This window comes from Chenopodium quinoa, unplaced genomic scaffold, assembly GCF_001683475.1.
Source record: "Chenopodium quinoa cultivar QQ74 unplaced genomic scaffold, ASM168347v1, whole genome shotgun sequence".
In the NCBI taxonomy this organism is placed as follows: domain Eukaryota; kingdom Viridiplantae; phylum Streptophyta; class Magnoliopsida; order Caryophyllales; family Amaranthaceae; genus Chenopodium; species Chenopodium quinoa.
The window spans coordinates 527,211-591,477 of record NW_018743397.1 but is presented as its reverse complement, the minus strand read 5'-3'; the positions used below and the strand labels follow the sequence as shown (position 1 = coordinate 591,477).

General features: G+C 35.9%; 6 protein-coding genes and 1 non-coding gene across 14 annotated transcripts; 3 read left to right on the top strand and 4 right to left on the bottom strand.

Moving 5' to 3' along the window:
• Positions 1–14,617: 14,617 nt before the first annotated feature.
• TRNAV-AAC lies at positions 14,618–14,691 on the top strand. Its single transcript has one exon. It is a non-coding gene; the product is annotated as a tRNA-Val (tRNA).
• An 87-nt stretch (positions 14,692–14,778) lies between these two features.
• LOC110738888 lies at positions 14,779–18,284 on the bottom strand. The gene is made up of 2 exons (XM_021919342.1): positions 18,023–18,284; positions 14,779–15,160 (listed from the first exon to the last, which is right to left on the bottom strand). Exons 1-2 carry the CDS (start codon positions 18,143–18,145, stop codon positions 15,053–15,055), a joined length of 231 nt encoding a protein of 76 aa, XP_021775034.1. The 5' UTR covers positions 18,146–18,284; the 3' UTR covers positions 14,779–15,052.
• Positions 18,285–18,658: 374 nt separating this feature from the next.
• Positions 18,659–23,071, bottom strand: LOC110738887 (GRF1-interacting factor 2-like). The gene is made up of 4 exons (XM_021919340.1): positions 22,646–23,071; positions 22,359–22,435; positions 19,488–19,578; positions 18,659–19,415 (listed from the first exon to the last, which is right to left on the bottom strand). Exons 1-4 carry the CDS (start codon positions 22,817–22,819, stop codon positions 19,122–19,124), a joined length of 636 nt encoding a protein of 211 aa, XP_021775032.1. The 5' UTR covers positions 22,820–23,071; the 3' UTR covers positions 18,659–19,121.
• Positions 23,072–27,134: 4,063 nt separating this feature from the next.
• On the bottom strand, positions 27,135–34,171 carry LOC110738885. 5 transcript variants are annotated; one of them, XR_002514673.1, is made up of 17 exons: positions 33,703–34,170; positions 33,507–33,557; positions 33,163–33,408; positions 32,977–33,075; positions 32,810–32,865; positions 32,361–32,472; positions 31,948–32,118; positions 31,354–31,608; positions 29,764–29,973; positions 29,478–29,678; positions 29,261–29,386; positions 28,828–29,136; positions 28,624–28,722; positions 28,076–28,543; positions 27,959–27,985; positions 27,846–27,879; positions 27,135–27,391 (listed from the first exon to the last, which is right to left on the bottom strand). XR_002514673.1 is itself a non-coding variant. In XM_021919337.1 (16 exons), the coding sequence occupies exons 1-14, from the start codon at positions 33,820–33,822 to the stop codon at positions 28,088–28,090; spliced, it is 2,505 nt and encodes an 834-aa protein (XP_021775029.1). In that variant the 5' UTR covers positions 33,823–34,171; the 3' UTR covers positions 27,135–27,391; positions 27,959–27,985; positions 28,076–28,087. The 5 variants fall into 5 exon arrangements, 4 of the variants coding, with proteins under 4 accessions (XP_021775029.1, XP_021775030.1, XP_021775028.1 ...); XM_021919337.1 differs by lacking the exon at positions 27,846–27,879 and having other exon boundaries at positions 33,163–33,402; positions 33,703–34,171; XM_021919338.1 differs by lacking the exon at positions 27,846–27,879 and having other exon boundaries at positions 33,163–33,399; positions 33,703–34,171.
• Positions 34,172–38,163: 3,992 nt separating this feature from the next.
• Positions 38,164–44,526, top strand: LOC110738884 (CDPK-related kinase 4-like). Of its 2 annotated transcripts, none has more exons than XM_021919334.1 (11): positions 38,164–39,168; positions 40,243–40,373; positions 40,725–40,766; positions 40,912–41,020; positions 41,098–41,176; positions 42,434–42,730; positions 42,837–42,946; positions 43,353–43,457; positions 43,576–43,638; positions 43,809–43,976; positions 44,055–44,526. In XM_021919334.1, the coding sequence occupies exons 1-11, from the start codon at positions 38,686–38,688 to the stop codon at positions 44,190–44,192; spliced, it is 1,725 nt and encodes a 574-aa protein (XP_021775026.1). In that variant the 5' UTR covers positions 38,164–38,685; the 3' UTR covers positions 44,193–44,526. The 2 variants fall into 2 exon arrangements, with proteins under 2 accessions (XP_021775026.1, XP_021775027.1); XM_021919335.1 differs by having other exon boundaries at positions 39,091–39,176.
• A 1,128-nt stretch (positions 44,527–45,654) lies between these two features.
• Positions 45,655–51,740, top strand: LOC110738883 (CDPK-related kinase 6-like). Of its 3 annotated transcripts, none has more exons than XM_021919331.1 (11): positions 45,655–47,311; positions 48,191–48,321; positions 48,690–48,731; positions 48,853–48,961; positions 49,058–49,136; positions 49,455–49,751; positions 49,853–49,965; positions 50,358–50,462; positions 50,612–50,674; positions 50,869–51,015; positions 51,102–51,740. In XM_021919331.1, exons 1-11 carry the CDS (start codon positions 46,877–46,879, stop codon positions 51,237–51,239), a joined length of 1,659 nt encoding a protein of 552 aa, XP_021775023.1. In that variant the 5' UTR covers positions 45,655–46,876; the 3' UTR covers positions 51,240–51,740. The 3 variants fall into 3 exon arrangements, with proteins under 3 accessions (XP_021775023.1, XP_021775025.1, XP_021775024.1); XM_021919333.1 differs by having other exon boundaries at positions 50,612–50,682; positions 50,835–51,015; XM_021919332.1 differs by having other exon boundaries at positions 46,877–47,311; positions 50,872–51,015.
• A 5,345-nt stretch (positions 51,741–57,085) lies between these two features.
• On the bottom strand, positions 57,086–57,926 carry LOC110738882 (auxin-responsive protein SAUR32-like). The gene has a single exon (XM_021919330.1). The coding sequence runs from the start codon at positions 57,666–57,668 to the stop codon at positions 57,255–57,257; it is 414 nt and encodes a 137-aa protein (XP_021775022.1). The 5' UTR covers positions 57,669–57,926; the 3' UTR covers positions 57,086–57,254.
• Between the last annotated feature and the right edge of the window lie 6,341 nt (positions 57,927–64,267).

Genomic DNA, 64,267 nt, shown 5'->3' with positions numbered 1-64,267 from the left:
ACTCCGAAAAACCCTCCGAAATTGCTACCTAGAGCACATTCTGGACACTCAAATCCCGAGTTTCTACTCAAAGGGGATTATGAGTGATGAGGCACATGAGGTATGGAGTGTGGATTGTAAAAGAGTTTCCAGACTCATGGCAAACTCCATCCCGGTACAATGGAAGGGGAAGTTCTCCAACTATTTTCCGGACATGATGCTCAAAGCTCTAGAAGATGTAGTCAATTTGAAAGTCACCAAAAGTACCAGAGGCAACTATGATGGACTTGTGGAAGATGTGACTAGGTCACTCTCGAACATGAGGATCAAGCCACCGCAAGATGGGTGTCTCACGAAAGAGAGACAAGAAGTATGGGCTAAGGTCTATAATGCAAGACTTAGACCCGGGATGCCACTTCAAGCTCATGTGCTCAACATGACAAGGCTATTCACCCATCTGGAGCTAATTGGCAAACCATTGGACGATGAGCAAGCGTCTCTCATGCTACTAAGCTCACTCCATTCGGGGTATGTTGCATTAAAGATGCGACTTACGGCCAAGCGGAACAAACTGTCCTTGATGGAATTTGTTCAAGAGCTCCAGAAAACCTATTCTTGCAAGAAGGCAAGGTTGCTCTGAGACCAAAGAAGAAGGAGTTCAAGAACAAAGCTAAGATGCGCTGCTTCTATTGTAGTAGACCCGGACACTACAAAAGAGAATGTAGCATGTATCTAGAAGATGAGGCGAAAAGAAAAGTAACCTTAATCTCAGGTATCATCTTTACACTTGAACATAAGCCATTTATAAGGTATTAGATACCGGAAAATTGGCTCACTATATGCTTCTGTTTCAGGAACAAAGTGAGTGGTGCTTTTCAAGTGGATATGAGTACACAAGTGGAAGAAGAAGATAATCTTTCAAAGAAAGCTTGTAATCTCATATTTTGTCTAGATTTAAAACTAGTTTAGTTTTATCTACCATATTTTGATCTTGTGGCGTTGGACGTCATTTTGAACTTGATCACAAGACATATCATCTTGTTATATTTATGGAATGACACGTTTGTGTTTTTGGACAAATTGTTTATAATGATACCAAAAGAGCTAAGACCATAGAGTCAAATCAGACTTACTTGTGGCATTGTCGTCTTGGCCACATCAACATCAAACGCATCAAGAAACTTCTACAAGAAGGTGTTCTTGACTCTTTCGATTTAGAATCGTTTGAGAATTGCGAGGGATGTCTATTAGGCAAGATGATTAAACAGCCATTCTCCAAGTTGGGAGAAAGGGCAAGTGACTTATTGGGTCTTATACATACCGATGTATGTGGACCAATGAGCTCAACCACAAGAAATGGACATCGATATTTCATCAATTTCACAGACGACTATAGTAGATATGGCTATGTCTACCTCATGTCGCATAAATCTGAATCATTTGAAAAGTTCAAAGAATTTCAGAGTGAAGTTGAAAATCAGCTTGGCAAGAAATTCAAAGCCCTTCGATCGGATCGAGGTGGTGAATACCTGAGCCAAGAATTCGATGACCATCTGAAAGAAAAGGGTATACTTTCAGAATTGACACCTCCAGGAACTCCACAATGGAATGGAGTATCCGAAAGGAGAAATCGAACCTTGTTAGACATGGTACGATCAACAATGGGTCTTAGTGATCTTCCTATCTCTTTCTGGGGACACGCACTTCTAACTGCGACACTAACACTGAACCGTGCTCCATCAAAAGCTGTAGAAAAGACTCCATATGAATTATGGACGAAGAAACCTCCTAGGTTATCTTTTCTAAAGATATGGGGATGCGAAGCATATGTCAAGAAATTGATTTTTGACAAACTTCATCCCAAATCTGACAAGGTTTACTTTGTGGGCTACCCAAAAGAAACCAAAGGGTATTACTTCTACAACAAATCGGAGAACAAAGTGTTTGTTGCTCGCGATGGTGTCTTTTTGGAGAAGGAGCACCTTTCCAAAATGACAAGTGGGAGGAAAATCGAACTCGACGAAGTTCGTGAGAATGAGCAACAAAATCATAATGACAGTCAAAGTGCTCAAACAACATCTGTTGACGCAGGTCAAAATGATCAAAATGTGCAAAGTCGAACCGACAATGCAAATGCTCAATCCATTACCCTACGTAGGTCTCAGAGGCCGAGATCTCAACCTGATAGATATCTTGGTTTAGTATTAACCGAGAATCAGGACATCCTGATTATGGATGGAGATGAACCGGCAACCTACAAGCAAGCGATGGCAAGCACCGACTCTGATAAATGGCAAGAGGCCATGAGATCTGAAATGGATTCCATGTTTGAAAATCAAGTTTGGGACTTGGTTGACTTACCCGAAGGTTATACACCTATCGGATGTAAGTGGATTTTCAAGTTGAAAACCGACAAAGATGGAAATGTATTCATTTACAAAGCTAGATTGGTGGCAAAAGGTTACAGACAAGCTCATGGTATTGATTACGATGAAACCTTTTCACCAGTCGCAATGCTTAAATCCGTTCGGATCCTCCTAGCAATTGCTGCATATTACAATTATGAAATATGGCAGATGGACGTCAAAACCGCCTTCCTTAATGGTTATTTGGAAGAAACTGTGTATATGACACAGCCTGAAGGTTTTTTCGACCAAAACAATTCTAGGAAAGTTTGTAAGCTTAAGAAGTCCATTTATGGATTAAAGCAAGCAAGCAGAAGTTGAAATCTGCGATTCGATGAAGCCATTAGTAAGTTTAGTTTTATCAAGAATCCAGATGAATCTTGTGTTTACAAGAAGGTCAGTGGGAGTGACATCGCCTTCCTAGTCTTATATGTCGATGACATATTGCTCATTGGAAACAGCATTCCGTTGTTAGTCTGTAAAGGCCTGGCTTGGAAAGTGCTTCTCAATGAAAGACTTGGGAGAGGCTCAGTACATACTAGGCATCAAGATCTATAGGGATAGATCGAAAAGGATGATTGGATTGAGTCAGAGTACTAATATTGATAAGGTACTTGCTCGATTTGGCATGGAGGAGGCCAAGAGAGGTCACCTGCCAATGTCACATGGCATAACCCTAAGCAAGAAGCAGTGTCCACAGACACTTGATGAGCGGGTAAGAATGAATCAGATTCCATATGCGTCGCTTATTGAATCGCTCATGTATGCCATGATATGTACTAGGCCAGATGTATCGTATGCCTTGAGTGCTACGAGCCGTTACCAATCAGACCTAGGAGAAGCGCATTGGATTGAGGCCAAAAATATGCTAAAGTACCTGAAAAGGAACAAGGATAAATTCCTGGTGTATGGTGGTGCAGAGGATTTAGTTGTGGAAGGTTATACCGACGCAAGCTTCCAGACAGACAGAGACGATTTCAAATCGCAATCTGGATATGTGTTCTGTCTAAATGGAGGGGCGTTTAGTTGGAAGAGCGCAAAGCAGAGTACAACTGCAGATTCTACAACTGAAGCCGAATACTTAGCAGCTGCTGAAGCAGCTAAGGAGGCTGTTTGGATTCGTAAGTTCGTTGGTGAACTTGATGTTGTACCCTCTATAAAGAGTCCAATAGCCCTCTATTGTGACAACAATGGATCTATTGCTCAGGCCAGAGAGCCTAGGGAACATCAGAAGGTCAAACATGTCAAGCGGCGATTTCACATGATTCGAGAATGGAAATCAGAGGGTGAAATCAGAATTTGCAAAGTTGGAACGGATGACAATGTAGCCGATCCACTTACTAAACCTTCTCCTCAAGTGAAGCACAACAAGCACGTTGAGGCAATGGGAATCAAGCATGTAGGAGACTGGATTTGATTTCCTTGTTTAGTGTTTTAGTTAATTTTGAGAAAAATTAATGTAAGACGCTAAGGAAAACCATTCAAGTTTTGGAGTAATATAAAATTTCATGCAATATTTTATTACTCCGTATGCTATTTATTGTGGTTTACGATTAAATAATGAGTCCATTCGATTCTGAGAATATTCAAAATAGGGTGTCAAGACCAGTCTTGGTAAGGAAACACCTATTAAGTGAACATTGAATATTATAATCGAAAATTATCCCTAATCAAGGTCATTTAAACGATGGATGATTAATGACCGATTGAGATTAGTGTGTAGTTTGATTTATAGCACCGTTTCATGTGCTACAAGGACATGATTGTCATAAATCATTTGCATAGGTATTGGTTTAGAACCATACTGGATCGACCTATGAGAATACTTTAAGAAATTAAAAAAAAAATTGTCATAAGTATACTTCTCATTATGGCTATCGGAACCTATTTCCTCGACCATGAGTATTGTGAGTTCTCTTGTTTGAGTACTAGTTCACTTTGATGTTGTCAAAAGTCTGCCGTAATAGGGGATTATAACGGCAACACTCGAGCGACTAGGTCCTCTCAGTAAGAGGAGCTACATTACAAGACTGGGAATTTCCCCCTACTAAAATAGGGAAGATATCTTTGTTGTATAAAAGGCCTCTCGTAGAGTGAGACTGTAAAATGCATGGTCGTGCTCGGATGGATTTTGGAAATCATCTGTTTATTGACAGTCGGACTCGGAATTGGGAATCACTTCTGGACGTAATAAGGATGACAAAATAAATCTTACCTTATAGTTCATGAAGAGACATTAAGCGACATAGGAAAAAGGTTGTACACAAAATGCGCACTTGTCCAGAAGGACAAGTGGGAGATTGAAAGGAATGGTGTCCTTCGAACAAGTGTACTATTCCTTTAGTGGGTTCAGAATTATTAAAAAAAGCTAATATATTCAGTGAGGTCAAGTGATCGGAATGCCTGGGTGGAGGCCGTTTCCGATCAGTAATATTAATGAATAATTAATATTACAGCTTAATCTTGACTGAACCCTTCGGGTCACACCCAAGCATTCAACAAACCGAACCGACGAATTAATTCGGAAGGAATTAATGAGTCGACCGAGTAATATTTATTTAGACGTCAGAAATTCGAGCTTAGAGCGTCGAAACCGAGTGTCGGAAGTCGAGTCGAAAAATAGTGAAAGACGAGACGAGAAATAGTAATAAATCACCAAAAGACCAAAATACCCCTAGCATCGGAATGCCCAAGCAAACCGAGTGCTAAGGGCGAATGACCTAGCATGGTGGCTAGCATGCGCACCAAGCCAAGCCTAGGCTGGCTGGTGCGTGCTAGCGCACCCATGCTAGCATCGCAAGGCTAGGCGCTGCCTAGTGCGTGCTAGCATTCTAGGCACAACCTTGTGCGCGCAATGGCTAGCAAGCCATGCCGCAACATGGCTAGGCCATTGCTTGCTGCCTAGCGGCGCTGGCCAAGGCACAAGGCTAGCAGCAGCCCGCACAAGCATGCTGGGCTTGCTGGCCAGCAGCGCCTGGCAGCCCGCATGCGAGTGCTGGGTCTGCTGGGCTTGCTGGGCGTGGCTGCCACGGACAGCAGCACATGGCAGCCCACCTTGGCTGCCTTGGTGCCCAAGGGTGGGTGCCATGTGGCTTGTGGTCCTTGAGTGTGTGTGGAGTGAGGTGGCCGGTTATGGGAGAGGGAGTGGGGAGCAAGTTTGGTCCCCCCCTTCTCCAAGTGGTCCTCACCTAACCACTCATATGAGCTTGCCACTTGTTGATTTATTACTAGCTTGATTATTAATTTTATTTTAGCTTTAAAATAAAATGGAAAAATCATACTATCCCACATTGATGGGAGAGTAAATGATACTCCCATCATTTCTTATAAATACCCAACTATGGGCATTGGGAATGTTGCTTGAGTAAGAGTTGAAAAAGGCATCACAATTAGTGAAAACCTTTGAACTCAATATAATTACTCGGGTTTTATTGGTCGGGTCTTGCTAACCCCAAGACATTGGACCTAGTCGGTTTTGTTGGTGCGGGTGGACTTCGTTGAAGGTCTCCGCGTGAGCGGGACTTGAAGCTTTCAAGTAAGAGCTCATTTTGGAGCGAAGCACGCGTCAAAGGTAATTAACTTGTCTTAATCTTGTGATTAATTTAATAATGTTTATGGTTTTATTTATTGCGAGTGTGGTCTTGTTTTTGGGTTTGTTTCCGCGGTGAGTCGGACTCACCAAACCCCAACAATAAATGTTCATGGTAGGCTAGAGTTGATGAAATCGGTGCAAGTTGAAAACCGGTAAATTGGTCGTTTAAATGCAAATTGGATGCAATGGTTCCACCCACCCAATGGGACTCCCGGACGGTATTAGGGACCATGGTACATATAGGCAATTTTTATTTCCGGGCAAAAAAAAGTCAAAAGTTTCAAAATTGAAGGCTAATATACACGTTTTTTGAGAAATTTTGGAGGATTCGGGGCCCGGTGTCGAAAATTCTTGAAATTCTAGGGGATGCATCTAGGGGTCATTTAATGCCGTTTGGAACCATATATGTGATAATTATTTGTTGTCATAAATGTTCGTGGTAGGCTTGAGTTAATGAATCAGTTCAAGTTATAAACCGAAAAATAGGCCGTTTAAAGGCAAATTGGATGGTCCCACCCACCCAATTGGACAACCAGAGGGTATTAGGGAGAAGTAGGGACCATGGTAAACGTTTTGACAATTTTTATTTTCTGTTGAAAAAAAGTCAAATATTTCCTAAATTGAAGGCTAATGTCCACGCTTGTTGAGAAATTTTGGAGGTTTCGGGGGCCGATGTCGCAAAGTCTTGAGAATTTAGGGAATATATCGCGGGGTCATATAATGTCGTTTGGAACCATATATGATCATTATATGTTTTCATAAATGTTCATGGTGAGTTTAAGTAAATGAAATTAGTGCAAGTTGTAAACCGGTAAAATGGTTGTTTAAAGGCAAATTGGATAGTTCCAACCACCCAATTGGACGCCCGGAGGGTATAAGGGACCATAAAAACATTTCAGAAATTTTTTATTTCCAGGCGAAAAAAAGTCAAAAAAATTCTAAAATTAAAGGCTAATATGATAATATCCACGGTTTTTAAGTAATTTCGGGGGTTTCGGAGCCCGGTGTCGAAAAGCTCTAAGAATTAGGGAATACATCTCAGCGTCTTATAATGCCATTTGGAACCATATATGATCATTATATGTTGTCATAAATGTTCGTGGTAGTCTTGAGTTAATGAATTGAAATCGGTACAAGTTGTAAACCGGTAAATTTGTTGTTTAAAGGCAAATTACATGGTTCCACCTATCCAATTGGACACCCGGAGGGTAAATGGGACCATGGTAAACATTTTGGCAATTTTTATTTCTGAACAAAAAACGTTAAAAAAAATTCCAAAATTGAAGACTAATATCCACGCATTTTGCGAAATTTTGAAGGTTTCGGGACTCGGTGTCGAAAAGTCTTGAAATTCCAGGGAATGCATCTTGGTGTCATATAATGCTGTTTGGAACCGTATATGATTATTATATGTTTTCATAAATGTTCGTGGTAGGCTTGAGTTAATGAAATTGGTGCAAGTTGTACGTAAATCAGTAATTTGTCGTTTAAAGGCAAAAACGTTAAAAAAAATTCCAAAATTGAAGACTTCGGGTACCCGAATTTTCGGAACGGTTATCGGGTACCCTATAAAGTATCCAATAGTGATAATTAAACTTAAAAAATTAGTTATTATGATATTTTTTAACACTAATTAACAACAATACCACATGTTCTTGACCAAATTATTAATAACATTACTAATTATTGATATTTATAATGATTATGAAGTAATGTAAGGGTTTAAATATTGAAAAGATAGATTTAAGTAGGAAAAAAAACAAAATAATTGCTTATCGGAACGGAACAGGTACCCATTAATTTTAAAATGATACCCAAAAACCATACCCGATAACAAATTATCGGAACGGGTACCCGAACCGTTATGGTTGTCGGATCGGGTACCGTAATTTTCGGAATGGTAACGGAACGGATTTTCGGGTTTTTGGTTTTTCGGGTAGTTTTGCTCAGCCCTAGTATTAGCGACTATGGCAAAAATTTCGTCAATTTTTATTTTCGGACGAAAAAAAGTAAAAAATTTCCAAAATTGAAGGCTAATATCCACGTTTTTTGAGAAATTTTGGAAGTTTCGGGGCCCGTTCTTGAAAAGCTTTAAGATTTTAGGGGATACATCTCGGGGTCAAATAATGCCGTTTGGAACCATATATGATCATTATATGTTATCATAAATGTTCGTGGTAGGCTTGAATTAATGAAATCGGTGCAAGTTGTAAATCGGTAAATTGGATGGTTTAAAGGCAAATTGGATGGTTCCACCTACCCAATTGGACTCCGGAAGTGCATTATGGACCATGGTAAATATTTCGGAAAATTTTATTTCGGGGCGATAAAAAGTCAAAAAATTCAAAAATTAAAGACTAATATCCACGCTTTTTGAGAAATTTTGGAGGTTTCGGGGCCTGATGTCGAAAAGTCTTGAAATTTTAGGGGATACATATCGGGGTCATATAATGATGTTTGGAACCATATATGATCATTATTCGTTGCCATAAATGTTCGTGGTAGGCTTTAGTTAATGAAATCGGAGCAAGTTGTAAAACGGTAAATTGGTCGTTTAAAGGAAAATTGGATGGTTCAACCCACTCAATTGGATTCCCAGGGGGTATTAGGGACCATGGTAAATAATTGGGCAATTTTTATTTCCTTGCGAAATAAGTCAAAAAATTACAAAATTTAAGGCTAATATCCGTACTTTTTAAAGAAATTTCGAATGTTTTAGGGCCCGGTGTTGGAAAGAAATTAGACTTTAGAGTATACATCTCGAGGTCTTATAATGTCGTTTGGAACCATAAATGTTCATTATATGTTGTCTTAAATGTTCGTGGTAGGCTTGAGTTAATAAAATCCGTGCAAGATGTAAACAGGTAATTAAATTGGCCGTTTAAAGGCAAATTTGATTGTTCCCTCAACCCAATTGGACTCCCGGAGGGTATTAGGAACCATGGTAAACATTTCGGCACTTTTTATTTCCGGGCGAAAAAAAGTCAAAAAATTCCAAAATAAAAGACTAATATCCACGCTTTTAGAGAAATTTTGGAGGTTTTGAGGCCCGGTGTCGAAAAGTCTTCAAATTTTAGGGGATACATCTCGGGGTCATATAATGATGTTTAGAACCATACATGATCATTATTTGTTGTCATAAATGTTCGTGGTAGGCTAGAGTTAATGAAATCGGTACAAGTTTTAAACTGGTAAATAGGTCGTTTAAATGCGAATTGGATGGTTCCACCCACCCAATGAGACTCCCAGACGGTATTAGGGACCATGGTACATTTCGGAAATTTTTATTTTCGGGGGAAAAAAGTCAAAAAATTTAAAATTGAAGGTTAATATACACGATTTTTGAGAAATTATGGAGGATCGATTCGGGGCCAGGTGTCGAAAATTGTTGAAATTCTAGGGGATACATCTAGGGGTCCTTTAATGCCGTTTGGAACCATATGTGATCATTATTTGTTGTCATAAATGTTTGTAACAGACTTGAGTTAATGAAATCAGTTCAAGTTGTAATCCGGTAAATAGGTTGTTTAAAGGCAAATTGGATGGTTCCACCCACCCAATTGGACTACTAGAGGGTATTAGGGACCATGGTAAACATTGACAATTTTTATTTTCTGTTGTAAAAAAGTCAAATATTTCTTAAATTGAAGTCAATGTCCACGCTTTTTGAGAAATTTTGGAGGTTTCGGGGACCGATGTCGCAAAGTCTTGAGAATTTAGAGAATATATCGCGGGGTCATATAATGACGTTTGTAACTATATATGATCATTATATGTTGTCATAAATGTTTGTGGTAAGCTTGAGTTAATGAAATCAGTGCAAGTTGTAAACCGGTAAAATGATCGTTTAAAGGCAAATTACATGGTTCCACCCACCGAATTGGCTTCTCGGAGGGTATTAGGGACCATGGTAAACATTTCGGCAATTTTTATTTCCGGGTAGAAAAAAGTGAAAAAATTCCAAAATTGAAGGCTAATATCCACAGTTTTTGAGAAATTTTGGAGGTTTCGGGCCAGGTGTCGAAATGGCTTGAGATTTTAGGAGATACATCTCGGGGTCATATAATGCCGTTTGGAACCATATTTGATCATTATATGTTTTCATAAATGTTTGTGGTAGGCTTGAATTAATGAAAACGGTGCAAGATGTAAATCGGTAAATTGGCCGTTTAAAGCAAATTGGATGGTTGCACCCACCCAGTTGGACTCCCAGAGGGTATTAGGCACCATAATAAAAATTTTGGCAATTTTATTTACGGGCAAAAAAAAGTTAAAAAAGTTCCAAAATTAAAGGCTAATATCCATGCATTTTGAGAAATTTTGGAGATTTCTTGACTTGGTGTCGAAAACTTTTAGATTTTAGAGGATACATCTCGGTGTCATATAATGCTGTTTGTAATCATTTATGATCATTATATGTTGTCATATATGTTTGTGGTAGGATTGAGTTAATAAAATCGGCGCAAGTTGTAAACCGGTAAAATGACCGTTTAAAGGGAAATTGGATGGTTTCACCCACCCAATTGGACTCCCGGAGGGTATTAGAGACCATGGTAAACATTTCGGTAATTTTTATTTATGGGCAAAAAAAAAGTCAAAAAATTCAAAAATTGAAGGCTATATTCACGCTTTTTGAGAATTTTTTGGAGTCTTCGGGGCCCGGTGTCGAAAAGTTTTAAAATTCTAAGGAATACATCTTGGGGTCATATAATGTCGTTTGGAACCATATATGATCATCATTTGTTGTCATAAATGTTCGTGGTATGCTTGAATTAATGAAATCGGTTTAGTTGTAAACCGTTAAATTGGTTGTTTAAAGGCTAATTGGATGGTTCCACCTTCCCAATTGGATTTCCGGAGGGTATTTGGGACCATGGTAAACCTTTCAGCAATTTTAATATCCGGGCAAAAACAAGTCAAAAAATTCAAAAATTAAAGGCTAATTGTTATGATATAGATGTATAAGTGGATGACTATTATCCATGTGTTATCTAGAATACTCTAGAGACGGGTATTTGATCTTATCCGATGAATCCTTAGATAATCTACATGTATGTGTGTATATATATATATATATATATATATATATATATATATATATATATATATATCCCGTAACAGATGGAAAGTATACACACTGAATAATAGTCTCTCATATATTTCTCTATATTTAACACGTTATCAGCACCATAGCCATATAAAAAATAAAAAAAAAAAAAAAAAAAAAAAAAAGTACGAAGCAGAATAGACGTGATACAAAGGGAGTAGACGTACGAAGTAAATAGCAACCTTACGATTTTCTGCTGGAAAAGGTACGTTTGTACTCTATTCTATACACAATTAATCAATTATTAATTAATTTTCTGCTGAAAAAAAGGGTACGTATATATGTAATTGCAATAATGCGGTATGAATGTTTTTGATGCAATATGTTATAATCTTCCTAACTTGTATTGATTATTTATGAGTGAATATATTGATACAGTTTGCCTAACTTCGTATGAATATTTAGGTGATTTGTTTAATCCATGTCAATTATTCTCTCTAATCTTCTACTTGTATAGTACTTGATCGTCACAATTTGACTTGGTGATACAATTAAAGAGGGTAATAGTGCAACACCTCAAGATAAAGCTAAGGCTATTAAATTACTTCGTCATCACCTCCACGAAGTACTTAAAAATGAATATTTGACGGTTAAAGACCCACAAGTCCTTTGGAGTAATCTAAAGGAGAGGTATGACCACCAGAAAACTGTGATATTACCAAAAGCTCGTTATGTTTGACTACATTTAAGATTACAAGACTTTAAGTCTGTGAGTGAATATAACTCAACAATGTTTGTGAAATTATGTGGGGAGAAAGTCACGAATGCAGAAATGTTGGAGAAAACATACTCTACTTTTCATGCAAACAATGTTGTCCTGCAGACACAATACCGTGAAAACGTTTTCAAGAAATATTCTAAATTGATATCTTGTCTCCTCGTGGCTGAGCAAAATAATGAGCTATTAATGAAAAATCATGAATCACGTCCTACTGACTCTACTCCATTCTCTGAAGCGAATGCGACATCCCATAATGGGAAAGAGTCTTAAAAACAAACACCATTCTAGCAGTAATGGTCGAGGTCGAGGTCGAGGTCGCAGTCGTAGTCAATTGTGTGGCCGAGGTCGTGGACGTGGATCTGGTGGATATGGTAGAGGTCGTGGAGGTAATTCAAATTGCCACCAGAAGTGGAAACGTAAAGATATCTCTATTTTTGAGAAATTTTGAATGTTTCGGGGCGTGGTGTTGAAAAGCATTGAGATTTTAGGAGATACATCTCGGAGTCATATAATGTCGTTTGGATTCATATATGATTACTATATGTTGTCATAAATGTTCAAGGTAAGCTTGAGTTAATGAAATCGGTGCAAGTTGTAAATCGGTAAATTGACGATTTAAAGGTAAATTGGATGGTTCCACCCAGCCAATTGGACTACCGGAGGGTATTAGGGACCATGGTTAAAATTTCGGCAATTTTTATTTACGGGTGAAAAAAAGTCAAAAATTTCCAAAATTGAAGGCTAATATCCACACTTTTTAAGAAATTTTGTAGGTTTCGAATAGAGCTATTAATTCGGATAAACGGTTCGGGTTTGGGTCGGTAACAGTGGGTCGGGTCAACTCGGGTCGGGTTAATTCGGATTAATTCCATAACCTATGTCGGTCGGGTTGGGGTTGAGTCATGCTTGAGTCGGGTCACGTCGGGTCATACTTCTTATCGGGTTTGGGTTGGTTTAGGTCGGGTTAATAACAGGTCGGGTTACATTCGGGTCGGGGGATCAATAGGTCGGGTTTAATTCGGGTTTTCAAGGGTTAAAACGGGTTAGGGTAATTCTCAGGTTTGGGCCGGGTTCGATTCAAGTCAATAATTTGCGGGTTAGAATCAGATCAGGTCATTCTCGGGTTTGAGTCGGGTTAGGTTCAAGTCAATAATTTGCGGATTATAATCAGGTCGGGTCATTTTCAAGTAGGGTCATTCTCGGGTTGAAGTCGGGTTCGGTTCAAGTCAATAATTTGCGGGTTATAATCAGGTTGGGTCATTTCCAAGTTGGGTCATTCTCGGAGTCAAGTCGGGTTATGTTTAAGTCAATAATTTGTTGGTTACAATCAGGTCGGGTCATTTCCAAGTGAGGTCATATTCGGGTTCAACTAATTATAAATAGATAATTCTCATTTTTATCAAGCTAATTATTTCCTTTGACTATAATATATATGGCAATATACTAGTAAACTATAGTCTATAATTTTGAAAGATAATTATCTCCTTTGACCATACAACTATATACTATATTTAACTCTAAAATTTGAGGATGATGCTTCTTTCTTTTGTTGGTGTGGACCGACTTGGTCTCTCTTAGACAAAATGTTGTGATCAACAATAATAAGGTGGTCTAAATTGCATTTAAAGTGATTTGAAATCGTGTCAGAAACAATTTGGGTTGAATTTAGGTCGGGTCAATAACAAGTCATGTTGATTTTGAGTTGGGTTTTGAATTTTTTGGTCGGGTTAGTAATAGGTCTGGTAAAATTCGGGTCGGGTCAATAACAAGTTGGGTTGAATTTGGGTCAGGTCAATAACAAGTCGGATTGATTTCGGGTGGGGGTTTTAACAGGTTGGGTTAAATTCAGGTCGGGTTAGGAAGGGGTTGGGTTGAATTAAGGTCATACTATTAACAAGTCGGGTTAAATTCGGTTTTGACGGGTTAAAACGGGTTTGTGCCAATTTCAGTTTAAGTCGAGTTCGGTTCTAGTCAATAATTTACGGGTTACATTCGGGTCGGGTCATCTCCAAGTCAGTTCATGTTCGGGTTCGAGTCTCACATACTCGGGTCAACTCGGGTCTAGGGTTGGTTTCAGGTCGGGTCAGGTCGGGTTTGGGTCACCATTTTTTCGGGTTCAAATGGGTCGATTAATAATCGGGTTTGAGTCGGTATTTCGGATCAGGTCAACTTTTGACACCTCTACTCTGTACTTCCTCCGTTTCTTTTTAGTTAACACATTTTTTTAGTCACGTTTGTCCATGCACAAATTCAATCGTTAATATTTTTAATTAACGTTAAGTAAAAATTATAAAAAGTTGATATTTGAAAATATATATTGTGATGAATCTAACAAGATCTCACTTGACTATATTTTCTTCACATAAAAGTCACAAAGTATTCAAAACGTGTCTACTAATAAAAAACGGAGATTCATGATTCATCTTGAAATGTTTTTTCATGCTATCTATGTTTCAAGTTACCTTATGTATCATAAAAATTGAGGATCAGAGGGGCGGTTTTTCCCTCCCTCTCCTCAGGAGTGACCTAAAAAAAAACACATAATCTTGGCTCATAATCTTTATACAAAGCAATCCCACCTTCTCTTCTGTCCATTTTCCACACAAATCATGCCCGCATCAGCATCCAGCATAACTAGGCTCGAACCATGTACACCACGCCTTACCATGAAATGCGTCCAATGCCTTCTTTAAGTTGGCCTGAATTCAGGCACGTCCATGTTTAATGGCTTACACCTTGCTATCTTGGTAAGAATGGCATGCATAAGCCAAAGCTTAGAAAGAGTTTATGTGGAGTTTTTTTTACTGCCTAACGGTGTCGTGGTGTAGTTGGTTATCACGTCAGTCTAACACACTGAAGGCCTCTGGTTCGAGTTCGGGCGATGCCATCCACCAATTATGAGTCTTGAAGTTGCATATACAATAGAGTACATCCGCAACTCTCCAGCATAGACTGTAGTTTTGTTAGCACATTATAATGGTAAATTGGACAAGATGCTTTCATTAAAAAAAACCTACTGTCAATGACAGCCTCCGACAGTTGATACATAAGTGTAAAAATAGAGCACAACCAACTCCTTGACAATAAACACAACTGCCTGATTAACAATTAACAAAGAGAAAAAAGGTCATGATTATTATTTATACTTCAGGGGAAAAACAACCCTTCTATAAACCTCGTTTTGACATGGTATTCAAGAAAAATTGCTGCATCTGACAGTGTACAACATCAGAATCAGTCAAAAACCTCTATGACAACTCTTCTGTTGCTTCCACTTCTTGTCGAGGAGTTTCAGGTTGTTTTAACTTCTCCAGAGCAGAGACACGCGTATCCAGAGAATCGTGAAGACGTTTCATCTAAAGAAGCAACAAAAAAAAAAAAAAAACATAGTAAGAGTACGAACTTGCATTTAAATAAACTACGGAGTAGCTTTTTCACAAAATTACAGCTGCGAAGTAATCAAAGGCTTTGGCTAAAAGAGAATGTCCATAACGTCCCTCTTCTGAAGAATTGCTCTAGAAGTCATCCATAATATCAGCTTGACTCCATTATACATGTACTAACTACTAAGCATCTTCTTTCAACATAAGAGATCAAAGTAGGTCAGGTAACATTGGCTGTCCATATCTGGCTGTTACAGCCTTGCAGAGCAGAGAGAGAGGCGAACAAGCAAAGAAAAGGGAGAGGACGGAGTCTCCCTGTGCTTATAAATTATTCATAGAGGCCATCTCACAGGCTTTGATATTAGTTAAAAGCTTTTTTGAAAAACCAATATAGTAGTGGAGTTTACATAGCCATCAACACTAAATGGGTATCTGTGACCAAGATTTCTCAATCAAAAGCCAATTTCAGAATCATTGAAGTTCAGGGAAGCTTCAGAGAAACAAATTTAGCGGGTCCTGTGAAATACATAACCCTTCTTGTTCTCGTAATACTTCTCAAAAGTGATTCTAGACAACAAATAAAGCAAAGTAATATTCTTTTTTTTTTCCTTTTTTTTTTTTTTGGTGACAGGAGTGCTAGAAGGAAGAAAGAGTAAAGATGCCCTTATAGTCTTCATTCACCTAAGGGAGTGCACATACATGTAACACAATATCAGGGAATGTCATCTATTTTCCTATCAATAATAATAATTCATGATATCTACCTGAAATTAGACCAGATTTAAATATTATAGAGAATTATAGCATTTATTTCATACATTTATAAATAAAAGTATCATTGCTCTATTAAAAGTAGCCAAGCAGACTCAAAAAATTTCTCTGTGGCAGCAGATAAACTACTAAGTGACTCAGATCAAGAAGGTTTAACATGCACAAGCATCAAGTTGAAATTGCACATCAAGGCATCAATAACATTACAGCAAGTATACACTTGAAGCACAAAACATGTAAAAAATTATAAAATCATAAATCTATCTCAGGATTATGCCAATTGATCACTTAAAAGGACAAAGCGTACAAAATCAGGAAAATAAAGGTTGCCAATAAGTAAAAAGCTACAAATGATACAATACAAAAATCAAAACTGAGATCCACAAGCAGTCGAAACCTAGAAGAATCTTATCAAACGTTATAATTAATCATCTTCTAGTAACAAGTGCAAATAGTCACAACTAATTACAGCAACAATATCACGACTCACAAATATAGTAAACTAGATACTTAGTACTATTTCTATAAAACAAACTTAATAAAGCAATCATCTGATCAGAAATCAAAAAAATCCAGCAACTAATAAAGCACATGTTCTCTCAAGTGATACGCAAGGTAAGAAGGCATTAAAGTCCCCCCAAAAAAAGTATAGCAAGGAAGAAAGAGCCTGACAATTTCAAATTTGGCTGATGATGTGAAGGTATACATGGATAATAATTTATTCTGTTTGAATCTAGATAGCTTTAAAAGTCAAAGGAGATAGAGAAACATAAAGCAGTCATCCATGATAAGTCAATAAAAGAATGTGCTTGGCAATATTTGATAGCCTTGACAAGTGAGAATGTGAGATATATACTTGCCAAATGATAAACTAAATAATGATTATTATATTTTTAAATGGGGGGATGATAAAACTTCAAATGAGTCTGATGGTAGACAGGTAGAGAAATTTAGCAATCTACTTAGAACCATGATATGTTCCGAGGAATTGAAGCCATTGAGCTTAAAATCAGCCCAGAACAGAGCTTGGACAAGACAGTACAAGGAGCATAAAAAGGATTTTGACTGCACCTTCCACTTTCCTTCATTAATCAATTGACTGCACCCTCCATGTTTCCATCAGCGATGAAATCTAAGGTGCCATTTAAGTGAGCTCCTTGTTCCATGTTCACATAGTCTAGGCTAAATAAGACCTAAGATGGGACTGCAAGTGTTACCTTCTTATTCTTCCTAAACAGCTGCCAGAAGAACCTACCTACTCAGGGTCCTAGGCAATATGATCAAATACTGCAAGAACCTCCCCTTTTCCTCCTTATGAAATAGAGGTCACAATCACCCCAAAAGATTGAAGACCGCAATGTCCACAAGTCAAAAAGATCCTCCCTCGTCCATTTTTGGGCTAGAGCTAAATAAGCCCTATTGATGGCACAACAAGACCATAAGCCCTTAAATACTAAAAATGCCTATACTAAAAGGATTAGTTTTCAACCTTAGCAATTATTTACTACTCTAATTCATAAAATACTCAAAAGAACAACCTATCAGACAATCAACATGCTTTCGAGAGTCAAAATGTATGTCTTCTTAACCCTAAGCAGTCCAAAATCTAATAATGAGATGGTTTCTGAAAATATAAACCCCCTTAACCTACTGGTCCTACACCATTTCTATAAATCAACTAACCAGCTTCGGAAATAAGCATACGAACAACAAGTTCCATTTTTCCTCATCTTTTGAACAATGTCTGTATAGTACAACAACAATAGTTCCACCAAATCATATATCCATTTCAATTAAATAAAAAACCCATCAAAAACCATTAATGAAACAAATTCTCCGAAATAAGCAAATTATTAGCAAAAATCTTACAATTTCAACTTCAAATACAAAATGGGCAATTCCCATTTGCCAATTTAGGGCAATTAATTCATAGATTAAACATAAATTGGACATTTATTCCATAACCACAATCAAAACCCATAAAAAAAGTACATTAATCTCAAAATTATAAAGGGTATGTAAAAATTCAATCAATTATTAAAATTGATGAAAGAAAAGAAAAACCTGGTCAGAGATGGAATGATGGGCAAGCTTGTAATCTTTGTAAAGGATGTAAAGACCAGCAGATGAAGCTACAGCTGCGCCTGCAAAGAATGAAGCCAACCTTACTCTAAGAACGTACCCCATGATTTTCTCTCTCCTCTTTACTTTCTCTCTCTACTGGTTTTTGATTTCTGGGTTTTTTCAGCTTTGGAAATTCGACCCTAATCAAATGTTTTATGAGGCGTTTTTGAGTTCCGCCATTCTTCGATTTAATTTCGATTTCTCCTATTTTCCTTATTAGAGAGAGACGTCTTCTAACGCCGTCGTTTTCACCCTTGTATTTTTTATATTATTTTTTTAATTTCTGTTTTTAGTTAGTTTTCGATTTTTTCCTTAGGGCTGTTTTAATTAATTCTAGTCTAGTATTTCATTCCTCAATTAGGTTCACGGAATGCTAGTATAAGGTACTCGATAATTTTTTTATGCTTTATTGATTATATAACACTTCGTAGATTACAAGTTTGCTAGTCAAAAATCAAGATCGGAACCTACTTTGAAACGATGAGGAGATAGGACCAGAATGCATTTGTTCTCCTTTTTTATCTCCTCGAGATTAAGTGGATTAACCAAGATGTCCAAGACTTACTACGTATTAGATTTTAGTGTAACTAGGAAATAACTCATGGTTGATGCTCTCAATTTCTCAGCAACAACCAACAAGATAATTAGTAGTTAGCTACAACATTCAACTGAGCAAGCGAGTCTATGAACAATATCGTTATGCATACATGATATTTTTGTTCATGCTGTAACATACAAAAGGACAGCCATAAATCGTCTTAGATTTATGTATATATATCTATTAGTTGAAGCGTCGACATACATCCAACCCATCTCATTTAATGCAGGCATAACCACCTGCAATCAGCTGATGTACAAGGCAAACCCTTCTATGCAAAATTATTGAACTTGGCAAAGCAAACCAAATTCTTCTGTTTGAAATCAGTGAAACCTGCTGGGTCGAAAACTAGTGTGAAGTATTTCTTATCTTCGGGTAGCAAATTTTTCACCTTAATCACCCAAGCAGATCCATGATTCTCTCAGTGAGCACCTTGCTACATCACTTCCCATGATCATCACCGGGACCGGCTTCAGAACCATCTTGTCTGTTACGTGCATCCATCAACTGTGTTGGAGCTCCAAAGCCAGTGTGGCCAGCAGGGCGTAAACCATTGTTTCCTCCCATTCTCATGCCCATGGAACCTGCCATAGATTGTTGGTATTGCATATCGGGTGACTGCTGGTCAAATGACTGCATGGCAAAGGGCATTCTAGGACCTGCTTGCTGTGGACTAACTGCAGCTTTTGGAGGTGGCATAAAAGGGCCTTGTGGAATGGAAGATTGCATGGGGATCTGAAGAGATTTGGATCGTTTAAGCGGAGATGATTTACGTATATATAACATGAGAAAATATAGCTAGGATACCTGAGGCTGAGAAGGCCCTGTTGATGCTGGCGGCTGAGCATCAGCAATTGCGGCCAGGTACATTAAGTTTTTCTGCAGCTGAGCTTGATACCTAAAATATTCAAATCATAAAACAGGCGCCAAAGGACTTATTTGTCCACATACAAAGTAAAAAATAAAGACCCTTAATTAGATTACAGATAAAGAACAGTCACCAACACTTGAAACCAGATTCAAAATACAAAGAATTGTCAAACATTTTCAGTGAATTTGAGATTGCTTTAGTGGTAAGAAGATTAGAACTGTATATCATGGATCACAGATCATGGATTCAAACCCAAAGTCTTTCAAAGAGACATCTTTAGGAGTATCAAATGCTTGTAACTATCCAATCCATATGGTACTAAGTGGAGTGCTATCGCGTGAGTGCACTAACGCCACTAAGTGGAGTGTTCATCAGTTACTTTAACCTGTAAGCAGGGAAGAATGGAGAAAGAGATCAAGCTCTTTTTGTATGTGTGCAGTGTGTGTGTGTGCGCTCGCGCGTTGTGCTACACCAGAGCTAAATAAGTCAATTATAAATTATTCAGGTAACTTCTCTGCATTGGAGCAACAAGACCAAAAAATAATAGACTACATACTAGAATCGAAACACTTAAGCATTTCAAACAATTAAACCGTTACAGAGTGATTTTGTTCTTGTCTTAACTTTCACCTTTACACAAACTTATAATGCCGCATACATGACACGGATAGTAAGCTATTCTCACTGGTGACTGGTGAGCTTGAGATGCATATCAAATGTGGAAGGTTGATCCTAATTCAGTTGTCTAACTTTGACATGTGGTGTGCAAGGCTCCAAAAATTACTATTTGGCAAGTGATTTTTCAATTTAGGCGTTTACAAATTAAGTTCGGAAACAAAGTGCTAGGAGTCACTACTGAAAATTATTACATCTCAATAACTTTAGAACCGGATAGGAAAAACATGAAACCTTTTACCTACTTAAATAAGGAAGATTGAGGGTTGAGTTAAGAGGTTTAGTAATCAGTTTTTACTTTTTAGGCGATTAAGTAAACTAAGATAGAAATGCTTAGTAACAAAATCCTACATCACAAAGTAATGCTTTCAACAACAAAAATAAAACAAGAAAGCCAGTATTTAAGTTTGGACCTATAATTTAAATAATTAAGCAAGGTTTGGCTTAAATAGTATGCTTCATTCGGTTTCCAAAAGATAAATACTAAGCTTGCAACCAAAAATGTGGAATATGCATTGCGAAAAAGAAGAGCAGCCAAAAAAAAAAACATACACAATGACTTCCTAATAAATGATCCACAATATTTCTGGATTACGTGCAATGTAATAAAATATATACTCTAGTTAAACAGTACAATTGTAATCTATAATCACACAAGAAGACATAAGTAAGATAGACACAATGATTATAACTGCAGCTGTTTTCATTCAATCAGACACTTGATGGGAAAAGCAATTGACAAACCAATGAAACTAAATTTCACATAGCATTGCCCTGGTATTGTATATTGGATATTTTCAATGGAACCATGATGACAAAAGCAATCGGGTCATCCACTACCAATATGCTTGGGAAAATTCCAAGAAGCTTCTCAAATTACATGGTATTCAAAAGCTGAAAAATACATATCCATCCCAGAAATTTTGAATACTAAAAAAATTAACACGAATACAAGGTATAATCTCACAAAATCCATTAGCATGCAGCTCAAAAAGAGTACCTAGATTTCACTAAAGAACATATGCAATATAGTCGTATACATTGAGACAACCCTATCTCAATCTCATAAAGCCTTCCATTCATCGTTTGTAATAAAGTGAGGATTTCTTAGATTTATAATGCTTCAATATGTGCCTCTGAGAAGAGCAAAACCTCAATGTCTTTCAGCATGCGTTCACTTTCTATTATCTTACAAAGGAGCATGCTTATTCACTCTATTGTCTGATAGCAATACTAGGACAGTCCAAAATAGATTTTATCTAGTAAGAAATTGATTTGGCCAATTGGCATATAGATGCTTCAAGCGATTAGAAGCTTGCTTTTGATTTTAGTTTTACCCTTTATTTTTATCACACAGTGATTAAACAGATGTAAAGTCATCTACGTCCTACACTCCTACAACAATATTTGCTTCTTCTAAGTTCTAACTATTGGTAACACTTGTAGTTTGGCAACATATACTACTTCATCCACCTAAATGAGAAAATCAAGAAGGGGAACGTCCAGTTTCTTGAACTTCTTTAATAGCTTTCGCAATTGTTTTTATTTTATTTTTTGGCAATAATTAACTAAGCTCATAATTCACCCAAACCCCAAACCCTAATCATCATAAAATCCTAATTTGGGACATCCACCTTCTTAGAAGACATTTATGTTGGCAAAAGCTAAAAGCAGAAACATATAGAGCATTACTAGAAACATATTGCGCCATCCAGACATTACTAGAAACATATTTGATGATTAAATTTACTTAGTGTGCAAACTGCAAAGGCTTATACCCAATTCCTATATCCTAAAGTTATAAACCATTCTTTTAAATACACAAAGCAAGAAAAGCAATGTCAAAGAGCATAATCAACTCAAAAAATGCAGCACAATTCAAAATCACCTCCCCTTTTGCAAACAAACATCTTCATGTCACCTTCTTTCCAATTTTAATTCTCATTTCATCATCATAGATCAACCAGCAACAATTAATGATACAAATATCCATTTTTATAAAAATTAATCATCTACAGCAGAAAGAGAGCCAAGATTTTATTCAAAATTAATCACACAACTCAAATTAGAAAACAGCAAAATAGACTGAAATTAAAAATTACCAATAAATTAAGCACATAAAAGCAACTTACTGGGCACACTCATTGATTTTCCCCATGTTCTGACTTTCCATAATTGCCAAAATCAGCTGCTTATTCTCATCCAGATACTGAATCAAAATCACAATAATTATAAAATGTAAAAAATTAACAAGAAAATTTAGCTTTAACAACAAATTAATTAAAGAAGACTTTACAGAGAATATAATAAATGCCCAGTTTCTCATTAATTGAAAGTCACTAAAAGCATTGATTTTAGATATTTTAAGTTGAAAAACTCAAGTACCCAAACTCAGATTTAAAGAAAAACAAAAGGGTACCTTTTGAATTTGCTCAGTGGTGATGATAATGGTGGGTTGTGAAGACGGGATGTTAAACATTTGAGGTTGTTGTTGCTGTTGCTGCTGTTGCTGCTGCTGCTGCTGCTGCTGCTGTTGTTGCTGGTGTTGCTGTTGTTGTAGGTGTTGTTGTTGTTGTTGGTGGTGTTGCTGCATCTTTGCTTCTTTGGAAGTGTTGAAGAAAACTGTGAAAACCTAAAAAAAAAAAAAAAAAAAAAAAAAAAAAAAAGGAAAAGGGCGCAAAAATTCCAGGGATTGGCAGAGGAAATGTCGGGGACTTTGCGGGGTTAAGAAGAGAGAGAAAAAGGAGAGGGGTTAACAAAGGCGGCAGTGGCAGACGAGACCAAATTGAAGTTGTTTTACATCATCCTAAATTTTAATTTATGGATTTCGAGAATCTAACTACTCCCTCCTAAGCATGTTAATAAATGGGCTGGCGGCACGACATGGCCCGACACGAAAAAATTGTGAAATGGTAAGGGCTTAGACAACATATTATTTATGGGTCATGCGATTTTTAAGTAAGACCCTTATTTTTAAAAGAGCATAACAAAAACTCGCTAAATTAAGGAAATTTTGTCATGAACTATCAATTAAAGCATGTGTTTTGGAAATAACTAGTTATTAAAAAAATTAAAAGAACTACCAAAAATATGTAAAAAGTTTAACTAGCACTACCACTCTAACACTTCCGGCTAAAATATTTGGCATGTAGGTTCCACTTTTTACCTTTATCTCGTAAAATCACCATCTAAATTGAGTAAATTACCCTTCATAAATGTAAAAAGTGGTAAAATGTGAGACTCAAATGCTGGAGTATCTAGCTGAAGTAGTTAGGTCCCGATCTTTAGAGCTGCTTTGCTTTGCTGAGTCTTGCTTTGTTTCAATCTGCTCTACTCTGCTCTGCTGAAATCTGGTCTGCTTTGCTCTGCTCTGCTCTGCTGACTCCTGCTCTACTCTGCTTTGTTCTGCCCAGAAGCTCAAAAGAATAGGGCCTTAGAGTGGTAGTGCTTAGTAAAGTTCTTACAACTTTATGATATTTCTTATATATAAAAAAATAATAATAATGAATAAATAATAATAAAAAAAAAATAAATTAATAGTTGTTTTCAAAACACGTGCTTTAATTAGTAGTTCTTAACAAATTTTCCCTAAATTAACTTTAAGCATGATATAATAACATGCTTCATGCCAGGTTGGAATCACCATTGTGAAAACTTTGGCAAGGCATGTAACCAATGGGCTAGGATGTCACCAATTTTTTGCAACCAAACTTATCTACTTAGTAAATCTAAAAAATCTCGCCTTTTATGTTGTTTCAACTCAATAAACCACTCATAATGTTATGGTGTGATCATGAGTACTTTATTTTACTCAACACAATATATAGTCCTATTATTATAATATTTCATTTTATTAAGTCAGTAAAATTTAAAAAAAAAAACAAAAAAAAAAGTGAAGAATACTTGAAACGTATATTTTGAGGTAGGAGAAGAATCGTTCATTCTATTCGCCTATTAAACTTCTCATTTGAATAACCAAACTCAACTATTAAGTCAATACTATAGGACAAGAAATTCTGAAACTTTTTTTTTTATAAGTTAGTTAGTAATTTAGGTCTTGTTCTCATTGACTGAACTGGACTAAACTGAACTGAAGGAAATTAGAAGCTGAACTGAACTGAACTGAAAATAAACTATGAGAATAGGCCCTTAATTTAGATAAATTGTAGAATTAATTATGTAATATTCTAATGTTTAGATTAAAATTTGAAAATTAATCTCATCGATCTCATATGTATCATACCAAGTCCCATCAATCGAATCAATTTTTCAAACCTGATTGGCGGTTTTAGTCTCTTCCCTGGACATTCACTAGGAATAGGTGCATGTTAGGGTTAGGATTATATTTTCATTGAATAGAGGAGGGTGAGACATGCAATATTATGAAAAGGCTATCTATTTACAAGAATTAAGATGTAGATAAAGATGGTTTTGTAGATTAACTTTAACAAGTAAAGTTCAGCTAACCAAAATAGTTTTAAGAAATAAGAATACATATGGACTACTTTTCCAAAAACTTCATACATATCAATGATATCATTCATGCCAATTCTCTTTCGTGTAAAAAGATATTTTAATTTAACAAATTGCAAACGAAATTAACCATTTTATGAAGAAAAAGCCCCTAACTCAATTAAGGGTTTACCTATTCGCATTAACTGCATGTGACTATGAGACGTGACTTCAAGTAAGTAGATTCAATAATAAAACTAGAATTTGTTCAATATCACAGTAATTTTCAACTTTTTTTAAATAAAAAATAGTCATATAATATACAAAGTATTTCATAAAAAGAAAAAAAAATTAGTAAAACTTGTTGAAATTATCTTGATTTTAAAACTCACAACAAAAATATACAAACATTTAAAAAAAAAAACAGAAACAAAAACGAAAGAACCCAAGGTACATAAACAAATTATTCACTTTCTGGCATAAAGAGTATTTAAAATCTATGAAGTATTTTGTAAAAGAGGTGTTCTTGAGGAATGAACTTTTAGAGAAAATACAAGTTTATCTTCTTGATAAACAAAATATGTTTATCGAATGGCAAAAAATAATTGAAAAACTTTTGGGAAATTCTCTCTGGTAATCACGAACTTTATTTTTTTCTCAGTGGTAAAACCTGAAACTTTTGATTATTAATCACGAATTAATAAAATTAAGCTAATGGTAACATTAATGATATTAAAACATCATTAAACAATTAACCAGGGTTAATCTTAGGTTAAGTAACAATAGATTTACATTAATACCCTTCAAAATATTTTTTTTAAACAAAATAAAAACAAAAAATCCAAACCCCTCCTCGACCACCAGCCAACCACAAGCCCTCCTCCCTTTGCCGGCCTTTAGCTTGGTGCGGCTGACGCGTCTCAACCCTCTACCCCGCCCGGAGACCCCCACCAACAACACTCCAATCCCAAAACGAGTTCCCCTCCCTTATTCCCGACTCACCCTCTCTCTCCTATCATCACCACCAAATTAAAACCGCTTCTCGGGGACGCGAAAATCAGCCATCCTTCCTTGCCGGAATCAACCACCCTCCTCCCTTCCCCGATTCCGTCTCGTTTCCCGAATTTGGGTTGAAATTTCAAGGTTATTTTTGGTGATTTTGGGGTCGAATTTGTTGATTTTGGGGGTCGAATTTATCGAAATTGTTGATTTTAGGGTCGAATTTGTTGGTTTTGGGTTCGAATTTGTTGGTTTTTGGGTCAAACTTGTTGGTTTTGTGATCGAATTTGTTGATTTGGGGTCGAATTTATCGATTTTTGGAGTCGAATTTGTCGATTTAGGGGTCAAATTTGTTGATTTTGGGGGTCGAATTGCTACTTTAAGGGTCGAATTTGTTAATTTTTGGAGTCGATTTGGTTAAATATGTTGATTTAAGGTCGAATTAGTGGTCGATTTTGTTGATTTTGGGATTTAATTTGTTGGTTTTGAGTCGAATTTGTCGTGATTTTGTTGAATTCGGGGTCTAATTTATTGAATTCGTTGCTGCCGCCGCATTTGGTGCTGCCGCCGCCCTCTTTTTTCCGACCTAAACAGCAGTTTAACAATGGTGGTGGTGGCTTTAATGGAAGAAGATGGAGGTGGAAAGAGCTGAGAAAGGAAGAAGATGGAGGAGGAAAGACATAAGGGTATTTCTGTCTTTTTAGTGTCCAATAGCTAAACCATGGTAAAGAAATTAACTATTTGTTTAACTTAAGTTACCATTAGTTTAAAAATATTAATTTGTGATTATCATTGATAACCAAAAGTTTTAAGCTTTACCATTAAGAAAAAACAAAAGTTCGTGATTACAAAACTTTTTATTGAAAATGGACTTCACAATAATTGATTTATTTACAATCATGCCATGATGACTATAAAATAGACCCCACGATAATTGATTTATTTACAAATATATCCCGAGACTAGACAAATTGTTGATTTATTTACAATTTTGTCTTTTGATTATCAAGGAGATAAACTAGGATTTCCTCAAACTTCATTTATCTAGGAAAATTGTTGCTAAAATTTACGCATGAAAAGACCTAATTTGAATTAGTTTGGGAGTCTCAGGTAAAGGGGTAAATTCAATTAAGCCATTGTAGGCATTAGCAGTGAAATTAAAATCATAAAAATGGAGCACCCTCCAACTCTCCAAGTATGAATTTCACAAAGATCATTAAAATGTAAAACCTATTAAAATTACTCATCACATAACTTATTCATGTACGACGTAACTACTCTCTTAAAAATTGAAGAGATGCATAGAACGCAAGTTCAGCATTTTGTAGGTGTACAATTTTCTGCCAAGTATATTCAAGATCAGCCTTACAGATCATCGTATCTGAGACGAAAAAAAAAAAAGCAAAAACTGGAGCAAGGATATCATAAAATGTAAAGGGAAGGAAACCAGGAGGGATGACCAAAACAAGAGAAAAAAGACGCAACAGATCAATTTAATCTCTTAGCTTGAATAAACATGTTGCTATAAAATTCTCCAATCAAGACAAAGGGTAAAACATAAATCAGATGGACATTACAATCAGAAATTCAGTTAGACCAAAAGATTAATGGAGATATTGAATGGGATAGTTGGCTCCTTCAACCAGGCGGACATCTTACACAGCTCATTTAGCAATGTAGTCCAAACAAGTTCATTACCTTTCAAAAGCGAATCCTGTCAAAACCAAATAAACACTGCGTTAGAGCCACTATACATGATACATTATGTAATGTAATACAATCATAAAAATAAAGAGAATGAAAAATAAGTCACATTACTTGCATATTTACAAGTAGTAGATGAAATCACATAGGTGTACATGATCTAACTTTGAATTTTATTATACTAAGTACAGATTAAAGAAACTAAAAAAATATAGCAGAAGAAGTTCAAGTTCCATAAATAGGGGGGTATAGACGTATAGTAGATGTCTAATCTGATCAGCAAAGTAAGAGTGACAGGGAACACTAATTAGAATGGCAGCATCTGTTAATACAATCATATTATCCAGTGCATATGCGTGGGTCGGTGCAAATTCATATTCCAGATATAAGGTTTACATGCATGAAAGGAGAACACTAAAAGTAGGCCGGCCATATGCAGTAATTCAATTTTCAAACAAGCACACAGCCAATTAAACCCACAGGCCACAGCTAACCGTGCTACAAGGAGGAAGTTGTCGATCTTAGAAAAGCTAAAAAGATCTATAATACACAGCCATGAAATAATCAAAACACTTACTATCATCTCAAATCCAATCCAGCAGTCCTGCAGACAAAAACAATGAAATGAGTTAGCACAAGCTACAGTTGCTACAGCAATGATATAACTAGTCAAATGGGAATTCAAGAGAGCTACCTGCCCAGCTATTTAGCAATAAAATTTGGCACTGCCCCTTGCATGGTTTTGTGGATTGCCAAGAATAGATCTATCAGAATGCACACCATTTTCAGCAGGAACCATCAGAGGCTGCTGGCCAGACCTTGTCTCATGGCCATTGCGTCCCAAAGAATCTTTTGACTTGCTCAAAATTTTCACATTGGACAGGCTTCCAGAAACATAGCCAGAACCATTAGAATGACGGCTCTGCATGGCTGGTGAATGTGAACTGTCAACAGAATTTCTAAATGGTTTAGGTTCCAAAGACGACAACTTCTTAACTCGACCAGCATCAGCCATTGGCGTGACAGCCACAGGAGGAAAAAAGGATGAGTAAGGAGATGACGCAGCAGCTGCTGCAGCGACTTTTGCCACTGCTGCTGTAGCAGCTATAATTCCTTGTGCACCTTCACGAAGTTGTATGTAATCCCCTTCAATTAAGAAAAGCTGCACACACAAATGAACTGTGTAACCACCATATTCCAGTTTGCATAAAGACAAATAAAAGTATTGGATAAGGTACTTACTTCAGGGTGAATGCTCACAAAATCATCAAGTTTACCATACTTCCTCTTGTAATCATGCCAGTGAAGAGGAGCAAGCATCTTTCCAAGTCTATTTGGAAGCTGTGTCAGCATCAAGTTCAATGAAACCACCCATTAGGCTTAAAATTTCTCAACACTTACACCAAAGTAAAAGTAAAAGTAAATTTGACTATTTATCCCATTTACCGTTGAACTAATACGAATTTTGCCTCCTGCTGGGATAGTACGAACAATGCAAGCTAACAAAGCTCTTTCATCAAGAAGAGGAGACTCTGATATCTTTCTAGTCGACAACCCATTTGACTGATCAGTTGAGACATAAGATTCAGTTGAAGCAACGTCATCGGCATTGTTCACAGTAGCTTCAGCAAACGGCACAGTGTGAGCAGATGATTCAGATGGTGATTGCTCCACAGCAGAAGGTTGCTCTGTCACCACATTATGCATTTCAGTCCCATTGTTGGAAATGATGTTCCCAGCATCATTGTCGTCGGTCTATAAAAACATGATAAAAGCAAGTAATTAGTAAACTTCTAACACCTAAGTAAGTCCTTTTTCACAGAGTTCACTTAAAATAAATCATCAACTTTATAAGCTTCACACAAAAACAAGAACGAACCTTAATTTCACTAGTTTGATGGAGAGGGTCCAAACGCAGTGCCTCTTGGAAGTGTGAAGAAATCTGCTGTAAGCTGTGCTGAGTGTCAGGGCCAACAAAAAAGCTCTTCTCCACAGATTCAAGAGTCTGCATATTGAAATAAATAATTGTGAATTTTATATTAAGAAAACAATACATACGAAATCAAATTTGTGTATCACATATCCCATAGAAATACCTGTGCAACCTCGTTAGATGTAATTTGGTAGTTAGGATCAACTCCTTGGCTGAGATGAGCATTAAGATAATCTGGATGCACGCTTTGTCCATTGACAGAGTACTCATAGCCATAACTCGAATCTGATCTTGAAGGGTTTTCTTCTGCTTGGGACAGTGAGTATTGATTCTGAGAGTTGATAGAATGACCTTCTGAGACAGCCTAAAAATGATATAAACAATTAATAAAATAATATTTTCACCACACCAATTTGATATACAAGTATACAACAAAAATAAGCTCATACCTGTTGGTTCTGCCACTGTTGGAGAGAATTCAGTGCTGGTACTGATTGAAAATGCCCAACATGGGACTGAGGAACTTGTGATGCTACATTGTGGTTAGCTCCTTGTTGATGCATGATATATGGATGCATTGCAGTTACCTGTCCAGGTGGAAGATAGGAAGGCATCCCCATAATGGATGGAGTGAGAGGAAGACTAGGAGCATGATTGGTCTACAAGGAAAACAGGGAGTTGCAGTTAATAACAAAAAGGCCATGAACTCATACAACATATTCCATATCCTTCCATCATCAAAAAGAAAATCAAGACAAAGCATTCATTGCATATCATCTGATAACACAAACCTGAAAATTCTAGAAGTAGAAAATGATAAATCTAGAATTATGCAATACTAGACCAATATGGAGGTTGCAAAGAACAACACAACAAAAGTCTGTTGATTCCAAAAAAAAACTAATTTCAGTATAATCTATACTGTGTAGCCACTTAGCCTTTGTCCTAACTTCCATGCAAAGACAAAACCTTAGTATAATGGTGGCTCAAAGCACCCACATTTCCAGTTATTATAAGTTCATAGCCATCATAATTCAATAGCTCACTCAATGTTATACAGAAACCCAAAACTTCAAGGTAACAGTTATATATTGGTAACTGAGCAAGGCCACTAAGTGCTTTCTTGGTAGTTGGTACCCCCCGATCTTTCGTCCCTACAAACTTCTTTACTTATCAGCACCACACACACACACTACTCTTGAGTCTCTAACATAATTGGTACCTTAAAAATATTCTAGCTTGCTTTAACTCGAATCCAAAACGTTCTTATGAAGGGTAGAGGTACCCATATTTATGAGGGGGGAAGGAGAGAGTTCATTTGCTAACGCTCGATTTAACCTTTTACCCAACTCAAGCTGGCATCAGTGGAGATAGGATTATAATCTTTTTTTATCTCAAACATAGTGGGCCAGCTCCCTTCCAAGTATTTGTGGGTGCTTAAATAGAATGTCATTGATGAATCACTAATCAAGCAAGAAACTAAAACCTAGTTGTGGGCAAGCACGTACTTGTAGCCTAGTGGATCACTGGGTCCACATGGTGAAAACGAAGGGTCAAAGTAGAACTGCTTAAAAACAATATCACTAACATCTAAATGGTCTAATACAAAAGCATTACTAGGCAATGTATAGAACCAACAAGGCACACAAAGGAGTCCTAGAGCCTAGCGCAAAGCAGAGTTGTGAGGCACATAAAATAAGAATTACTCCTAACTCTTAAAAATAAGATGATTTGCTCCTCACTGTACCACTTTGAAGTCACCCCACCTAACCCAAAAAAGGCACTTGACACCTATCACCTTGAGCCTCATTGCCTCGAGCGTGCCTTTTATACACTTTCAGCAAGTTGAAAATCACTATAACATTACAGCAATTTGCCACTCCATAAGCAGACATGTAAACAAATTAAGTTGTCCATATGGTTCTTCCTTTTAGTGTATAGGAAAGATAAAGCGAGAGGACAGAAAAGAAGATGGATAGTATCAGATATGTTAAACTGCAAAGAAAGTTGAAAACTCTAAACAGATAAAATAGCCTTACCTGTGAAGATGCATTGCCAGAAGAAACATATGATTGAGAGTTCTCTGAATTCCCATTAGGAAGTCCTCCAGAACTATTTGATGCCCCACCACCATTAGCTTCAACGCGAGTTCCACTGTTTGGTCCAATTTGAGAACTATCACTAGAGGTATTCTGTGATTCAGCACTATATGTTCCACTATTTCCTCTGACACCAGACAGCTCAAGCTGAAGCTGCTGAATGGCCTGCACATGCACCCTTTCCATCTCTGCAAACTGAATTTTGACATTTTCAGGTCAGGTTACAATTAAAAACTACAGGAAGGGCGCATTCAGAACACCCCCCCCCACGCTGTGAGATGTTGACGTTCAAATTACACATGCATGCAGCAATCTGAATGAGGAACTGGCTAACGTGAAAAAAGCACCTAAAACAACTAAATAACCTAGAAAGAATATGATGCAGCACTTGTGCAGGAGAAAAGAAATGACAAATCAAGAGCATATATAATAGTTTCTGAAATGATTATTTTGACTCAAACAATTAAGCATTTCTCTAAAATCAATATAACCTAAATGGCTATCTAAATCATGCTAGACATTATTGAAGTCAACCTGTCTTTGACAACCCAACCAGAGTTGGTTATACTGTTCTGTACGTTCCCGTAGCTCAGCTTGCAAATTACTTGATTGCAAGGCATCTATTTCCTGCACTCGAGCTATCCAAGTCTGTGCATCCCGTATCTGCTCATCCTTGTAGAGGATTGTCTCTTGAGCTACCCTATGCTGTCAAGTAAAATATATAACAGAATCAGAAGTATGCATAATATCAGCAGAGCTTACTGTAAAGAGTTGCAAGATGCAGCAAACAGCTAGCCATTTCCTACACCCCCAACCATAAGATAAAATCAAAGAAATTATCCCCTCAAGGTACTTAAAGCAACTTTATTGGAATCTATTAATGAATAAGAATGTGCACATTATTGTTAATGACAACAAAAGGCATTTAACGGGAAATTACACCACACCTGCTCTTGCAACTCCAACATCTGTCTCTCTTTATCCTGAATATGTTCTTGAAGATCATGTATCTGTTGTCTATGGTGAGCTCTCTCAGCTTCAATGTTATCACGCTCCCTCCTGTTCAATGAAGAAAAAATACATCAATCTTCTAGTGTCACTTAATGGGGGGAATATTCATCTTGGAGAGGATGCCAAATTAACCATCTTGAGAAAACACAACTTATTTCATGTTTCATCTATATGGATGGTAGAAACAAAGTCAAAGAGCATCAAACCAAATGGATGATAGAAGCTAAGTTAAAGAGCATCAATCCAAATGGTGAGGGAGAGGCAATGATACCATGCTCTTAGTTAAGATAAAAGGTGAAAACAATTTGGAAGATGTGTAACAGAATCTAATCACAATGCACAATAAAATTCAGAAATGAATAGAATTGAAATTGAGAAGCCCCACCTAAAGTTCGCTATTTCTTGGTTTTGCTCCCTTAGAAGATCTTCCTTAGCCCAAGCCTGTCAAAAAGATAATTCAACAAACAAACCTCTAAGCAACACAACCAAAAATAAATATATAGATAAATATCCACAAGTAGTTTTTTTTTGTTTTTTTCAAATCAAACTGACCGCTTCATTATCCAATCTCACAGCATGTAACTCTCGATCTTTCTCCTCTATCTTCCTCTCAAGTTCACGCATCGATTGGTCTCTTTCATGAAGTTGCTCCTGCCGAACCAAAACTACCCAGTTCAACACAACACTAGAACAAAACAATTACGATACTACACAATCAAGTCTTATTTCAATCAAAACCTGAAGCCTTGCAACGACACTGTCTTGTTCTTTGAACCGAGCATCAAAGCTATTCTGCATTTCCACAATCTCGGATTTTGCAATCAACTGAGCCCTAAGTTCTACCTCCATTTGCTGCATCTCTTCTCTCTGTCTAGCCAAACTATGAATTCTTTGCTGCAAAATCCCATCTTCCATACCCATAATCCCGTCCATTTGTATCGAGCAAAAGTCTACCCCATCAATGGGCTCTTGTCCCTGCTGTACCTTAACCCAAGTGAAAAAACGAACCACGCTAAATCACTTGTTCACTGAATTTCTCAATACAAGCTCACAAAATCCATCACAACAAACACATAGATTACCTCGTATATAGTCCTTTCATCAGATTGCCCTAATTTCGACCTTTCTAAGTCCTATAAACGAAACAGATGAGCCAGATCATAATCAAAACCCTAAATTATGTCCATTTAAACCCTAATTCTTCGATTAATTCCAGAAATCACATGCAATTAACCAAACAAACAAACATTAACACCAAATTAAATTAAACTAAAATACCTCAGGTCCAGAGCTTCGAACGGATTGTTCCGAAACGGCACGCCATTGCTTACGAGATGGCAACTGAGACGTCGACTGAGACAGCGAAGCGCCGCGTCCAGCAGCGGCCGCAGCCTCCATACTTAGGTCAGAAAAAATCGCGAAAAATCAACGAAAAAAAAACCCTAAATTTCGGAATTTAATTTTTTTCAGATAATGCGAAAAACCCTAGAAATCGGGTACATCGAAAAGAGGAATCAGAATCGATAATGCAGGTGAGAAATCGGCGAAACAGAGTGAAACAACGACGAAGACGAAGACTGAGAAAGAGGAGAGAGAAAATGAGAGAAGAAAATGAAGAGAGAGAGAAGAGAGAAGATGGTGTGAGTGATTAAGTGAGGAAGTTACAGGGGTTTATTTGCAAATTAAGGGTTTTATAGGGGGTTGAGTAGTGTAATTAATTAAGAAGATCGTTGACGACAAAAGCAAAATTAGAAGAAAATGGTGAATTTTGGACTCCCGCCATTTATAGGGTTAAAGCCCTAAAAAGGATTTAGCTTGGTTTGTTGTGGTGTCGCTTGAGGGTGTATTGGTTTTTTTGCATTTCCACCTTCGGTTTTTGTATTATAATGAACGGTGATATGTTAGAAAGCTATGGGATAAATATTATGTTGTAGAACAAGATTGTTTGATCGGATATCTTGCATTAACAGAGTAATAAATTGTTTATTGATATTTTTGCATTTCCACCTTTGGTTCTTTTGGGTATTTTTATGTTAATCAGATAAGCACTGTATTAACGGCATGTTAGGTTGGGGAAATTGTGGGCGAAACATTATGTTGTAACACAAGATTGTTTGATCGGATATTTTGAATTGATGGAGTAATAAATAGTTGTTTTAAAGGTTACATCACTACAGGGATTGTGGCTGCCCCGTGGGGTTTTCACCTACAAGGTTTGTTGTTTTTGCGTGAGTAAATGAGTAACGTGTTAAATATACGATTCACAAATACGTGTCTTACATGCCGAGAATGTCACTAATTGCAACTGACAATTTATGTAAAACGGGTGAAAAACAACTCACACAATGAAAATACAATCACAAATGAAGATAGAGAAAATAAAAAAAAAAAAAAAATACAAGTACTCCGTAGCTTGAAGGCAGCAAAATAACACTTAATCATTCCCATGATCGTTAAAGAATCATCTAGCTAACTACAAAATGAGTACAGTAAATTGGTAATACTACATTTTGACATTTTGTTAATACCATGAATGAAAAAAAGTCTTTTAAATATTTTAGTATAATACATAGAACCACACAAACTCTTCTACATGATTGGTTGTTTTTATGTTAGAGACATATCAGTAGAAGATTGTTTAATTTATTTATTAAATCACAAGATTAATTACATTACTTTAATAGGTTACTCTTCGCCTAATGTGGTTTATACCTACATAACATGTTGTATTACGTGGATAACAAAGTAATATGTGCATACATGAATCGTGAATACGTGTTTTACATGCCGATAAAGTCATTTTTAATCACGTTTTACAATTATATATAATAGGTGAAAAAAACTACTTACACTAATTGAGATAGATTAAGAATAGTATAATTGCAAACTATTTGGTAACAAAAATATACCGGAATTCATATGGTTTTTGAATTTCCTACTCAAATATAGTTGGCTACAAAATGAGTGTGTTAGAGACTTAGAACTTAGAATTATATCTTTTTTAGAGCACCGTTAAATAAGTTTGTCACAAGTGTTAGTGATCCATATCATCCTATAAACTTTCATATGTATGATTGCTTGTTTATAAACTAATTTGTTGAGACACACATCTCATAAATTTACCACCCACTGGACAACATTTTTATTGTCTTTATTGTATTTATATTTATATAAACTAAAAATATATTGTGTTTAATTTCCTATACTATATGTTGGTGGTGCTCACTCATTGAATGTCAAGAATTTCATAAGTTTTAATTATTGATAATTTATGCATTTTAATTGATATCTAAAATACTAGAATGGTGAATTACTAAAAATAGGTTAGCTTAAACTTTGTTTAAGATTACTGTATACCCACCTTAATTTTTATATACAAAAAGTATTGTATTGCGGGTGGGTGAAATATACCTACACGATGCGGGAATTTAAGTTCTTAAATTAAACAATTTTACCATATAATACCACCTTGATAGTTGGGTTGAGCCACAAGTTAAAAACAAGTGAAATCGGGTTGCATCTTGCATGTTGACAAAAACTCACAAAAAAAAAAAAAAAAAAAAAAAAAAAAAAAAAAAAAAAAAACAGTTTTGTACAAATATTTCTCAAGTGTGACTATGTGTTTACATGTCGAGAAAGTCATTAATTTCAATTAAAAAGCAAACCACGGAAACACGTTGTGAAAAATTAACACATGGGTATGTAGATAGAGAAAGAAAAAGTGTAATAAAAAATAACTTGTTGGTATAAAAAAATGAGTAAAGGTTTGTTTGTCCGTTCAATTGTTGACAAACATCTTGTAAACTTATTATATCTATTAGATCACTCACGACAATGAGCAACAAAAAAAAATGCTTATAAGCATTTTGATGAGCAAAAGCATAAAATTGTTCATCCCATCAATGAGCAAAAGCTAGAATGCTCATTTTATAATTTGCTCATCAAAAAATTGTGGATGAATAGTAAGCAATGGGCCTAGGTTAAAATTGCAAGTGTAGCTATTAATTAAATTGTAAGAGAGAGAAATGTTGATGGGTATTAAAATAGGTAGGAGAGAATGGTGAACACTTATTATTATTATTATTATTATTATTATTAATTTTTTTATTTTATTTTATTTTATTTTTTTATCATTGATGGGAAATATGATCATAAAAATGCTCACAAGGAAAATAAGAGTGGAAGACAGAGAAAGTGGGTAGAGAGAATGAGGAAACAAAAAAATGCTCATTGTTGTGAGTGGTCTAATTATCATATTTTAAAAAATTAAGTTGTTAGTTACTATGCGTTATCCATTTATTATAGCGTTTGTCCAGTTATCGTATTTATTTTTAAAAAATCTTTTATTGTTTATTATTAAAATCTATTTGATAAAAACCTAAGACAAAACAATACATATATTTTAGTTCACTCCCAGTATATCTTCTCTATATCCTTGCAAAATAATTTTAAACTTACTAGATACAAGGGGTACCTGTAACTAGCGTTGTGCACCGGTCCAAAACCGGACCGGGACCGGAACCCGGATTCGACTTTTTTGGGGACCGGGACCGGACCGTATTCAACCGGTCCGGTTCTGGACCAGAATGGACTGGTTACATTATGTTTTTATTTTTCTTTTTCATTTTAGTATCTTAATATATGCATACATTTTTAACGTCTTGTTTTTGTTTGCGTGATTTCTTATTTTGCACCTAGAATTTATAAATTACAAGTTTTGTACCTAAATTTTTTAGAAATTTAAACATAAAATTTACATTTTTCACCCAAAAATTACAAAAATACACTTTTCGGTCCATACCGGAATATTCCGGTTTTCACCCGGATCGAAAACCCAATTTGTGAGGACCGAAGACCGAACCGGAATCAATCGGTCCGGTCCAATTCCAGTCGGTTTTTCGTTCTAGGTCCATTTCTGCACACCCCTACCTGTAATGATATAATCACTAAAGTATATTAACATACACATACATCATCAATCAAATTTGCTAGAAGTATTTATCTATCTTAGCATTTAAGATCTATATGCACAATATAAATGCTTAACATTTTTGAAAATATACAATACAATTTGTTCGGCACTGCCACGCTAGCTAGCATTGAACAAGTGAAAATTATTTTATTTAGAGAGGTTAATCATTCATATGCGTAAAATTAAACTGTTAATTTTTATTTTTTTATTTTTGTAAAAAATGTCAAAGCTTTTATGCATCTGATTATTTTTATTGTTATTATTGTTACTACCCTAATGAACGATCTATTACATTCATTCCAGCTTAACACATAACTTGGCTCACATGAACCCATGAATTTCTTGTAAATATTAATGCATTGTATTTCATTTGGTTTTTTTACACAGTCATGTCTCATGTGGCCCATTACCAAAAAATTAAGTGCATCAACAACACATGTTGTACTAGACTAGTAACTTTACACATGGTTATTGTGTGATTTGCAAATTTTCACTCTTGCACCGATCATTAACTAATCTAAGTTTATTTTTCATTAAGATCCGCCGTTACACTCGTATAGAGAGAGCAGGTGAAAGTGTGAATTGTGAAACACGTTCATTATTCTAACAACGCCATAAGTTGATTATTAGTTAATGTCTATTTATTCTTCAATAGGTAATAAAGATCTAATCCACTATTCTAACTACAAAAGTAGTCGATACACATTTATTTCATTCAACAACACAAGTCAAACGTATTACGGATTAATAAATTTACATAAATTTTGACAACTAGACAAGTATTAAAAACACAACAAAAGCTCACACAAGCAGACACGCTAACCTCATCACCCCAAAGTTTCTACATGAAGCATGGAGTTACCATAAACTATTGCTATGAATCTTACAAAGAAGACTGAATTAGTATGAAATCAATTGAGTATACGAATTAAATAACTAAAGTATAATAAAATTGTCAAAACAGCCGACCATCCCTAAACATACAACACCTTCCTTCCTTTGACCATTCACATAATAAGACCCAATCAAATATCAGTCAACCCCCCAACCTCACACATCAAACGGTGCAAAACCCATCATTTACCTAAAGTAGGTCACCGCCATGTCACCTTAAAAAATAAAGCTCCAAACTTTAAATGTCAACAACTTCAACTTCTCCCTCTACTTTGAAAAAACTCTCTTCTTTAGCTCACTTTCTCTCTCTAAAAAAAATAAATTAAAGATTAAAACTTTTTAATTTTTTTTCATCTCATTTGACGTGATTTTCAACCAATCCTGGCTGTCCGATCATGGGGCTCTGTTACAGCAAGAAGACTACTTCAGTGGCGGTCAACGACGCCGTTTCATCCGCCGTTGAAGAACCAACTCCGGCGAGTGTACAAACGACGCCGTTTCATAGCCCCTTTCCCGCCGGAATCAACCCATCTCCGGCGAGAACTCCGGGAAGGAGAATGATGAAATGGCCCTTTCCGCCGCCGTCGCCGGCGAAGCCTATAATGGCGGCGTTTCGGCGGCGGAGGAAGGAGAGTGGTGGGGTTACGCCGGAGAGGACGATGGAGCAGGAAGAAGGGAGGATGAGAGAGAGAGAGTTAGAGAGAGAAAGAGAAAGGGGTTTAGACAAGAATTTTGGGTATTCCAAGAATTTTGGGGCAAAATATGAATTAGGGAAGGAAGTGGGTCGAGGGCATTTTGGTCATACTTGTTGGGCAAAGGGTAAAAAAGGGGATGTTAAAGGTGTTTCTGTTGCTGTCAAGATTATTTCTAAAGCTAAGGTGCGGTGGTATGTGGCATTTTGGTTTGTTTGAATTTTGATTTTGATGGTGAAATGAGGACTATGTTAATGTATGTTTGTATGTTGGATTGTTGATGGTTTCGAGTTTGCGAGGTTGTTCATGTGTGCGAAATTGATCAATTTGAATATTAACATAGGGTTTCTTGTTGGATTGTGCTTGATTGTTACATTTTGTCTGTTTGTACCTGGGGTTGGAATTTTTGGTGGGTGTTTTGTTTATGAGTTTTTAATTATGAGATTTGGACTATACTTATGAGTATGTGTTTGATTTGGTTGTTTAATTGTGTGACTATTTGTTTATTAACTGATGAAATGTGGTGTGTATGCATATATAATTTTATATGTTGATTATGATTGATGGTTTTGTAGCATTGTTAAGAACTTCTTTGGTAAACTTATTTTATATGGCTGCAGAGTTTGATTTAGGATCTCTTTTTTTGTAGTCAAGTAATCATTTAATTTGATATTCTAGATGAAAGGGTTGTAATGGAAATATAAATGAGGTTGGTTTCGGTCATGTATAGTGAGGGGAATTAGAGATTATCTTGATGAGCTTGTGGCTCATGTGGAGATTTTTGGTTCCCAATGCTTCATATTTGTCTTGTATATCTCGAGTTCATTGGTTGTTTTTGTCATTGTTATTCTCTAAATGCCAAGCTAGTGCAAAATCAGTACAATTTGAGGGTGCATTTTGTTTGGGTGCTTGGGAAGTGCTTGTATATCATTCGAAAGTTCTAACTACATCTGTGTGTGTAGCAATTGATGTATGTTTTGGAAATGCTGGGCTAATATAACGGACTTGGAACATCTTATTAATTCAGTGGCAACATCATGATACAGGGATCAGTTTATGTTTTGCTTCTATCTTGAGACTCTTAACCTTCAATGATCTCCATTGATGGTAGTTTCTGAGTGGAGTTCTATTGATTTGCAGGGTATAATTTATGAAGTAGGTTTTAGTATGATTATTATTGTTTGTTTGTACAATTTTTTTATTTTCTAGTTCTTCTTAGATTAAGGAGTAATAATGAATGATACTGATGCCTTTGAGCAGATGACTTCAGCAGTTGCAATTGAAGATGTTCGCAGGGAGGTGAAAATGTTGAAAGCATTGTCAGGCAACCCGCATATGCTCAAATTTTATGATGCATTTGAGGATGCTAACAACGTCTACCTAGTCATGGAGTAAGTGCTTCCTGCATTCTGTACGCTTTACGCTTAATGCATGTTTTGACTTTTGAATCAGTTGCTATTGTATATGCTTTTGGCATTTTGTTAGATTTTGCATGACAACATTTTATTTGGATTTGCTGACAATTGCAGCATTCTGTAGACTTCATAGAAATGGTGTCTAATTTTAATTGTTTTATCTTCTATTTGTCAACCATTATTATCTAAGACGCGATGTCCTCTCTTTCAGAATCACTGAGGATACAAGTGACTTGAATAATAAAACAAGAATCAATGGCACTTACTCACTTAGACACTTATTTCTAATACATTATGACACATCTATAAATCTATTTTGGCTTGCAGATTGTGTGAAGGTGGTGAGCTATTAGATAGAATTTTGCTAAGGTAAAGTTTTTATGCAGTCTCACTGATTCCCAGGAAGATTTTATTTTTTTTATTTCTTTTGGCAGGTGTGTGTGTGTGGGGGGGGGGGGGGGTTGGTTGTATGAATTTCTTCTATCAGCCTCATTTTGTTTGTTTAATTCTCCAGAGGTGGGAGATATGTCGAGGAAGATGCCAAGGGAATCATAGTGCAAATATTATCCGCAGTTGCATTTTGCCATCTTCAGGGTGTTGTGCACCGTGATCTAAAACCAGAGGTATGGAATTGTCATTGTGGTGCTTTTAGCTAAGGAATTACTTGGAGGTTTGTTAACCACAGGACTTTTCTTGGCAGAATTTTCTTTTTGCTACAAAGGATGATGATGCGCTCTTAAAGGTTATAGATTTTGGTCTTTCTGATTATGTTAGGCCAGGTAATGACAGCTTCATCTTTTATTATTTGCAATAACTACTACAAAGTAAATAAGATTTGAAGTTCTACTTTATAACTTTGGATTAATCAATTTTGGAAAGTTTGACAAGAATAATTCCCACCTTATGGATATCAACTTTGAATAATTCCCAAAATAGACTTTAGTCGGAATTAATTGACCTCCCACTACTGAAACTCAGCTCTTTTCCACCCCTCACTCTCAGCTTTTGGTACCCCATGCCTCCATGGTAATAAAACTGAACCAGCTGAATGGAAAAGTTATCTGTAACTAAAACAACAATATATAAATCAACTAAAAATAAAAAAAGGTTGCAAAATGATGATAATTAAGTGGAAGGTGAGCATATAATTAAGTTTGGGTCATACTATTTGGAAGCGCCACAAAAAAACTAATATTGTCTCTGTGATTGATTGAAGGATCATTAGATCCATTACTAATAACTGAACTCAAGTGTCCACAAACAGAACTTTTAAGCTGCATTAATAAAGTCAAGGAAGCTGTAGTGTGAGTTAAAATGAGAAATCAAGCTAAGTCACAATATGGAACAACAAAGAGCCCTACTTCCCAAATAAATAAAATAAACCTATTACTATGTTTTATAAAGATTCAAATAAACTATGTGCTGCTTACACTAAAAATACCTTCAAATCAGCCTTCTGCCAACCAATGGCTATTGAAACTGTCATACGAGTGTTTTTCAATGAATTCAGAAGCATAGTCATGCTTGAGGAAGTTGTTTATATTAGTTCATTGTATCGCAAGATTCGCAACTTATAGAGCTGCTGATATTGAAAAAAGAGAAGAAATCATTTATGCTACCAAAATCTGGCATCTGAGCTGCTAGGGTGAGAGTGGATTGGTTTTTTTTTTATTTTATTTTTTTTGTTTTTTTTTTATTTTTTTTTGGTTGGGGGAGGTGGTGAGGCTATATTAACCCAATTGGAGATATAAGTTGTTTTCCGTATTCAATTAGGACCATTTGTGAAGACACTCCCTAAAGTTAGGAATCTAGGAATATTTTTACGGAGTATTTAATAATCAAATGGTGGAATTTATTTATAGCTGATGTCTTAAAGTTCAGAAGTTGATATTATTCTTATTCAAAAAATGTTTAATGTTATTACTTATGACCCAGCTGTTGTGGCTTAAGGTTGATCTGATGTGTTAAATATTTGTGGACTAATTGGTGGACTTATTTTACATTGAGAATTGATTCATAGAACTTATGATGTGCAGATCACAGGCTTAATGATGTAGTTGGAAGTGCCTATTATGTTGCACCTGAAGTGCTGCATAGATCATATAACAGTGAAGCAGATATGTGGAGCATTGGTGTCATAACGTACATCTTGTTATGTGGAAGCAGACCTTATTATGCACGAACTGAATCAGGAATATTCCGTTCTGTATTAAGGACTGATCCTAATTTTGACGATATACCTTGGCCCAATATATCAGCAGAGGGCAAAAATTTTGTCAAAAGGCTACTGAACAAAGACCACAGGAAAAGGATGACGGCAGCACAAGCACTAGGTGAGTACTTTCTTTTGCTTGGGTCTATGTAAATGGTTTATGGCTTCCTTATATCTCATATGCCTAGTTACTTTCCTGACATAACCACTGATGACATTGCTTGCAGCTCATCCATGGTTAAGAGATGATAACAGACCTCTTCCTTTAGATATATTCCCAATCAAGCTAGTAAGGTCATATATGCGGGCCACCCCTCTCAAACGAGCAGCTCTAAAGGTGAGAACCTTTATCTCTGATGTTTACCTTTGGCATGTCTTAAGCTAAATTAAACTTTGTCCCACATCGGAAGGGAATCCTTAGATTTATAATGACTAGCATTTGCTCTCCTAAATAAAGAGTTGTCAGCATTCAGCAATGTGTCTATTAAACACATCAACTCATTTGAGTGCTGAATTGCTACTCTAGCTCAACGCGATCAAGGATGCTAATTCTGTGAAACATTTTTTGTGGTCCCTCAAGACATTGGTAGGCTGTAACAGATGATCGCAGTAGTAATGAATCTGCATGTAAATTTGGAAAGTTTTTCCTATGAGTCAATGACAATGCTTATAAATTATAGAAATAACATGTATTACTCTGCATAAAATCCGTTACCATTAAATAACTATATGCATAATTGCAGGCTCTTTCAAAAGCTCTGACAGATAATGAGCTCTTTTACCTCAAAGCACAATTTAGGCTCCTAGAGCCAAAAGATGGGTGTGTGTCTTTAGAAAATTTTAAAGTGGTAAGTGCAACTTCACCCTCAAATTTCCAACTGGTCTACTCAGATAGATGAAAATTCTACTTGAGCTTACTTCTTTTTTCTTTTTATTTTTTGTTATAATCATGTCACTAATTTACAGGCCCTCGCGAGAAATGCAACCGATGCCATGAAAGACGCCAGAGTTTCTGATTTTTTGACTATTGTAAGACAGTTTGATATGTCAAAGTTGCCTATTAGCTAACATTTAATTACTTGACACGTTGACAAACTAATAATATTAATGTGACTTGAGTTACATTTTTAATCATTAACTACATTAAAACCAAGTAATGTTTTTTAGTAAAAGCTTACAATTTGACCCTATTAATGTAGATGGAACCATTTTCATCCAAGAAGATAGATTTTGAAGAGTTTTGTGCTGCGGCAATCAGTGTATATCAGCTTGAGGCTCTTGAAGACTGGGATAAAATTGCTACCATGTCGTTTCAGTATTTTGAGCAGGAAGGTAACCGGAGGATCTCAGTTGAGGACTTTGCAAGGGTACGCACTTAGTTAATCAACTTTCTCCTATTCTTTCTGTGGTTTCATGTTCTGATCATTTTTGCGCATTATGCATAGGAATTGAACTTGGGCCCGACAGCTCATACTTTAGTCAAGGATTGGATACGAAGCTCTGATGGAAACATTAATTTTATCGGTTACACCAAATTCTTGCACGGTGTTACAATACGTGGCTCCAATACAAGACGACAGTAGCTTTTTGAGTAGTCTACTAGCGGGTATGCAGTTTGTACCATCACAAATGAAATTCTGTTGAATTCTAATACGGTTTTACCTGTTATTCGGAGTGATGGGGTTATGGAAACCCCTTGGCGGGGAGCAATTGAGCTCCCCCACCTCCACCCCTCAATTTTTTCACCCCTGATGTTGTAAATTTTTAATATGGGGGGTTGCATATATAGTGACAACCTTGGAAAATCTGACTGTAAAACATTCAGCTGTTTATTACAGCCTGTATATTAGTTGTTGCAGCATAGAAGATTAGAATTTGATGCTTGAAGGCTTTCTGAAAAACTCAGAATGTTTCATACTTTGGATTAGCTTTTGTAGTCCCCTCTTGTACGCAGGAATTCTTCGCTTTCAGCAGATGATGATTGTATGAGAAGCCCCCTCCAATGTTAATGCCTGTCTGGCTGTATCAGTTTATGCTGATGTTCAATTGTTCAGCCTTCAGCGGCTTCTACTAATGGAGTTGATACCCATGTAGCGCCTTGAACGAATTTCGCGAGGACAACAATGTTAAGGATCTATTGAACATTGTAAGTAAAACTCTAAAATGTACAATCTTCTCACAAAAATGTATTCCCTCCGTTGTTTTCTCAAGTGGCCCACTTCTCAAAAGCTGCCGTTTTGGTCCTTTTGGTCAAACATACCCACTGTTCTCTTTCCTCATCAACAATGGAATTTGAGAATTTTTTAAGAAGGGAGATGGAGGAATTTTTCACATTGCAGGGAATGCTCTCAAAAAAAGACAAACACCTACCATTTAAGTATTAAAACGTGAACACTTAAATCGAGACATCACTTAATACACAAAACGAGACATTTTAGTTATTTTTTTACCGAATCTGAGCTCAATTTGGACACTTAAGGGCCAAAATAGCTTCCAAAACCTTAAATGGAACATTTTCCTATACGCAAATTGATAAAAAAATATTATAGTAATAAATTGAGAGTGGGCCCACTAACGGAATTTTTAACAGCGAGATAACGACAAGGTTACCGTATGGAAACAAAATGTATATATTGGGACACAACGTTGAAAAGTGGAATTAACAGGGTTATTATATGGAAAAACCCTATAATAAAATACTTTGTAATAGAGGAACCTTACTAAATAAAGAAGTGTGGTAATTATTATAGAATAGATGTAAAAAGGAAATGTTGCAGTGAATATGAAATGGGAGAATTCCTTAATATTCCTAAATTGTAAATGTCATATTATTTGACCTACTATATTTGGTAAGATTTTAGGAGATAAATTTTGGGTAATAAAGTAAATTATGCACACAATTTCTCTCTTTTCCTTAAATATTATGCCAAAAGCTGAAAGGGATTAACCAAATGTGCTAGCTAGTTTGCGATTAACGACAATTAACAACAACGAAGACGGAAAAAACAAGTAATAAACAAGACAAGGAGAATTTATCGTGGGAAACCCGATATCTGGGAGAAAAACCCTCCAATCCACTATGGAGTAAACAATTTGATGAAGAACAATGTATTTTACAAGCTTTCAATCACCATGAAAGCTCCCACCCCAAACTCACCCTCTCAAACACTCAAACTCTAAGTGTTTGGGTATTTCATGAGGTTTTTTCTCTCTACATATTTCCTCTCATCCTATTACTCTCTACAATGACAAAATAAGAATATATATAGTGCTAGAAGATCAACGGCTAAGATTACATACCGAACGAAATAAAAGAAATCACACGCTGAAACAGGGGTTTGATGGTTCGACTGTATCTACCCAGAGTTCAATCGAACTTGGTGTGGTTCGGTCGCACTTCTTCCTTGGTCCAACCAAACCTCCTCTAGGAATCAAAGAGCTACATAGTCTGCCTCAAATGCTTAGAAGCAACTAGGTTCGACCCAACTTTTCAACAGTTCAATTGAACTACCGCACTGCGTGGACAACTATTCTTAAAACAGTCATAACTCCCTCGATTCTAAACCAAATCAAGCTTATGACCAGCTGTTGAAAAACTCTTGAGACGAGCTATCACATCCAACTTGAATCATCTCAATATCATTCCTAGATTTTGAGATATGCTCATTTGAAGTCAGCCCTCTCCATCCACTATTGCTTAACACCAAGCAATAGTACATAGCTTAAACTCCTAAGCTATGCATCCCCTTAGCCTTCTTGAACTATTCTCCACACTTCTCAAACCCAACAAAAGCTATGAATCAAGTAAATTTAGTTAGAGGAAGTATATTTTTCTTATGGTTGTTTATTAAATTTGACGGTGAAGCTTCCGGAGATGGTGGTGTTGGTGTTGTTGGACATGATGTTTGTTATGGTGTTGGGGTTCGTCTGCCATTGATGATGAAAAAATTTGCCATTATTTACCATATTTGCCATTTTGATAAACATTAAACATTAAATGCAAATATGAGAAACATAAATGCATATATGAGAAACATAAATGCAAATACGTTCTCTTCTACTCGAACTTAAAATACTATACTCCTAAAAAAATGCTACGCAGTAGATTATCTTCCAAAGAAATATAGTGTGCCAAATTGCGAATCCATCAGACAGATACCAAACTTTAAATGCCAATAACTTCAACTTTTCCCTCAACTTTGAATTACTCTCTTCTTTAGCTCACTTTCTCTCTCTTAAAAAAAAACCTTTTCACGTAAATCCTGGCATGGGGCACTGTTTCAGCAAGAAGACTACTTCACTGGCAGTCAACGACGCCATTGAAGCCCCAACTCCGGCGAGTGTACAAACGACGCCGTTCCCTAGCCCTTTACCCGCCGGGATAAGTCCTTCTCCGGCGAGAACACCGGGAAGGAGAATAATGAAATGGCCCTTTCCGCCGCCGTCCCCGGCGAAGCCTATAATGGCGGCGTTTCGGCGGCGGAGGAAGGAGTGTGGTGGGATTACGCCGGAGAGGACGGTGGAGCAAGAAAGAGAGAGGGGTTTAGACAAGAATTTTGGGTATTCCAAGAATTTTGGGGCAAAGTATGAATTAGGGGAGGAAGTGGGTCGAGGGCATTTTGGTCATACTTGTTGGGCAAAGGGTAAAAAAGGGGATGTTAAAGGTGTTTCTGTTGCTGTCAAGATTATTTCTAAATCTAAGGTGCGGTATTATGTGCCATTTTGGTTTGTTTGATGGTGAAATGAGGACTGTGTTAAATTGTTGATGTATATATGTGTATGTTTTTTTGGTGTTTAGAGGCAAAAGGGCATGTGATGAGGATCAATCCCAAAATCTCTTAGAATCGGAAGGAGAACTCTAAGCTCTAACGACTTGAGCTAATCCTCACTCTCTATATGTGTGTATCTGTTGGTGGTATCGAGATTGCGAGGTTGTTATGTGTGGCAGTGTGGGAGATTGATCAATTTGAATATTAACATAGGGTTTCTTGTTATAATGCTTGATTGTTACATTTTTGTCTGTTTGTACCTGGAATTGGATTTTTTTGGTGGGTGTTTTTGAGTATTAAATAAATAATTATGAGATTTGGACTGTACTTGTGACTTTGTGAGTATGTGTTTGATTTGGTTGCTACTTGTTAAATTATGCAACTATTTGTTTTGTAGAATTGTTAAGAAATCCTTTGGTAAACTTATTTTATTTGGCTGTGGATCTCTATTTTTGTAGTTAAGTAATCATTTGATTTGATATTTTAAATTGAAGGGCTGGAATGGATTTACAAGGTTGGTTTTGGTGCTATATAGTTAGGGGAAGCAGAGATCTTTTATATGAGCTTGGGACTAATATTGCGAACTTAGAACATTCTATTAATCCAGTGCCAATATCATGATACAGGGATTGGTTTATGTTTTGTCTCTATCTCGAGACTCATAACCTTCATTGATGTTTATTGATGGTAGTTTCTGAGTGTAGTTTTATTGAATTGTAGGGTATAATTTAAAAAGTATGTTTTAGTCTTAGTATTAGTATTAGTCTTAAGTTTATTGAGTTATAATGAATGAAACTGATGACTTTGGGCAGATGAATTCAGCAGTTGCAATTGAAGATGTCCGCAGGGAAGTGAAAATGTTGAAAGCATTGTCTGGCAACCCGCATATGCTCAAATTTTATGATGCATTTGAGGATGCTAACACCGTCTACCTAGTAATGGAGTAAGTGCTTCCTGAATTCTGCTTTAGTGCTTAATGCAAGGTTTGACTTTTGAATCAGTTACTATTGAATGTGCTTATGGCATTTTATCAGCACATGACACAACATATTGCAGGGATTCACAGATAATGCTGATTGTAGAATTCATAAAATGGTGTCTAATTTTAATTTGTCTTATCTATTTGTCATCTTAGAAATGATGCCTCACTGAGGATACAAGTGATTTGAAAAAAAAAAAAAAAAGAATCAATATAAATGTACTTGTGCTTAGTTTGGCACTTAGGCCTTTAGGTATACTCAAGTTTACTGATCAGTCTTTATGAGTGGTTAAGGAATTAATACATTATGACAAATCTAATTCGACTTGCAGATTGTGTGAAGGTGCTGAGCTATTAGATAGAATTTTGCAAAGGTAAAATTTGATGCAGTCTTATTGATTCCCAGGGGATTAGGGAGGGGGGGGGGGGTGGATTCTATGAATTGCTATACTTATTTTCAGGGATCAGCCTCATTTTGTTTGTTTAATGCTCCAGAGGTGGGAGATATGTCGAGGAAGATTCCAAGGGAATTGTAGTGCAAATATTATCCGCAGTTGCATTTTGCCATCTTCAGGGTGTTGTGCACCGTGATCTAAAACCAGAGGTATGGAATTGTTATTGTGGCTCTATGCTTTTAGGCTTAAAGCTAAGGAATTACTTGGAGGTTTGTTAACCACCAGAGGTTCCTATTTGTTTGCAGAATTTTCTATTTGCTACAAAGGATGATGATTCGTGCTTGAAGGTTATAGATTTTGGTCTTTCTGATTATGTTAGGCCAGGTAATGTCAACTTTATCTTTTTTTGTATTTGCAATTCTACAATTAAGTAAATAAGATTTTAATTTCTACTTTATAGCTTTATTAGCTTTATAAGGAAAATTTGACAAAAATAATTCTCACCTTATGGCCATCAACTTCAAATAATTCCCAAATGGACTTAAACCCATCTTGTGCTTCCCCCCTTGGTAACTTGAATAAGTATTAACTTTTTTAAGTAATAAAACCGAACAAGCTGAATGGAAAAATAATCTGTAACTAAAACAATTCTATTTAAATCAACACAAAATAGATTCATTAAGGTTTTTTTTTGGTGTGCAGATCAATGGCTTAATGATGTAGTTGGAAGTGCTTTTTATGTTGCACCTGAAGTGCTGCATGGATCATATAACACTGAAGCAGATATGTGGAGCATTGGTGTCATAACGTACATCTTGTTATGTGGAAGCAGACCTTTTTACGCAAAAACTGAATCAGCAACATTCTGTTCTGTGTTAAGGGCTAATCCTAATTTTGAAGATATACCTTGGCCCAATATATCAGCAGAGGGCAAAAATTTTGTCAAAAGGCTACTGAACAAGGATCCTAGAAAAAGGATGACGGCAGCACAAGCACTAGGTGAGTACTTTCTTTTGCTTGGGTTATGTTAATAATTTATGGCTTATATCTCATAAACCTAGTTACTTTCCTGACTTAACCACTGATGACATTACTTGCAGCTCATCCATGGTTAAGAGATGAAAACAGATCACCTCTTCCTTTAGATATACTCCCGATCAAGCTAGTTAGGTCATATGTGCGGGCCACCCCTCTCAAACGAGCAGCTCTAAAGGTGAGAATCTTTGTCTCTGATGTGCACACTTTTGTAGGTTTGCATGTCATAAGCTAAACTAAACTTTGTTCCACATCGGAAGAGAATCCTTAGATATATAATGACTAGCATTTGCTCTCATAAATCAAGAGTTGTCAGCAATGTGTCTATTAAATACTTCGAATCATTTGAGTGCTGAATTGCTGCTACAGTATATCTCAACAAGATCAAGGATGTTGATTCTTTGAAACAACTTTTATGGTCCCTCAAGATATTGGTAGGTTGTAATAGACAATAATAGTAATGAATCTGCATGTATATGTGGAATGTTTTTTCTATGACATGCCTAATAATTACAGAGATTGATTCTTCCCTTAACACGTACTTCGTATTATTCTGCCTAATAATTGCAGGCTCTTTCAAAAGCTCTGACAGATAATGAGCTCTTTTACCTCAAAGCACAGTTTAGGCTCCTAGAGCCAAAAGATGGGTGTGTCTCTCTTGAGAATTTTAAAGCGGTAAGTGCAACCCCCACCCTCAAATTTCCTACTGGTCTACTCATATAGATAAACATTCTAATTGAGTCCCCCCCCCCCCGCCCCTCTTCGTTTCTTTTTTTTTTTTTTTTAAAAAAAAAATAAAAAAAAATCATGTTGCTTATTTACAGGCCCTCGCGAAAAATGCAACTGATGCCATGAAAGACGCCAGGATTCCTGATTTTTTTACTATTGTAAGACAGTTTGATATGTCAAAGTTGCCTATTTAGCTAATGTTTGAATACTTGATAGATTGACAAAACTAAAAACATTAACGAAAGTAAAGTTACATTTTTTATCATTAGTTACATTGGAACCAAGTAAATTTTTTTTAGTACATGTTTCCAATTTGAGCTTTTTAATGTTGATGGAACCATTTTCTTCCAAGAAGATAGATTTTGAAGAGTTTTGTGCTGCGGTAATTAGTGTATATCAACTTGAGGCTCTTCAAGATTGGGATAGAATTGCCACCGTGGCATTTCAGTATTTTGAGCAGGAAGGTAACCGGAGGATCTCAGTTGAGCACTTTGCAAGGGTACGCATTTAGTTTATCAACCATCTCCTATCCTTCTTGTGGTTTCAAGTTACCGTTCTCTAAATATTTTTGCTCATTATGCATAGGAATTGAACTTGGGCCCGACAGCTCATGCTTTAGTCAAGGATTGGATACGCAGCTCTGATGGAAACATTAATTTTATGGGTTACACCAACTTCTTGCACGGTGTTACAATACGGGGCTTCAATACAAGACGGCAGTAGCTCTTTGAGTAGTCTACTAGCAGGGCATGCATTTTGTACCATCACAAATGAAATTCCTTTTGAAAACTAATACTGATTATCGTTGATTTGGAGTGATGGGGTTATGGAAACCCCTTGGTGGGGAGCAATCGCGCTCCCCCACCTCTACCCCCCAAAATTTTGTAAATTTTCAATATTGACAACGTTAAAAAATCTGACTGTAAAACATTCAGCTGTTTAATATAGCCTGGAAGGATATTAGTTGTTGCAGACTTGCAGCATAGAAGATTAGAATCTGATGCTTGAAGGCTTTCTGTAAAACTCAGAATGTTTCATACTTCGAGTTAGCTTTTGTAGTCTCCCCTGTAAGCAAATGATGGTTGTAATATTGTATGAGAAGCCGCTTCAATATCAGTGTTACTTGGCCTGTATGGCTGTATCAGTTTATGCTTATGTTCAATTGTTCAGTGGCTTCTGCTAATGAAGTTGATATCCTTGTAGGCCTTGGACGAATTTTGCGAGGATAACTATGTTAAGGATCTATTGAACATCATAGGTACAATCTCCAAACAAAAATGTACCACTCTTATTACTGGTCGTTTTTAGTACTGAAAGCTGTACTTAAGTTGTGCTCTCTTCCACTCGAACTTGATAAAGATACCAAAAATTACTAGATTAATGCTCTATTTTATTCCAAAGATTATAGTGTGCCAATCCATCAGACAAATGCCAAACAAGATCAATTATTGGGTTTTTGTGCTTTGGGGCTTAACACCCAACATAGGTGGTCATACACTCATACTTTTGTGAAATTACATGAAGCCCAAATGATTTAATTATCCTACCGTAAGAAGTTTCAAATAAAAAAGCTTGCTCTATTACATATCAAAATTTGACGAAATTTTTGTAAGAAAATTGTATACAATTAAGGCTCACCATTTATATTAGATGGGTACATCAAACTACTCAACTTGTATCTCTACTTAATCTAGACATCTTTAATAGACATGATAGTAATTTCCTTGCACTTGCTCCACTTGTTATAATTAGTCATCTTCCAACTAGAGTAAGAATCATCAAACCCCAATTTCATTGGATATCTAGCAACAAAAGTTCACATTTTATCTTAAGTGAAGTCGAATCAACCATTAAAACAAAGACACTTAAAGTATACCGTATTATATCCAAAATTACAAGAATTAATAATAATACGACAGTTACTTATAGACGGGGATAGGAATTAATCTTACATGTGATGTCGTGACTTTAAAAAAAATTCAAAGAGTGACAAATGCAAGTGTTAGTACATGACAATTAAGTGGTAGTTTTAGGGCCCATTTGGTGTTAGAAGTCAAGCCAGATTGACATTGGTAGGGACTTGGCTAACGATTATGCCTAGTTTGTGCAAGTTTTTCAATAGACAGATTATCTACTCATTATTTCTCCAGAAATTTCTTATTCTATTCAAATATTATACAACTATAGAAGTATATATGCTTTTCTCTAGTTGGCCAACATGCAAATGTGTTCTTGTTTTTCTTTGTTCCTCTAAGACTGATCTAGTTCTTGTTGTTTTTCCATTTCGTCTGTTATTGATAAAGTCGAAAAACTTTGTGAGATTTTTGGTTAAGTACAATAAACAAGTGTTGGGTTTTACGGAGTATTTCTTTAGTTTTTGTTTGTGTTGTGTGTATGTTCATGCGTGCGACAAACAAGTGTTGGATTTTAATTATTTAGTTTTTGTTTGTGTCATGTGTATCAGTGTATGTTCATGCGCGCATGATGGTGTAATATGTAAGTTTTTGTGACCTTAATACGAATTATGACTCTTAAGATCATAGTTATATACTAGTATATAAAGTTAGGTCTTATCAAATCATACATCACCCTATAAAAGTAAGAAACATCAATTTTAATAACCACTTTAAGTAAATAGTTTGAACAACTTTGTGTTTTTTTGTATAGTGATACAAGTATAGGGTCAAAAATCGTATGACAATAGGGCATGAGTGACACTTTAGTTAAGCAAGGGTAAAGAAGCAATACTATTATTGTTTGGATGTTATTTTCATGTTTTGGTGTTTTGTCCTCCCTCTTTGATGTGAGTAATGCCATAGTGCTTGATGAATTTGGAGGTTGGAGGTTGGTGCTTGGATGATGGTTATTATACTATGGAAGTATGAATGATTTTCCATTTTATCTATACATTGAAAAATGAATTATAGAAAAAATTACAAGCGAATACTTAAAAAAAAAATTAGGTATGTAATGATGTAAGTTGTTAGCTTTTGTGGCTATGCTATGGATGATATTTTCATCCACTATAGCTAGATTAATTGATACGAACTTAATTGACAAACTTCAGAGCACATTTTACACGATAAAATCTATATTATTATTATTATTATTATTATTATTATTATTATTATTATTATTATTATTATTATTATTATTATTATTATTATTATTATTATTATTATTATTATTATTATTATTATACCGAAAGATGAACCTGCCATATCAACAATAGATTCTTCGTACTATCTCGTCACTCAAAATTCAAAAGGAACCAAAAACAGTTGCACATTTTTTCTTATCATGTGTCTACATTGAAAAATCGAGTTTTGAATGATTGTTAATTTGGAGCTAATAAGCACATAAACAAACAAACAAAAACGTTGGATGGTTGCTAAAATGGAGCAAGTAAGTACACAAGTAAACAAACAAATAGTTCTGCTACATACAATAGTTAGGATGAAAAGAAAAAAAAAAAACAAGCAAACATCCATATGTACTTCGTATATAATTTCACTCCTGGCAACCCGAACAAGGAGGATGAGAGTTTGGCCCACAAACAAGGTTTTGAAGCTTCCATACTAAAACCAATTGGCAATAGTAGGAGGTACTCCTCTACCTTATAAAGTGAAACTATCTCTCCACTTTCTCCAATGTGAGACACTCATAAGTGGGCTACAATGGGTTTCAACAATTTCTTTTCACTCTTTACATTTTTTATATGTTATTCCATTTTTTCAATTATTTTAAAACTCTTATGCCGTTTGGCCATACAAAATCAAATGACATACGAAGCACTTTATACCCATATAGGCCATATGCTTCGCGTTTTACAAATTACAATTTTTATTTTTAATCCCACTTTACACCCACATGTAAGAATATTACTTAGAATATTAAGAAAGGGAAGTAGAGTATTGTGTATGAAATTATGGAGATGATCGAGGGTATATATTTACTTCTACGATTCAAGATACCCTATATTTGAAAGATAACACTTCCCAAGCAAAAATATGGAGATGGAATGTGTATGAGTGTGAAATTAGGCACATATAGTCATACACTAACATCTAAGCCCACAAAATTGATCTAGTTTAAATTAGTTGAAAATGAGGTAAACAATACCAAAACAAATAATTTGATACTTCAAAATATCTTATAATATGATTGAAAGTCAAAAATGCAGTGTTTTCCATGTTTGTTGGGTCTAGGGTGTAGAATTTTGAGGCATCACTTGGATTGCAACATGAATAGCTGGTTAAATGTAGCTCTATCAAATTAAGGGAATAGGATTCCTCTTTGAACATTGAATAAGAAGTATGGAAAATAATAATGTGATAAAGTAGATGAGGAATACCATAAAGTAACCAAATTCCTCCAATCCCTTCATACCTTTCCAAAATAATACTTTAATTTCAAATCATTAGTTTTCATTAGGGATTAAGCAATCAACTATCTAGCAATTCCCTCCATTTAGGCTTTGTTTTAAGGGTAGTAGCCTCACTAATTATATTAAGGTCCCGTGCATATTAACTTTAAATCTTTAATAGTATTTTATTAAGGCAATTAACTTTATAACATATTAAACAACTTTTTTTTTTTTTTTTACCTTACTGATTTAAGCAAAAATGAATAATAAACTCTGAAGCCATTGTCACAATGCAAGAGCAATACAAATTACGTACAAATGAAGCTAGAGCATTTAAACATGTGACCTATCATACACTAGCCCGACCTCAATCTTAACCACTAGGCCAATTGAACTATTCTTCTGAGAAAAAAAATCAAATATAAATAATATAATAAACACAAAAAAACATCACTAAAGGATCTATTCCCTACTTTGTGATGCATTAGACGACAAATGAAGTTACAACAAACCATGATACTAAAGCAACTACAAATACTAAAAGATATAAGTTGAAAGTTTAACCAATTAATTAAGTGTACATTAGTTGTGGCCCTTTCAATCTCATTAGATATAATTAAATTATATATACATGGAACTTTGAAATTAATTTTAATCTCTTGTCTCCACATACAAAAGGCATTTTTATTTTGTTTGCTGGTATGGTGAACAATCCTAATAATATAAATTTTACATGTCATAGGTTAGCTAGCCCAATTACACAGGTGGGCTCGAACTTGTGACCTCAAAATTACAAAGTAAGTTTGCCGGCCTCTATCTCATAGTTTAAGAGCATAACTTTGCCTAATCTAAGTTCTAAGGAGAATTTGAAAAATACTAATTTACTACGGAGTAATAAGTTTAAACACCTTTTATTTGTTTGTTTGTTTTGTTATATATATATATATATATATATATATATATATATATATATATATATATATATATATATATATATAATAAATTGTTATAATACCTTTAATTAAGAACTATTTCGACATTACAAGTATTATTTTGGAATAGAGGTACATTATCTAATTTTTTAAGAAAATCTAGCCACCACTATAATATACAACATAGCATTAAGATTTTAATTCAACTTTTATATCCAGTTATCCACTAATCTATGACAAAATTTAATTTAATTAAGGACAAACCATGTATTATTATTCTTATAAACATCAAAAGAGAAAGAAATATTCCTATAATTTCGGAATGTACTCTATAATAATGATGCCCATCTCACATGGGTATTTTTTTGGTTGTGATTATTAATTATGAGGAACATTGTTTTGTGGAGGAGGATAAAAGACTATACATATAAATTAAATTTCAAAGCTAGCTTTATGATGTTTGAAGCATGTCCCAAAAACATGGAAATCTAATTGATTTTAAAGGCAATCAAAAACTTGGTGACCCAAAATGTTTGGGTCCATTTTAATAATTTAGAATAATATTAAGGGACAATGAACAATTGTATGTTATAGATTGGTGTTATTTGTCCCAAACTACAAGCCAACAGTCATGAGACTCATGACCCCACCCAACTTTGTGGAAATGGAATTAAATCTATCCCTTGACAACCAAACACCACCCAACTTTTTACATAAATTCTGGAGTGGAAGAAATTTGTTGAGCTTAGATTTTATTTTATTTTTTTTAGTTTGAACTGTCCAAAAAAAATAAAAAGATTTTTTTGGTACTACCTTTGTACTTATTCTTGTATAACCACACAAGGCAAGACACCTCCTTGTCAATTACAGTTAGATAATTGTAATAAAACTTCCTACAAATTATATTATTAATTTTTTTTTTATTTTATTTTTTTTGGGTGCTGCAAATTGCAAGCTAAGTAATCCCTCTTTTGCGTTCACATTATCAAACAATTTTATGACTCTTCTTTGATTTCGCTCTTGGAATCTTCCACTTTTTTCGGCTATTGTTGATGTCACATACTAATGCCTTAATTAACAAATTAATACATATTAAAAAATAATAATAATAAAATAAAGTATTTTAAAAAGATCTAACAAAAATTAATCATTGGACACACTTACACAATTTGAATTGATAAATTTGAACAAGCAAGACACATAATAATTAAGGAGAAAATCATAATAATACTATATATATATTTATATATTTAATATTATAAAAAATTTCATCATTGTCAACTACGATTAATCACTTGAGTTTCAATCTCACGCGCAAAAACAAATCAAGAATCTAAAAATTTACATCTTGATAATAATAATAATAATAATCAAATTAAACTTGAATTCCAAACTTTCAAGAATCAAGATCCTTTACAAATCAATAATCACACAATAAAATCAAGCCTTAAAGCACAAGAAATTATGATGATGATGATGATGATTATGATGATGATGTGGGTTCATCATACGGTGATGCTCACGATCAATCATGCCTTGAACGTTACGAAAATGCTCCACGTGGCATGGAATAGTGATTGGACCTTTTTGATCAAATCCATATTCTTCTTCAGCTTCCTTAAGGAGTTTGATGAACAAAGGATGATTTATGTACACAATTGGTATTATAAACCTTTCAAGTTTTTCCTCTCCTTCATGCCCTACTAAAACTGCCATGCACCCTTTTGGTACGCTCTTGATCTCGTCCTTGTCGCCGCCACCCATACCGCGATGATTGTGATGATTGTGGTGGTGGTGGAGGAGGTGTGAGAGGTGGAGGTTGAAGTTCATGTGTTGTCTTTCACCACTACCCATTGTAAGAGATTTTAGTATGAATCAACAAAAAGTTTTGGTTTTTTGGCTTTTTTTTGAGATTAGGTTTTTTTTGTAAGCTGAGGTTTAAATTTGTGTTATAAGAAAGAAAGAGAAGAAAAAGGCCAAGGATCGGAAGAAGAAATAGTGAGAAGAAAAAGAGTAAGAGAGGAGTTGATTAAAGAAGTTGGGATGTTGCTCATGATAATTTGTAAAAAAACATATAGGAATTTTTATTTTTGGTTGAGATGAAGAAGACTTTGATGCGTTATGTGGTTGTGTATTTATAGGTGGGATGAAGGGTTTTTGGCCTTTTAGGGGTAGAAAAGGGAATTTCTATTTTATTTTTTATTTTTTATTATTTTTTGGGTGAGGTTTCTTAAATTGCACACCAAGTTTTTTTTATTTTGTAAATTTTGCAAATTGGAGATTTTTTGTTTTTTAAAGGTTAATAATCTTTAAATTTTTATCCTATAAAAAAATAAAAATTATCCTATATTTTTGGGTATTTTGAAAGGGTAGGTTTTCTTAAGGGAGAATATAGAGACTTGGGGGAGGGTTGGTGGGATAAAATAATGTAAATTGACTAATTGACTTTTACTCGGTATTTTCTAGCATATCAACGGCAATTAACTGGAAATTTGGATTGCCAGCGTGGCAGGGTTCATGGAACATTGGTGCTATATCTAGAGAGAGAGAGAAAAAAAAAAGGATAAACATATTAATTCCATTTTTTTTTTTTGGAAGGAATAAATCGTGTGGGGTTGCACCATAATAAATAAAAAGGAAAGTAAAATATCGAGTGGGAAAATAAATATTCTTATGTGGTGTGTGGCTCTAACATTTACATGTTCTCATTTTTTTTTTTTCAATAGTGGTTTTAAGAAATCACCTTTTAATGCTCCTCCTTATAAGAATATTTATATTACGTTCGATTTTTTAATTTTTTTTAAGTTGTAATTTTTGGGTATTATTTGTGAAATATAAAATATTCTAAAGTTGCAACTAAAAAAATAAGAGGTAGTATATGTATGCTAATAATGGAGCTTTTAATATTAACGATAATATTTTATACATTATTGTGTATATATAGTTCTATACTATGATTATTTAGTTCATAGATTAACTAGATTTGCAATGAGATAGGTCTAATGATTTTTGCTGAACTTAAATTATTTTTACTTAATTTAAATTAATTTTACTAAACTGAAATCATTTTTGCTGAATTGAAATTATTTTTACTGATTCTATTATAATTTTTCATTAACTGATTTTTACTAAACTGAAATTATTTTTACTGAACTGAACTTATTTTACTGAACTGAAATTAATTTAAAAGAACTGGAATTGTTTTTACTGAATATTGTTTTTAAGATGAAGTGAACCCGTTATTTGGGTCCAATTTTGAAAACTTTGACCATTAATTCTTGTTAATTTATAAGAGATTATATGTTCATATAATATCTTATTTGATTTGTCACATTGTATATTTTATTACTTCGTATTATCTAGTTTTATAATTTTTGTGCATATGAAAATAGAGATATATACATTTATGATAGGTCTTGAAGACCATGAAAAGTAAAAAAGAATAGTACTATAGGGATGGAGTGAGTATTATTGTTATTTTAAGAAACATTAAAGATTTGTTTTACTACATTTTTTTTTATGTCCAATTATTTTACTACACAGTATTGATGAAATTTTATTTTTTTTTAACAAATCAATTCATTAATCAAAGTCGGCATTTTCAATTGAAATTTAAATTATCCTAAATTTGATAATCATCCTTATTCATAAACACTGAAATACAATGTATTGGAAATAAAAATATAAAAATTAATATTAAAATCTCTAGTAGGATTGTGCTTTCATGAAGAAATGTCAAACAATAGTGGGAAACAAATAAAACGTTTTTGGGTAAAGTCAATATACATAGGCATTAGTCCAAATACAATTAATTACTTGTAATATATTTCTACAAGGAAAAAAAAAAAAAAAAAAACATTAATATAGTGAAAAATTAAAACCCACTGTGAACAGAGATTAGCTTTTAGAGGCTCAAAGTTGAAAAATGAAAATAAGCATATGATTTACTCGAAAATTCTTAATTAATCTAAGATTGGGATTTGGGACCCATAACAAAGAGTGGTGAACGCATGATATTAACTTTAGACCAATAATAAGAGGCCATTATCACTAATCCCGCCGACAATGACTTCTAAACCACACGTAATTGGATCTAAATGACAATTCCTTTGGAAATGAGGTCAAGCCATTAAGATAATACTCTCAAACCTCCAAAATTTCTAAAAAAGCATGGATATTAGTCTTTAATTTTGAAAATTTTTTGAATTTTTTCACCCGGAAATAAATATTGCCGAAATGTTTACCATGGTCCCTAATACTTTCCGTGAGTCCAATTGGCAGGGTGGAACCATCCAATTTGCCTTTAAATGACCAATTTACCGATTTACAACTTGCACCGATTTCATTAACTAAAGCTTACCACGAACATTTATGACAACATATAATGATCATAATTGGATCCAAACGGCATTATATGACCCCGAAATGTATCCCCTAAAATCTCAATGCTTTTCGACACCGGGCCCAAAACATTCGAAATTTCTCAAAAAATGTGGATATAAGCCTTCAATTTTGGAATTTTTTGACTTTTTTCGCTCGGATATAAAAATTGCCGAAATGTTTACTATTGTCCCAAATTCCCTCCGGGAGTCCAATTGGGTGGGTAGAACCATCCAATTTGCCTTTAAACGGCCAATTTACCAGTTTACAACTTGCACCGATTTCATTAATTCAAGTCTACCACGGACATTTATGACAACAAATAATGATCATATATGGTTCCAAACGACATTATATGACCACGAGATGTATTCCCTAGAATTTAAAGACTTTTCGACATCGGGCCCCGAAGACTCCAAAAATTTTCAAAAAACGTGGATATAGCCTTCAACTTTTGAATTTTTTGACTTTTTTTCGCCCGAAATTAAAATTTCCAAAATATTTACCATGGTCCCTAATACTCTCAGGGAGTCCAATTGGCTGGGTGGAACCATCCAATTTTTCTTTAAACGACTAATTTACCGGTTTACAACTTGCACCGATTTCATTAACTCAAGCTTACCAAGAACATTTATGACAACATATAATGATCATATATGGATCCAAACGACATTATATGACCCCGAGATGTATCCCCTAAAATCTCAATGCTTTTCGACACCGGGCCCCAAAACATTCAAAATTTCTCAAAAAGCTAGCGTGGACATTAGCTTTCCATTTTTGAATTTTTTGACTTTTTTTACCCGGATATAAAAATTGACGAAATGTTAACCATGGTCTCAATTCACCGGTTTACAACTTACACCGATTTCATTAATCTAAGTCTACCACGAACATTTATGACAACAAATAATGATCATATATGGTTCCAAACGACACTATATGACCCCGAGATGTATCCCCTTAAATCTCAAAAGTTTTCGACACCGAGCCTCGAAACATCCCAAATTTCTCAAAAAGCGTGGATTTCAATTTTAGAAATTTTTGACTTTTATACGCCATAAAATAAAAATTGCCAAAATGTATACCATGTTCCCTAATACCCTCCGGGAGTCCAATTGGGTGGGTGGAACCAACCAATTTTCCTTTAAACGGCCAATTTACCGGTTTACAACTTACCCGATTTCATTAACTCAAGCCTACAACGAACATTTAAGACAACATATACTGATCATTTATGGTTTTAAACGACATTATATGACCCTGAGATGTCCCCTAAAATCTCATTTATTTTCGACACTAGCCCCGAAACCTTCGAAATTTCTCAAAAACCGTGGATATCAATTTTGGAATTTTTTGACTTATTTTCGCCCGGAAATAAAAAATTACCGAAATTTTTACCATGGTCTTAATACCCTACGGGCGTCCAATTGGGTGGGTGAAACTATCCAATTTGCCATTAAATGACCAATTTACCGACTTACAACTTGCACTGATTTCATTAACTCAAGCCTACCACGATCATTTATGACAACATATAATGATCATATATAGTTCCTTACGACATTATATGACCCCGAGATGTATTCACTAAAATTTCAATACTTTTCGACACCGGGCCCCGAAACCTCTAAAGATTCGCAAAATGCGTGGAGATTAGACTTCAATTATATTTTTGAATTTTTTTTTACTTTTATTCGCCCGGAAATAAAAATTAGCGCAATGTTTACAATGGTCCATAATATCCTTCGGGAGTACACTTGGCTGGGTGGAACCATCCAATTTGCCTTTAAACAACCGAATTACCGGTTTACACCTTGCACCGATTTCATAACTCAAGCCTACCACGTACATTTATGACAACAAATAATGATCATATATAATTCCAAACGACATTATATGACCCCGAAATATATTTCCTAAAATTTCAAGATTTTTCGACACCGGGCCCCGAAACCTCCAAAATCTCTCAAAAAACGTGGATATTAGACTTTAATTTTGAAATTTTTTAACTTTTTTTCGCTCGTAAATAAAAATCGCCGAAATGTTTACCAGGGTCACTAATACGCTCCGGGAGTTCAATTGGGTGGGTAGAACCATCCAATTTGCCTTTAAACAGCCAATTTACCGATTTACAACTTGCACTGATTTCATTAACTCAAGCCTGCTGTTTCGGGGTTTTCTGATGTCCTGCGGGAGAGTTACAATTCCGAGACTGGAACCGGACGCCTGTACCTGCAAAACAACGGAGACTCCTGGTGGTGGGAGCTCCGCCTCCAACGGTCAAGTTAGTACTTGATTAAGGAGTAATTAATGCGGAAATTAAAGTGATTGGGTCTCTCTAGGTGAGAGTGTTTAATGTGAGTTTTTAGCGTAATCTTCTTTGTTAGCGTGATCAGCCTGTAACTCGTGTGTGTAATTAATGTGTAATCCCCCTTAATGAGGATTAAGGGAGGTATTTATAACCTTGGGAAACGTGCCAATCCTAGGTTTAGGTTAACCTAGGGCTGATTGGGCTTCCCTCGGAAGTTGGGCCTGGGTGGCCGGTTTCTCCATTAGGCATGGAGTATGTCACGTGTCATGACATAATAGGTCCAAGGTGGACGAATAAGCGTGTGCCACGTGGCAAGCCCTGACAGTTCCAACTGGGGGACACTTGGCAGGACCTGATTGGCCCACGTGGCGCATTCCGATTGGTGGGAGAAAAATCCCCTAATCATTTGCCCCTCACAGGTGGCACGTGACTGGTCACGTGTTACCTGTGACAGGTGCCGCACTGTAACAGGCGACGGCCTGCTACAGGTGTCACTCGGCGAAAGGCCGAGAGATTCTCCCGCCCAAATTTTGAATTCTGGAAGTGACCCTTCGCCTTCTCACTTCGCCTATATAAAGGAGTGTTGACTTCAGTCATTTTCACTTGAGAACTTTTGAGAGAACATTCGGACCCCTGAACTTGCTCTGACATTTTGGACCCTTTCTGCCTACCGCCTGTTCTGACAAGCCGACTGCAAAGGATTTTCAGAACTTCATCAATCGTCACTCGTTCAGGTAACTGTCGGTTCTCTTACTCTTAATTTTCTTTTTATTCTTTTTTGAAATGGCACCACGGAATCACACGACACGACCTAGGTTAGTGATCAGCCGGTCACCGGGGACGGCTGAATCTAGGACTAGGAGTGCCGCCTGCCCTTTTCCGGACCCATCTTTGCCCTTTATACAAAGTCCGACTGTATCTGTGTCTATGCAGAGCAGGATGGCCAGAACAAAAAAGACTGCTAGGATCTCAAATTCAGACGGCTCCTCCCACAGGGTGCCGATTAGTGAAACATCTGACCAGGCGCCAGATGTGGAAGTAAAACAAAGCGGCCTGAAATCCGGCAATTCTGAGGGAGGAGTCATAGTGACCCCTTCCCATTTTACAGTTAACAATTCTGCTCCTTTTCAAGGAGAGGAGGCGGGCCCCTCCGGGAGAGGGGAGGAGTCGTCCTCTTCGGACTCGTCAGAGGACGATTCCGAGTCTAGCTCTTCTGGCCATGCTTCTCTGGACACAGAAGAGAAAAACAGTCGCCTGCAAGAGGCGAGGCTTTCTCACGCAGTTGAGAAGGGGGACAATTGGGCGGAGCCATCCGCCTCTTACCGAGAGCAAAATACCCCCTACTACTGCACGGTACCTCGGGGCCGGATCACGGCCATGCAAGAGAAAGTGGAGAGCTTTATCGCAAACCCCACAATGGGCCCCGGCTTTTTAGTGTTTGTGTCGGATCCAGAAGACACAGTCGTCTGGCCGGCTGGTACCAGTTATGATAGCGCCTGTTTTGGCTGCTACGAGGCGGCCATCAAGGCTGGGCTGCGCTTCCCATTACATCCGGCTGTTCAGCGGATCTTGGATGGGTATGAGTTGGGGTTATGGCAGTTAGCCCCGAACTCCTGGGTCAACGTACTCGGCTATGTGGCCGGGTGCGAACTGCACGGGGTGGAGCCGAGCTTCGAGGCTTTCGCCCACATGAACTACCTCAGCCGGACCCCTAAGGCAGGCGGTACCGGCTGGTATCAATTGACGAGCCACAGGGGCT

Excerpts from the sequence above, each read along its gene's own strand:
- LOC110738888 (XM_021919342.1), bottom strand. The coding sequence starts at position 18,145 with ATGGGGTACGTTCTTAGAGTAAGGTTGGCTTCATTCTTTGCAGGCGCA. Across the intron at positions 15,161-18,022 it reads ATCATTCCATCTCTGACCAG|ATGAAACGTCTTCACGATTC; the intron begins GTTTTTCTTTTC and ends TTGCTTCTTTAG.
- LOC110738887 (XM_021919340.1), bottom strand. The coding sequence starts at position 22,819 with ATGCAGCAACACCACCAACAACAACAACAACACCTACAACAACAGCAA. Across the intron at positions 19,579-22,358 it reads AAAATCAATGAGTGTGCCCA|GTATCAAGCTCAGCTGCAGA; the intron begins GTAAGTTGCTTT and ends TGAATATTTTAG. Across the intron at positions 19,416-19,487 it reads CAGGGCCTTCTCAGCCTCAG|ATCCCCATGCAATCTTCCAT; the intron begins GTATCCTAGCTA and ends AAATCTCTTCAG.
- LOC110738885 (XM_021919336.1), bottom strand. The coding sequence starts at position 33,822 with ATGGAGGCTGCGGCCGCTGCTGGACGCGGCGCTTCGCTGTCTCAGTCG. Across the intron at positions 29,974-31,353 it reads CTGGCAATGCATCTTCACAG|ACCAATCATGCTCCTAGTCT; the intron begins GTAAGGCTATTT and ends TTTTCCTTGTAG. Across the intron at positions 29,387-29,477 it reads CATCTAACGAGGTTGCACAG|ACTCTTGAATCTGTGGAGAA; the intron begins GTATTTCTATGG and ends TTCAATATGCAG.
- LOC110738884 (XM_021919334.1), top strand. The coding sequence starts at position 38,686 with ATGGGGCTCTGTTACAGCAAGAAGACTACTTCAGTGGCGGTCAACGAC. Across the intron at positions 41,021-41,097 it reads ACCGTGATCTAAAACCAGAG|AATTTTCTTTTTGCTACAAA; the intron begins GTATGGAATTGT and ends TTTTCTTGGCAG. Across the intron at positions 41,177-42,433 it reads TTCTGATTATGTTAGGCCAG|ATCACAGGCTTAATGATGTA; the intron begins GTAATGACAGCT and ends TATGATGTGCAG.
- LOC110738883 (XM_021919333.1), top strand. The coding sequence starts at position 46,877 with ATGGGGCACTGTTTCAGCAAGAAGACTACTTCACTGGCAGTCAACGAC. Across the intron at positions 48,962-49,057 it reads ACCGTGATCTAAAACCAGAG|AATTTTCTATTTGCTACAAA; the intron begins GTATGGAATTGT and ends ATTTGTTTGCAG. Across the intron at positions 49,137-49,454 it reads TTCTGATTATGTTAGGCCAG|ATCAATGGCTTAATGATGTA; the intron begins GTAATGTCAACT and ends TTTGGTGTGCAG.
- LOC110738882 (XM_021919330.1), bottom strand. The coding sequence starts at position 57,668 with ATGGGTAGTGGTGAAAGACAACACATGAACTTCAACCTCCACCTCTCA.